The sequence below is a fragment of the Falco peregrinus genome, chromosome 21 (genome assembly GCF_023634155.1).
Source record: "Falco peregrinus isolate bFalPer1 chromosome 21, bFalPer1.pri, whole genome shotgun sequence".
In the NCBI taxonomy this organism is placed as follows: Eukaryota; Metazoa; Chordata; class Aves; order Falconiformes; family Falconidae; genus Falco; species Falco peregrinus.
The window spans coordinates 707,311-777,997 of record NC_073742.1 but is presented as its reverse complement, the minus strand read 5'-3'; the positions used below and the strand labels follow the sequence as shown (position 1 = coordinate 777,997).

The 70,687-nt window shown below is 48.9% G+C and overlaps 6 pseudogenes; all 6 read right to left on the bottom strand.

Moving 5' to 3' along the window:
• Nucleotides 1–14,051: 14,051 nt before the first annotated feature.
• On the bottom strand, nucleotides 14,052–15,092 carry LOC129782980 (NADH-ubiquinone oxidoreductase chain 2-like; annotated as a pseudogene).
• Nucleotides 15,093–21,862: 6,770 nt separating this feature from the next.
• Nucleotides 21,863–25,918, bottom strand: LOC129782979 (NADH-ubiquinone oxidoreductase chain 2-like; annotated as a pseudogene).
• A 546-nt stretch (nucleotides 25,919–26,464) lies between these two features.
• Nucleotides 26,465–27,505, bottom strand: LOC129782978 (NADH-ubiquinone oxidoreductase chain 2-like; annotated as a pseudogene).
• A 6,877-nt stretch (nucleotides 27,506–34,382) lies between these two features.
• On the bottom strand, nucleotides 34,383–35,320 carry LOC129782977 (NADH-ubiquinone oxidoreductase chain 2-like; annotated as a pseudogene).
• A 3,557-nt stretch (nucleotides 35,321–38,877) lies between these two features.
• On the bottom strand, nucleotides 38,878–39,918 carry LOC129782997 (NADH-ubiquinone oxidoreductase chain 2-like; annotated as a pseudogene).
• A 13,216-nt stretch (nucleotides 39,919–53,134) lies between these two features.
• LOC129782976 (NADH-ubiquinone oxidoreductase chain 2-like) lies at nucleotides 53,135–54,175 on the bottom strand (annotated as a pseudogene).
• Between the last annotated feature and the right edge of the window lie 16,512 nt (nucleotides 54,176–70,687).

Sequence of the window (70,687 nt, the reverse complement as noted above, 5' to 3'; positions counted from 1 at the left end):
TGTGTCCTGGAGGAATTTTTTTTTTTTTTTTTTTTCCACACGTTGCTCTGTGCGAATGACATTTTAGCAGCCAGTTGTGGGTGGTGGAAATGTGCTTGGTGAGCTTCTCCCTGTAGAGGAATGAAGGCGGTGGGTTGATTAGCATTGATAACACGCAGCTGTGGCCTTGCCTCAGAGGCAGTGGGTTGATTGACATGGACGACGTGCAGGTGTAGCTGGTTCCCGCTAAGGGGTTAAATAGCCCTGTGGCTTGTGGGAGAGGGTGTCAGCTGGAGGAGGAGCAGTGTGGTCTGGCCTCTGGAGGAAGGTGCTACAGCACCGGCAGTAGAATATGGCCAACGCTAAAGCCTTGTTGCGGTCTGCTAGTTTGATAGCACTGCAACGTGTCCCCAGCCAAGAGTTTGGGGTAGAAAGGAACGATTATCCTCTGCTCTAAATGTGATACTGTTTGGGGAAGAAACACGCCTCGCTCTGACAAGGGAACAATGGGCTCTGTAGATGCCACGGTATTTACTTGGACAGGCTCTCGTGTGGCACAGGTCTACTCTCGCTGAACTCCAGGGGGAAGAGGCAATTTCCCCTGGCTCAACCCTACCCCACTGAGCCCTTCCCAGAGGCGGCTTTACTTCTTCAACAGCCTCTGAGCAGTGATAATCAAGGTGCCTTGCTTCCAGGTCTTTGCCTAGCAGACGGCGTCACCACAGTCCTTGCCTCGAAGTGAACAGGATGGAGGATCTGTACAAGGTGTCTGTGCGCATTCCCCCGGACAACGAGAAGAGCAACCCGATCAGAATTGAAGGAGACCCACAGGGGGTCCCACAGGCCAAGAAAGAGCTGCTGGAACTCGCTTCCCGTAGGGTGAGTGGGTAGGACGTGATGTTTGGGAGACTGCAGGGTTTGGGCTCTCGTGTTCCCTTGTAACCTTCTGGTGCGAGTGTGTGCCCCTTGCCCACGGAGCACTTGGATCTCATGACAAGTGCAAGTTCCTCTTCACAAATGTCTTCCCCTGTTCCCTCGGGTAGCCCTTCTCTGTCAACGCAGAGTGAATTTGGTCTGGAGAAAAGAGGGACAGTGCTGGCAAGTAAACCGTCGGGCAGCAAACCGCTAAGTCAAAGTAGATGGCTCTCCGGCTGAACACTCAGTGTGCCCTCTGTTCCCGTCAGGAAAATCAACACGCTGCGGACCTAATCGTTGAGCAGAAATTCCACCGGACCATCACTGGGCAGAAGGCTGAGCGGGTCTGGGAAATCCGGGAGCAATTCCCAGAGGTAAGGCTTGGTAGGAGAGGAGGAATCCAGAGGGGTTATTTCCTACATGGGTAGTAGGCCTGTCGTCACAGAAGTCGTAACTTTAGTGGCTCTGTAGCGCAAGTGTCTGAGAAGATAGTTCTTTTAGCCAGAGGCCGCTAACACGGTTCCCCTTTTCTGAATGGGAAAAGGGCATGTGTAGGGTCCCCACAACCTTTGCATGTGTCTGACACAAGGGTTCTTGCTTTTGCTTGAGCTAACTATAAATGACCGCTCCTGCAGGTTATCATCAACTTCCCAGACCCTGCACACAAGAGTGACATCGTCCAACTCCGAGGTCCCAAAAACGAGGGGGAGAAGTGCACCGAGTACATGCCAAAGACGGTGGCAGACCTGGTAAGGAGGTCTTCTGCCTGCACTTCCCTCCTACGTGCCTGGATAACCCTGGGGCAAAGCAGAGCTCTACTGGCTTGGGTAGAGCTAAAACACCTCAAGAGGAGGGAGCTGTCGACGCTGTTTTGGCTGAATGGAGGCAGGGGGTAGTACCTGTTATGGGAAGGCTATAGGGGAACGTCCTTGCCTTTGTTTAGTCTTACAAGTCCCTCGTATAGAGAACTTCCTTGGGTCTAAGCCTCTTTTCAAAAGCTCGTTTATCCGAGTTCCTGAAGTCGGGCCTCCCTTGCCACGACAGTGTAATCTTCAGTTCTCCCTTCCTTTCTCCCTTAGGTTGAAAACAGCTTTTCTATTTCTGTCCCCATCTGCAAACAGTTCCACAAGAACATCGTAGGGAAAGGAGGTGCCAACATCAAGAAGGTGAGATATTGCTCCTAACTCAAGTGCTCGTGATGATCACTGCCTGCAGCAAAATCCCACTGGATGCTCTCTCCTGCCCATTGGTGATGTCCAATATAGCCTGCGAGGGTTTTTCTTCTGACATGGGACACTTCTGAGATGATTTTTTTTTTTTTTCCCTTTGTGGCAGATCCGTAAAGAAAGCAACACCAAAATTGATCTCCCAGCAAAGAACAGCAACTCGGCGACAATTGTTATCACAGGCAAGAGGGCAAACTGTGAGGCTGCTCGCCACAGGATAACATCACTTTGGAAGGACCTGCAGAAGATGTGCATGTGGCTCAGGAACCGATTGAAGCCATGCTCAAGGAACTGGTGAGCTGGAGTTACTAGTTCCAGTAAGAAACTGGGGGAAGAAGGGGCAACAGAGCAGAGGTGATGAGGTGTTTGTCACATCCATAGGATGTCTTGGCATGCTTAATCGAACTTGCAGGAGACAAATTGTGTGGCCAGGTGGATGACGCCCCTTGGTTATGAACCTCATCCACAGCATCCTTGAAAAGTCAGCATTAATTTTTTTGGTGCGGAGAAGGAAGGATTCTCTTGGTTATAGCTGGAGAGGCATAGAAGTCAGTCTTTTCAATGTTTCATGAGCACAATGCTCTCTTCTCAAAGCAGAGGAATGCTTGTGCTCTGCTGAAGAGCAGAAGTGCTTGTAGCTGACCGCTGGTGAGTCAGTGCCAATACTGGCAGTAGGCAGTTACTTAGGGCACGAGACAGAAGCGGTGGCCTGTCCTACCTGGCCCTATATATTATAATATAAAATAATGTACATACATACATAGATAGATAGATATAAAAAATATAATTCTTTTTAGATCCACGGGACGGATTACGCAATAACCAAGGCTGACCACCAATTCCACCGACACCTCATTGGCAAGAAAGCAGCTAAACGGTAAGTGGAGTGCCTTTCTAGTCCTTCCCATGCTCACACTCTTCGTGTTTAGTAGATGGTATCAGGGGCTCTGTAGCTCACCCAGTGTGCTGTCTCCATCACATTTCCTCTGCTTTTCTGGAGTGGTGGTGGTACAAGGAGAGAAATGGGCCGTCAGGCCTTGCGATGGCTTTAACGGGTGAAAGTACCTTGGGAGCCTGAACAGTAGTGGAATTACTTTGATGTGTCCTGGAGGAATTTTTTTTTTTTTTTTTTTCCACACGTTGCTCTGTGCGAATGACATTTTAGCAGCCAGTTGTGGGTGGTGGAAATGTGCTTGGTGAGCTTCTCCCTGTAGAGGAATGAAGGCGGTGGGTTGATTAGCATTGATAACACGCAGCTGTGGCCTTGCCTCAGAGGCAGTGGGTTGATTGACATGGACGATGTGCAGGTGTAGCTGGTTCCCGCTAAGGGGTTAAATAGCCCTGTGGCTTGTGGGAGAGGGTGTCAGCTGGAGGAGGAGCAGTGTGGTCTGGCCTCTGGAGGAAGGTGCTACAGCACCGGCAGTAGAATATGGCCAACGCTAAAGCCTTGTTGCGGTCTGCTAGTTTGATAGCACTGCAACGTGTCCCCAGCCAAGAGTTTGGGGTAGAAAGGAACGATTATCCTCTGCTCTAAATGTGATACTGTTTGGGGAAGAAACACGCCTCGCTCTGACAAGGGAACAATGGGCTCCGTAGATGCCACGGTATTTACTTGGACAGGCTCTCGTGTGGCACAGGTCTACTCTCGCTGAACTCCAGGGGGAAGAGGCAATTTCCCCTGGCTCAACCCTACCCCACTGAGCCCTTCCCAGAGGCGGCTTTACTTCTTCAACAGCCTCTGAGCAGTGATAATCAAGGTGCCTTGCTTCCAGGTCTTTGCCTAGCAGACGGCGTCACCACAGTCCTTGCCTCGAAGTGAACAGGATGGAGGATCTGTACAAGGTGTCTGTGCGCATTCCCCCGGACAACGAGAAGAGCAACCCGATCAGAATTGAAGGAGACCCACAGGGGGTCCCACAGGCCAAGAAAGAGCTGCTGGAACTCGCTTCCCGTAGGGTGAGTGGGTAGGACGTGATGTTTGGGAGACTGCAGGGTTTGGGCTCTCGTGTTCCCTTGTAACCTTCTGGTGCGAGTGTGTGCCCCTTGCCCACGGAGCACTTGGATCTCATGACAAGTGCAAGTTCCTCTTCACAAATGTCTTCCCCTGTTCCCTCGGGTAGCCCTTCTCTGTCAACGCAGAGTGAATTTGGTCTGGAGAAAAGAGGGACAGTGCTGGCAAGTAAACCGTCGGGCAGCAAACCGCTAAGTCAAAGTAGATGGCTCTCCGGCTGAACACTCAGTGTGCCCTCTGTTCCCGTCAGGAAAATCAACACGCTGCGGACCTAATCGTTGAGCAGAAATTCCACCGGACCATCACTGGGCAGAAGGCTGAGCGGGTCTGGGAAATCCGGGAGCAATTCCCAGAGGTAAGGCTTGGTAGGAGAGGAGGAATCCAGAGGGGTTATTTCCTACATGGGTAGTAGGCCTGTCGTCACAGAAGTCGTAACTTTAGTGGCTCTGTAGCGCAAGTGTCTGAGAAGATAGTTCTTTTAGCCAGAGGCCGCTAACACGGTTCCCCTTTTCTGAATGGGAAAAGGGCATGTGTAGGGTCCCCACAACCTTTGCATGTGTCTGACACAAGGGTTCTTGCTTTTGCTTGAGCTAACTATAAATGACCGCTCCTGCAGGTTATCATCAACTTCCCAGACCCTGCACACAAGAGTGACATCGTCCAACTCCGAGGTCCCAAAAACGAGGGGGAGAAGTGCACCGAGTACATGCCAAAGACGGTGGCAGACCTGGTAAGGAGGTCTTCTGCCTGCACTTCCCTCCTACGTGCCTGGATAACCCTGGGGCAAAGCAGAGCTCTACTGGCTTGGGTAGAGCTAAAACACCTCAAGAGGAGGGAGCTGTCGACGCTCTTTTGGCTGAATGGAGGCAGGGGGTAGTACCTGTTATGGGAAGGCTATAGGGGAACGTCCTTGCCTTTGTTTAGTCTTACAAGTCCCTCGTATAGAGAACTTCCTTGGGTCTAAGCCTCTTTTCAAAAGCTCGTTTATCCGAGTTCCTGAAGTCGGGCCTCCCTTGCCACGACAGTGTAATCTTCAGTTCTCCCTTCCTTTCTCCCTTAGGTTGAAAACAGCTTTTCTATTTCTGTCCCCATCTGCAAACAGTTCCACAAGAACATCGTAGGGAAAGGAGGTGCCAACATCAAGAAGGTGAGATATTGCTCCTAACTCAAGTGCTCGTGATGATCACTGCCTGCAGCAAAATCCCACTGGATGCTCTCTCCTGCCCATTGGTGATGTCCAATATAGCCTGCGAGGGTTTTTCTTCTGACATGGGACACTTCTGAGATGATTTTTTTTTTTTTTCCCTTTGTGGCAGATCCGTAAAGAAAGCAACACCAAAATTGATCTCCCAGCAAAGAACAGCAACTCGGCGACAATTGTTATCACAGGCAAGAGGGCAAACTGTGAGGCTGCTCGCCACAGGATAACATCACTTTGGAAGGACCTGCAGAAGATGTGCATGTGGCTCAGGAACCGATTGAAGCCATGCTCAAGGAACTGGTGAGCTGGAGTTACTAGTTCCAGTAAGAAACTGGGGGAAGAAGGGGCAACAGAGCAGAGGTGATGAGGTGTTTGTCACATCCATAGGATGTCTTGGCATGCTTAATCGAACTTGCAGGAGACAAATTGTGTGGCCAGGTGGATGACACCCCTTGGTTATGAACCTCATCCATAGCATCCTTGAAAAGTCAGCATTAATTTTTTTGGTGCGGAGAAGGAAGGATTCTCTTGGTTATAGCCGGAGAGGCATAGAAGTCAGTCTTTTCAATGTTTCATGAGCACAATGCTCTCTTCTCAAAGCAGAGGAATGCTTGTGCTCTGCTGAAGAGCAGAAGTGCTTGTAGCTGACCGCTGGTGAGTCAGTGCCAATACTGGCAGTAGGCAGTTACTTAGGGCACGAGACAGAAGCGGTGGCCTGTCCTACCTGGCCCTATATATTCTAATATAAAATAATGTACATACATACATAGATAGATAGATATAAAAAATATAATTCTTTTTAGATCCACGGGACGGATTACGCAATAACCAAGGCTGACCACCAATTCCACCGACACCTCATTGGCAAGAAAGCAGCTAAACGGTAAGTGGAGTGCCTTTCTAGTCCTTCCCATGCTCACACTCTTCGTGTTTAGGAGATGGTATCAGGGGCTCTGTAGCTCACCCAGTGTGCTGTCTCCATCACATTTCCTCTGCTTTTCTGGAGTGGTGGTGGTACAAGGAGAGAAATGGGCCGTCAGGCCTTGCGATGGCTTTAACGGGTGAAAGTACCTTGGGAGCCTGAACAGTAGTGGAATTACTTTGATGTGTCCTGGAGGAATTTTTTTTTTTTTTTTTTTCTCCAGACGTTGCTCTGTGCGAATGACATTTTAGCAGCCAGTTGTGGGTGGTGGAAATGTGCTTGGTGAGCTTCTCCCTGTAGAGGAATGAAGGCGGTGGGTTGATTAGCATTGATAACATGCAGCTGTGGCCTTGCCTCAGAGGAAGTGGGTTGATTGACATGGACGACGTGCAGGTGTAGCTGGTTCCCGCTAAGGGGTTAAATAGCCCTGTGGCTTGTGGGAGAGGGTGTCAGCTGGAGGAGGAGCAGTGTGGTCTGGCCTCTGGAGGAAGGTGCTACAGCACCGGCAGTAGAATATGGCCAACGCTAAAGCCTTGTTGCGGTCTGCTAGTTTGATAGCACTGCAACGTGTCCCCAGCCAAGAGTTTGGGGTAGAAAGGAACGATTATCCTCTGCTCTAAATGTGATACTGTTTGGGGAAGAAACACGCCTCGCTCTGACAAGGGAACAATGGGCTCTGTAGATGCCACGGTATTTACTTGGACAGGCTCTCGTGTGGCACAGGTCTGCTCTCGCTGAACTCCAGGGGGAAGAGGCAATTTCCCCTGGCTCAACCCTACCCCACTGAGCCCTTCCCAGAGGCGGCTTTACTTCTTCAACAGCCTCTGAGCAGTGATAATCAAGGTGCCTTGCTTCCAGGTCTTTGCCTAGCAGACGGCGTCACCACAGTCCTTGCCTCGAAGTGAACAGGATGAAGGATCTGTACAAGGTGTCTGTGCGCAGTCCCCCGGACAACGAGAAGAGCAACCCGATCAGAATTGAAGGAGACCCACAGGGGGTCCCACAGGCCAAGAAAGAGCTGCTGGAACTCGCTTCCCGTAGGGTGAGTGGGTAGGACGTGATGTTTGGGAGACTGCAGGGTTTGGGCTCTCGTGTTCCCTTGTAACCTTCTGGTGCGAGTGTGTGCCCCTTGCCCACGGAGCACTTGGATCTCAGGACAAGTGCAAGTTCCTCTTCACAAATGTCTTCCCCTCTTCCCTCGGGTAGCCCTTCTCTGTCAACGCAGAGTGAATTTGGTCTGGAGAAAAGAGGGACAGTGCTGGCAAGTAAACCGTCGGGCAGCAAACCGCTAAGTCAAAGTAGATGGCTCTCCGGCTGAACACTCAGTGTGCCCTCTGTTCCCGTCAGGAAAATCAACACGCTGCGGACCTAATCGTTGAGCAGAAATTCCACCGGACCATCACTGGGCAGAAGGCTGAGCGGGTCTGGGAAATCCGGGAGCAATTCCCAGAGGTAAGGCTTTGTAGGAGAGGAGGAATCCAGAGGGGTTCTTTCCTACATGGGTAGTAGGCCTGTCGTCACAGAAGTCGTAACTTTAGTGGCTCTGTAGCGCAAGTGTCTGAGAAGATAGTTCTTTTAGCCAGAGGCCGCTAACACGGTTCCCCTGTTCTGAATGGGAAAAGGGCATGTGTAGGGTCCCCACAACCTTTGCATGTGTCTGACACAAGGGTTCTTGCTTTTGCTTGAGCTAACTATAAATGACCGCTCCTGCAGGTTATCATCAACTTCCCAGACCCTGCACACAAGAGTGACATCGTCCAACTCCGAGGTCCCAAAAACGAGGGGGAGAAGTGCACCGAGTACATGCAAAAGACGGTGGCAGACCTGGTAAGGAGGTCTTCTGCCTGCACTTCCCTCCTACGTGCCTGGATAACCCTGGGGCAAAGCAGAGCTCTACTGGCTTGGGTAGAGCTAAAACACCTCAAGAGGAGGGAGCTGTCGACGCTCTTTTGGCTGAATGGAGGCAGGGGGTAGTACCTGTTATGGGAAGGCTATAGGGGAACGTCCTTGCCTTTGTTTAGTCTTACAAGTCCCTCGTATAGAGAACTTCCTTGGGTCTAAGCCTCTTTTCAAAAGCTCGTTTATCAGAGTTCCTGAAGTCGGGCCTCCCTTGCCACGACAGTGTAATCTTCAGTTCTCCCTTCCTTTCTCCCTTAGGTTGAAAACAGCTTTTCTATTTCTGTCCCCATCTGCAAACAGTTCCACAAGAACATCGTAGGGAAAGGAGGTGCCAACATCAAGAAGGTGAGATATTGCTCCTAACTCAAGTGCTCGTGATGATCACTGCCTGCAGCAAAATCCCACTGGATGCTCTCTCCTGCCCATTGGTGGTGTCCAATATAGCCTGCGAGGGTTTTTCTTCTGACATGGGACGCTTCTGAGATGATTTTTTTTTTTTTTTCCCTTTGTGGCAGATCCGTAAAGAAAGCAACACCAAAATTGATCTCCCAGCAAAGAACAGCAACTCGGAGACAATTGTTATCACAGGCAAGAGGGCAAACTGTGAGGCTGCTCGCCACAGGATAACATCACTTTGGAAGGACCTACAGAAGATGTGCATGTGGCTCAGGAACCGATTGAAGCCATGCTCAAGGAACTGGTGAGCTGGAGTTACTAGTTCCAGTAAGAAACTGGGGGAAGAAGGGGCAACAGAGCAGAGGTGATGAGGTGTTTGTCACATCCATCGGATGTCTTGGCATGCTTAATCGAACTTGCAGGAGACAAATTGTGTGGCCAGGTGGATGACGCCCCTTGGTTATGAACCTCATCCATAGCATCCTTGAAAAGTCAGCATTAATTTTTTTGGTGCGGAGAAGGAAGGATTCTCTTGGTTATAGCTGGAGAGGCATAGAAGTCAGTCTTTTCAATGTTTCATGAGCACAATGCTCTCTTCTCAAAGCAGAGGAATGCTTGTGCTCTGCTGAAGAGCAGAAGTGCTTGTAGCTGACCGCTGGTGAGTCAGTGCCAATACTGGCAGTAGGCAGTTACTTAGGGCACGAGACAGAAGCGGTGGCCTGTCCTACCTGGCCCTATATATTCTAATATAAAATAATGTACATACATACATATATAGATAGATATAAAAAATATAATTCTTTTTAGATCCACGGGACGGATTACGCAATAATCAAGGCTGACCACCAATTCCACCGACACCTCATTGGCAAGAAAGCAGCTAAACGGTAAGTGGAGTGCCTTTCTAGTCCTTCCCATGCTCACACTCTTCGTGTTTAGGAGATGGTATCAGGGGCTCTGTAGCTCACCCAGTGTGCTGTCTCCATCACATTTCCTCTGCTTTTCTGGAGTGGTGGTGGTACAAGGAGAGAAATGGGCCGTGAGGCCTTGCGATGGCTTTAACGGGTGAAAGTACCTTGGGAGCCTGAACAGTAGTGGAATTACTTTGATGTGTCCTGGAGGAATTTTTTTTTTTTTTTTTCTCCAGACGTTGCTCTGTGCGAATGACATTTTAGCAGCCAGTTGTGGGTGGTGGAAATGTGCTTGGTGAGCTTCTCCCTGTAGAGGAATGAAGGCGGTGGGTTGATTAGCATTGATAACATGCAGCTGTGGCCTTGCCTCAGAGGCAGTGGGTTGATTGACATGGACGACGTGCAGGTGTAGCTGGTTCCCGCTAAGGGGTTAAATAGCCCTGTGGCTTGTGGGAGAGGGTGTCAGCTGGAGGAGGAGCAGTGTGGTCTGGCCTCTGGAGGAAGGTGCTACAGCACCGGCAGTAGAATATGGCCGACGCTAAAGCCTTGTTGCGGTCTGCTAGTTTGATAGCACTGCAACGTGTCCCCAGCCAAGAGTTTGGGGTAGAAAGGAACGATTATCCTCTGCTCTAAATGTGATACTGTTTGGGGAAGAAACACGCCTCGCTCTGACAAGGGAACAATGGGCTCTGTAGATGCCACGGTATTTACTTGGACAGGCTCTCGTGTGGCACAGGTCTGCTCTCGCTGAACTCCAGGGGGAAGAGGCAATTTCCCCTGGCTCAACCCTACCCCACTGAGCCCTTCCCAGAGGCGGCTTTACTTCTTCAACAGCCTCTGAGCAGTGATAATCAAGGTGCCTTGCTTCCAGGTCTTTGCCTAGCAGACGGCGTCACCACAGTCCTTGCCTCGAAGTGAACAGGATGAAGGATCTGTACAAGGTGTCTGTGCGCATTCCCCCGGACAACGAGAAGAGCAACCCGATCAGAATTGAAGGAGACCCACAGGGGGTCCCACAGGCCAAGAAAGAGCTGCTGGAACTCGCTTCCCGTAGGGTGAGTGGGTAGGACGTGATGTTTGGGAGACTGCAGGGTTTGGGCTCTCGTGTTCCCTTGTAACCTTCTGGTGCGAGTGTGTGCCCCTTGCCCACGGAGCACTTGGATCTCATGACAAGTGCAAGTTCCTCTTCACAAATGTCTTCCCCTGTTCCCTCGGGTAGCCCTTCTCTGTCAACGCAGAGTGAATTTGGTCTGGAGAAAAGAGGGACAGTGCTGGCAAGTAAACCGTCGGGCAGCAAACCGCTAAGTCAAAGTAGATGGCTCTCCGGCTGAACACTCAGTGTGCCCTCTGTTCCCGTCAGGAAAATGAACACGCTGCGGACCTAATCGTTGAGCAGAAATTCCACCGGACCATCACTGGGCAGAAGGCTGAGCGGGTCTGGGAAATCCGGGAGCAATTCCCAGAGGTAAGGCTTGGTAGGAGAGGAGGAATCCAGAGGGGTTATTTCCTACATGGGTAGTAGGCCTGTCGTCACAGAAGTCGTAACTTTAGTGGCTCTGTAGCGCAAGTGCCTGAGAAGATAGTTCTTTTAGCCAGAGGCCGCTAACACGGTTCCCCTTTTCTGAATGGGAAAAGGGCATGTGTAGGATCCCCCCAACCTTTGCATGTGTCTGACACAAGGGTTCTTGCTTTTGCTTGAGCTAACTATAAATGACCGCTCCTGCAGGTTATCATCAACTTCCCAGACCCTGCACACAAGAGTGACATCGTCCAGCTCCGAGGTCCCAAAAACGAGGTGGAGAAGTGCACCGAGTACATGCAAAAGACGGTGGCAGACCTGGTAAGGAGGTCTTCTGCCTGCACTTCCCTCCTACGTGCCTGGATAACCCTGAGGCAAAGCAGAGCTCTACTGGCTTGGGTAGAGCTAAAACACCTCAAGAGGAGGGAGCTGTCGACGCTGTTTTGGCTGAATGGAGGCAGGGGGTAGTACCTGTTATGGGAAGGCTATAGGGGAACGTCCTTGCCTTTGTTTAGTCTTACAAGTCCCTCGTATAGAGAACTTCCTTGGGTCTAAGCCTCTTTTCAAAAGCTCGTTTATCAGAGTTCCTGAAGTCGGGCCTCCCTTGCCACGACAGTGTAATCTTCAGTTCTCCCTTCCTTTCTCCCTTAGGTTGAAAACAGCTTTTCTATTTCTGTCCCCATCTGCAAACAGTTCCACAAGAACATCGTAGGGAAAGGAGGTGCCAACATCAAGAAGGTGAGATATTGCTCCTAACTCAAGTGCTCGTGATGATCACTGCCTGCAGCAAAATCCCACTGGATGCTCTCTCCTGCCCATTGGTGGTGTCCAATATAGCCTGCGAGGGTTTTTCTTCTGACATGGGACGCTTCTGAGATGATTTTTTTTTTTTTTTTTTCCCTTTGTGGCAGATCCGTAAAGAAAGCAACACCAAAATTGATCTCCCAGCAAAGAACAGCAACTCGGCGACAATTGTTATCACAGGCAAGAGGGCAAACTGTGAGGCTGCTCGCCACAGGATAACATCACTTTGGAAGGACCTACAGAAGACGTGCATGTGGCTCAGGAACCGATTGAAGCCATGCTCAAGGAACTGGTGAGCTGGAGTTACTAGTTCCAGTAAGAAACTGGGGGAAGAAGGGGCAACAGAGCAGAGGTGATGAGGTGTTTGTCACATCCATAGGATGTCTTGGCATGCTTAATCGAACTTGCAGGAGACAAATTGTGTGGCCAGGTGGATGACACCCCTTGGTTATGAACCTCATCCATAGCATCCTTGAAAAGTCAGCATTAATTTTTTTTGGTGCGGAGAAGGAAGGATTCTCTTGGTTATAGCTGGAGAGGCATAGAAGTCAGTCTTTTCAGTGTTTCATGAGCACAATGCTCTCTTCTCAAAGCAGAGGAATGCTTGTGCTCTGCTTAAGAGCAGAAGTGCTTGTAGCTGACCGCTGGTGAGTCAGTGCCAATACTGGCAGTAGGCAGTTACTTAGGGCACGAGACAGAAGCGGTGGCCTGTCCTACCTGGCCCTATATAATATATATATGTATGTATGTGCGTACAATATTATATATATATAAAATTCTTTTTAGATCCACGGGACGGATTACGCAGTAATCAAGGCTGACCACCAATTCCACCGACACCTCATTGGCAAGTGTGAAGAGGAAGATGAAGCCCAAGGCTCACAGTATCGGTGGATCTCATTTGATGGTGCCTCCGTGTGGCGTGGCTAGTCAGCTGAATACCTGAATGCCGGATGGGATGGCGATGATTATAGTGGCGGAGATGAAGTATGCTCGGCTGTCTACGTCTATTCCGACAGTGAATATGTGGTGGGCTCATACGACAAAGCCCAGGAATCCAATCGATAGTATAGCTCAGACTATTCCTATGTAGCCGAATGGTTCTTTTTTGCCTGCGTAATACGTTACAACATGTGAGATGATTCCAAAGCCGGGAAGGATTAAGATGTAAACTTCCTGGTGGCCAAAGAATCAGAACAGGTGCTGGTAGAGAATGGGGTCTCCCCCTCCAGCGGGGTCAAAGAATGTAGTGTTTAGGTTTCGGTCGGTCAGTAGTATGGTGATGCCGGCGGCCAGGACTGGAAGTGAGGGCAATAGGAGTACGGATCATATGAATAGGGGAGTTGGATATTGCGATAAGGCAGGGGGGGTTATGTTAATGGCTGTTGTGTTAAAGTTGATGGCCCCTAAGATGGAAGACACACCTGCGAGGTGTAGGGAGAAGATGGCTAGGTCTACTGAGGCGCCAGCATGGGCTAGGTTGCCTGCTAGGGGCGGGTATATGGTTCATCCTGTTCCGACTCCAGCTTCTACTGTGGAGGACGCTAGGAGCAGTAGGAAGGACGGAGGAAGTAGTTCAGAAACTGATGTTGTTTATGCGGGGGAATGCTATGTCTGGGGCTCCAATTATAAGGGGGACTAGTCAGTTTCCAAACCCTTCGATTATAATGGCTATAACTGTGAAGAAGATTCTTACGAAGGCATGGGCGGTGATGATGACATTGTAGATTTGGTCGTCTCCTAGGAGAGTTCCTGGTTGGCCAAGTTCTGCTCGAATAAGGAGGCTGAGGGCGGTACTCGGCTATGCCTGCCCATGCTCCGAAGAGTAGCTATAGGGTGCCGATGTCATTGTGGTTTGTTGAAAATAGTCATCGGTTGATGAAGGTCACGGATCAGATGGCTGAGTGTTTAGGCGTTAGGCTGTAGTCCTTTTTACAGAGGTTGAATTCCCCTTCTTATCGACTCTGTGGTGAAGTTCATGTTGAGTTGCAAACTCATTGATGTACGCTGAGAGTGTGCCGGAGTCTGGTAGACAGAAGCTCGTTGGTTTGAGCGTCTAGCTGTTAATTAGAAGTTTATGGGATCGAGGCCCGTCTGTCTAGGCTTATCGTGGAGGCCCTAGCTGCATTAGAGTATCTGCGTTGCATTTAGATGGTGCAGGTTTAGTGTCCTGCGGGCCTTAGTGGTGTGGGCAGAAACTAAGAGGATTTAACTCTTAGTTAAGGCTTTGAAGGCCTTCGGTTTGGTAGGCAGGGGATCCTAAGTTTCTTAGGTAACGGTCAGGATTGCGGGAGAAGGGGGGAGAAGGAGGACTGACAGAGAAATTAAGGTAGCAATTGGTGTGCCTGTGGATTTGTTATTGTATCATTGTTTTATGAAGCTTGTAGTGTTTGGTGGGAGTGTGATTGTGGAGCAATATGCAAGGCGTAGGTAGAAAAATAAACCTAGTAGGGAGAGTATTGAAATAATTATGGCTGCGGTTGATATCTCTTGCTTAGTTAGTTCCTGGATAATGAGTCATTTTGGTAAAAAGCCAGTGAGTGGGGGCAGGCCGGCTAGGGATAGTAGTGCTAGCGTCAAGGATGCGTTTAGTGATGGTATTTTTGTTCAGGAGGTTATTATTGTGGATAGTTTTGAGGAGTTGGTTGTGTTGAGGGCTAAGAAAATGGAGGCGGTTCTTAAGGAGTATGGGTAGAAGGTTATTAATGTTAGCTTGGGGTTGTATATGAGGATGATGGTTATTCAGCCTAGGTGGGCGATCGATGAGAAAGCTAGGACTTTTCGGATTTGTGTTTGGTTGAGTCCTGTTCGCCCTCCGATGGCTGCGGATGCAATGGCCACGGTTGTCAGTAGGAGTGGGTTCAGTGAGGGGGCAGTTAAGAAAAGAAGAGTGAGTGGGGGGACTTTTATTCATGTAGAGACGAGTAGGGCAGTGGTTATAGGTGAGCCTCGTATGACCTCTGGACATCAGAAGTGAAAGGGTACTAGGCCTAGTTTTATTGCGACTGCTGTAGTTAGTAGTAGGGAGGCTGTTGGGTGGCTTAGTCGCGGAATGTCTCATTGTCCGGTGAACTGTGCGTTGATTGTGCTTGAGAAGAGGATTAATGCGGAGGCGGTTGCTTGGACGAGAAAGTATTTGATCGCAGCTTCCATAGCTCGAGGGTGGTGTGATTTTGAAAGGAAGGGGATAATGGCAAGGGTGTTGATTTCTAGGCCAGGCCAGGCTAGCAGTCAGTGGTTGCTTGAAATTGTGATGGTTGTTCCTAGTAGAAGGCTTAAGGAGAACGTTAGTTTTGTGACGGGGCTCATTTAGTAGAGGAAGAGGTTAAACCATCATTTTCGGGGTATGGGCCCGATAGCTTTTGTTTAGCTGACCCTACTGGGAAGTAATATAAGGGGAGTATGGAGCGCTTTGATCTCTTCTGTGCAGGTTCAATTCCTGTCTTCCTAAGGTTTTCAACGGAGACAATGGGATTCGGACATAGAGACGGTCTCCGGTTCACCTCAAACAGGAGAACTGAATGCAGTTGTTCGTGTTTTCCGAGAATGGAATGTACCGCTCCACCTTGTTACTGATTCTGCTTATGTTGCAGGTATTGTTCCACGAGCTGAAGCTTCTGTGCTGCGGAGTGTTTCGCATTCACAACCCTTTACCCTGTTACAGGAACTTATTTTCCTTTTGGACTCTCGATCTGCGCCTTATTTTGTTATGCATATTAGGTCTCATACCTCGCTACCTGGTTTTCTTGCAGAAGGCATTCAACGAGCTGACCTATTGCCGTGACCAGTTCAAGTACTGCCAGACCGTATTGCACAAGCTAAGCGAAGTCACTCTTTTTTTCCATCGAAACGCTGGAGCTCTTAAGCGACAGTTTGGCCTTGCTGCTCAACAAGCATCAAGTATTATTGCTGTCTGTCCCGATTGTCAAAAACATTCTTTCCCATCAGTTGCTGCAGGAGTTAACCCTAGAGGATTACAAAGCCTACCGTTAGGGCAAACAGATGTCACGCATGATTCTGAATTTGGTAGCCTTAAATATATCCACTCTTCCATTGATACATTTTCAGGTGCCTTGGTTGCCTCGTGTCACACAGGAGAAAAGGCACGAGCTGTTCGTAGACATTTAATGCGTGCTTTTGCTGCTTTAGGTATCCCCTTAAGCTGGACCGTTATCGGTCTTTATCTTTACGTTTCAACAACTGTAAAAACCTCTTTTGCCCTATGGGGTAGAACTCATATTACCGGCATTGCTCATTCCCCCACCGGTCGATCTCTCATTGAAGGGTCTCATCGGTCTCTGAAACGTTTATGACAACAACAAAAAGGGGGAATGGGCATGGCTATTCCCGAGGAACGGTTACAGAAAGCGTTGTATGTTTTTAATTTTTTGAATTGTTCTTGAATAGATAACGGCCCACCGATAGGTCGACGTTTCACTGCAGCTACCTCCGTCGAGGCACGGGTTAAAGGCCCGGTATCGGTCCGAGATGCAGAAACAGGTAAAATTATGGGACCATAACCTCTTGTTACACGGGGAAAAGGTTATGCTTGTGTCTCTACAGAAAAAGGACCTAGATGGATCCCAGCGAAGAATGTCAGACCTTTCCGTGAACCTTTACCGCAGGCAGCTGATACCGACACCGACGCTACAGAATGAAATAAAAACTGTGTGAGGATTACTGTTTTGCATTAATGTTAGCTACCCAAAATCAGGACATAGGATATAGATTTCGCTTTTTACAGCGCCTAGAACGAGCACTATCACCCTGGATCAAGCCACTGAACAGAAGTAATACTCTCGGACCAAGCGGGGGAACGGGACGACTCATTGTCCATGGAACGATGATTCCATTGACACTGATAAGGGGAAGGGAGGATTCATAATGAGAGAACAACTAGGTATTATGAAGGAGAACAGGAGCTGGGGGAAGAAGGGGCAACAGAGCAGAGGTGATGAGGTGTTTGTCACATCCATAGGATGTCTTGGCATGCTTAATCGAACTTGCAGGAGACAAATTGTGTGGCCAGGTGGATGACACCCCTTGGTTATGAAACTCATCCATAGCATCCTTGAAAAGTCAGCATTAATTTCTTTGGTGCGGGGAAGGAAGGATACTCTTGGTTATAGCTGGAGAGGCATAGAAGTAAGTCTTTTCAATGTTTCATGAGCACAGTGCTCTCTTCTCAAAGCAGAGGAATGCTTGTGCTCTGCTTAAGAGCAGCATTGCTTGTAGCTGACCGCTGGTGAGTCAGTGCCAATACTGGCAGTAGGCAGTTACTTAGGGCACGAGACAGAAGCGGTGGCCTGTCCTACCTGGCCCTATATATTCTAATATAAAATAATGTACATACATACATATATAGATAGATATAAAAAATATAATTCTTTTTAGATCCACGGGACGGATTACGCAATAATCAAGGCTGACCACCAATTCCACCGACACCTCATTGGCAAGAAAGCAGCTAAACGGTAAGTGGAGTGCCTTTCTAGTCCTTCCCATGCTCACACTCTTCGTGTTTAGGAGATGGTATCAGGGGCTCTGTAGCTCACCCAGTGTGCTGTCTCCATCACATTTCCTCTGCTTTTCTGGAGTGGTGGTGGTACAAGGAGAGAAATGGGCCGTGAGGCCTTGCGATGGCTTTAACGGGTGAAAGTACCTTGGGAGCCTGAACAGTAGTGGAATTACTTTGATGTGTCCTGGAGGAATTTTTTTTTTTTTTTTTTTCCACACGTTGCTCTGTGCGAATGACATTTTAGCAGCCAGTTGTGGGTGGTGGAAATGTGCTTGGTGAGCTTCTCCCTGTAGAGGAATGAAGGCGGTGGGTTGATTAGCATTGATAACACGCAGCTGTGGCCTTGCCTCAGAGGCAGTGCGTTGATTGACATGGACGATGTGCAGGTGTAGCTGGTTCCCGCTAAGGGGTTAAATAGCCCTGTGGCTTGTGGGAGAGGGTGTCAGCTGGAGGAGGAGCAGTGTGGTCTGGCCTCTGGAGGAAGGTGCTACAGCACCGGCAGTAGAATATGGCCAACGCTAAAGCCTTGTTGCGGTCTGCTAGTTTGATAGCACTGCAACGTGTCCCCAGCCAAGAGTTTGGGGTAGAAAGGAACGATTATCCTCTGCTCTAAATGTGATACTGTTTGGGGGAGAAACACGCCTCGCTCTGACAAGGGAACAATGGGCTCTGTAGATGCCACGGTATTTACTTGGACAGGCTCTCGTGTGGCACAGGTCTGCTCTCGCTGAACTCCAGGGGGAAGAGGCAATTTCCCCTGGCTCAACCCTACCCCACTGAGCCCTTCCCAGAGGCGGCTTTACTTCTTCAACAGCCTCTGAGCAGTGATAATCAAGGTGCCTTGCTTCCAGGTCTTTGCCTAGCAGACGGCGTCACCACAGTCCTTGCCTCGAAGTGAACAGGATGAAGGATCTGTACAAGGTGTCTGTGCGCACTCCCCCGGACAACGAGAAGAGCAACCCGATCAGAATTGAAGGAGACCCACAGGGGGTCCCACAGGCCAAGAAAGAGCTGCTGGAACTCGCTTCCCGTATGGTGAGTGGGTAGGACGTGATGTTTGGGAGACTGCAGGGTTTGGGCTCTCGTGTTCCCTTGTAACCTTCTGGTGCGAGTGTGTGCCCCTTGCCCACGGAGCACTTGGATCTCAGGACAAGTGCAAGTTCCTCTTCACAAATGTCTTCCCCTCTTCCCTGGGGTAGCCCTTCTCTGTCAACGCAGAGTGAATTTGGTCTGGAGAAAAGAGGGACAGTGCTGGCAAGTAAACCGTCGGGCAGCAAACCGCTAAGTCAAAGTAGATGGCTCTCCGGCTGAACACTCAGTGTGCCCTCTGTTCCCGTCAGGAAAATCAACACGCTGCGGACCTAATCGTTGAGCAGAAATTCCACCGGACCATCACTGGGCAGAAGGCTGAGCGGGTCTGGGAAATCCGGGAGCAATTCCCAGAGGTAGGGCTTTGTAGGAGAGGAGGAATCCAGAGGGGTTATTTCCTACATGGGTAGTAGGCCTGTCGTCACAGAAGTCGTAACTTTAGTGGCTCTGTAGCGCAAGTGTCTGAGAAGATAGTTCTTTTAGCCAGAGGCCGCTAACACGGTTCCCCTTTTCTGAATGGGAAAAGGGCATGTGTAGGGTCCCCCCAACCTTTGCATGTGTCTGACACAAGGGTTCTTGCTTTTGCTTGAGCTAACTATAAATGACCGCTCCTGCAGGTTATCATCAACTTCCCAGACCCTGCACACAAGAGTGACATCGTCCAACTCCGAGGTCCCAAAAACGAGGGGGAGAAGTGCACCGAGTACATGCAAAAGAGGGTGGCAGACCTGGTAAGGAGGTCTTCTGCCTGCACTTCCCTCCTACGTGCCTGGATAACCCTGGGGCAAAGCAGAGCTCTACTGGCTTGGGTAGAGCTAAAACACCTCAAGAGGAGGGAGCTGTCGACGCTCTTTTGGCTGAATGGAGGCAGGGGGTAGTACCTGTTATGGGAAGGCTATAGGGGAACGTCCTTGCCTTTGTTTAGTCTTACAAGTCCCTCGTATAGAGAACTTCCTTGGGTCTAAGCCTCTTTTCAAAAGCTCGTTTATCCGAGTTCCTGAAGTCGGGCCTCCCTTGCCACGACAGTGTAATCTTCAGTTCTCCCTTCCTTTCTCCCTTAGGTTGAAAACAGCTTTTCTATTTCTGTCCCCATCTGCAAACAGTTCCACAAGAACATCGTAGGGAAAGGAGGTGCCAACATCAAGAAGGTGAGATATTGCTCCTAACTCAAGTGCTCGTGATGATCACTGCCTGCAGCAAAATCCCACTGGATGCTCTCTCCTGCCCATTGGTGGTGTCCAATATAGCCTGCGAGGGTTTTTCTTCTGACATGGGACGCTTCTGAGATGATTTTTTTTTTTTTTTCCTTTGTGGCAGATCCGTAAAGAAAGCAACACCAAAATTGATCTCCCAGCAAAGAACAGCAACTCGGAGACAATTGTTATCACAGGCAAGAGGGCAAACTGTGAGGCTGCTCGCCACAGGATAACATCACTTTGGAAGGACCTACAGAAGATGTGCATGTGGCTCAGGAACCGATTGAAGCCATGCTCAAGGAACTGGTGAGCTGGAGTTACTAGTTCCAGTAAGAAACTGGGGGAAGAAGGGGCAACAGAGCAGAGGTGATGAGGTGTTTGTCACATCCATAGGATGTCTTGGCATGCTTAATCGAACTTGCAGGAGACAAATTGTGTGGCCAGGTGGATGACACCCCTTGGTTATGAACCTCATCCATAGCATCCTTGAAAAGTCAGCATTAATTTTTTTGGTGCGGAGAAGGAAGGATTCTCTTGGTTATAGCTGGAGAGGCATAGAAGTCAGTCTTTTCAATGTTTCATGAGCACAATGCTCTCTTCTCAAAGCAGAGGAATGCTTGTGCTCTGCTTAAGAGCAGAAGTGCTTGTAGCTGACCGCTGGTGAGTCAGTGCCAATACTGGCAGTAGGCAGTTACTTAGGGCACGAGACAGAAGCGGTGGCCTGTCCTACCTGGCCCTATATAATATATATATGTATGTATGTGCGTACAATATTATATATATATAAAATTCTTTTTAGATCCACGGGATGGATTACGCAGTAATCAAGGCTGACCACCAATTCCACCGACACCTCATTGGCAAGTGTGAAGAGGAAGATGAAGCCCAAGGCTCACAGTATCGGTGGATCTCATTTGATGGTGCCTCCGTGTGGTGTGGCTAGTCAGCTGAATACCTGAATGCCGGATGGGATGGCGATGATTATAGTGGCGGAGATGAAGTATGCTCGGCTGTCTACGTCTATTCCTACAGTGAATATGTGGTGGGCTCATATGACAAAGCCCAGGAATCCAATCGATAGTATAGCTCAGACTATTCCTATGTAGCCGAATGGTTCTTTTTTGCCTGCGTAATACGTTACAACATGTGAGATGATTCCAAAGCCGGGAAGGATTAAGATGTAAACTTCCTGGTGGCCAAAGAATCAGAACAGGTGCTGGTAGAGAATGGGGTTTCCCCCTCCAGCGGGGTCAAAGAAAAGTGTTTAGGTTTCGGTCGGTCAGTAGTATGGTGATGCCGGCGGCCAGGACTGGAAGTGAGGGCAATAGGAGTACGGATCATACGAATAGGGGAGTTGGATATTGCGATAAGGCAGGGGGGGTTATGTTAATGGCTGTTGTGTTAAAGTTGATGGCCCCTAAGATGGAAGACACACCTGCGAGGTGTAGGGAGAAGATGGCTAGGTCTACTGAGGCGCCAGCATGGGCTAGGTTGCCTGCTAGGGGCGGGTATATGGTTCATCCTGTTCCGACTCCAGCTTCTACTGTGGAGGACGCTAGGAGCAGTAGGAAGGACGGAGGAAGTAGTTCAGAAACTGATGTTGTTTATGCGGGGGAATGCTATGTCTGGGGCTCCAATTATAAGGGGGACTAGTCAGTTTCCAAACCCTTCGATTATAATGGCTATAACTGTGAAGAAGATTCTTACGAAGGCATGGGCGGTGATGATGACATTGTAGATTTGGTCGTCTCCTAGGAGAGTTCCTGGTTCAAGTTCTGCTCGAATAAGGAGGCTGAGGGCGGTACTCGGCTATGCCTGCCCATGCTCCGAAGAGTAGCTATAGGGTGCCGATGTCATTGTGGTTTGTTGAAAATAGTCATCGGTTGATGAAGGTCACGGGTCAGATGGCTGAGTGTTTAGGCGTTAGGCTGTAGTCCTTTTTACAGAGGTTGAATTCCTCTTCTTATCGACTCTGTGGTGAAGTTCATGTTGAGTTGCAAACTCATTGATGTACGCTGAGAGTGTGCCGGAGTCTGGTAGACAGAAGCTTGTTGGTTTGAGCGTCTAGCTGTTAATTAGAAGTTTATGGGATCGAGGCCCGTCTGTCTAGGCTTATCGTGGAGGCCCTAGCTGCATTAGAGTATCTGAGTTGCATTTAGATGGTGCAGGTTTAGTGTCCTGCGGGCCTTAGTGGTGTGGGCAGAAACTAAGAGGATTTAACTCTTAGTTAAGGCTTTGAAGGCCTTCGGTTTGGTAGGCAGGGGATCCTAAGTTTCTTAGGTAACGGTCAGGATTGCGGGAGAAGGGGGGAGAAGGAGGACTGACAGAGAAATTAAGGTAGCAATTGGTGTGCCTGTGGATTTGTTATTGTATCATTGTTTTATGAAGCTTGTAGTGTTTGGTGGGAGTGTGATTGTGGAGCAATATGCAAGGCGTAGGTAGAAAAATAAACCTAGTAGGGAGAGTATTGAAATAATTATGGCTGCGGTTGATATCTCTTGCTTAGTTAGTTCCTGGATAATGAGTCATTTTGGTAAAAAGCCAGTGAGTGGGGGCAGGCCGGCTAGGGATAGTAGTGCTAGCGTCAAGGATGCGTTTAGTGATGGTATTTTTGTTCAGGAGGTTATTATTGTGGATAGTTTTGAGGAGTTGGTTGTGTTGAGGGCTAAGAAAATGGAGGGCGGGTTCTTAAGGAGTATGGGTAGAAGGTTATTAATGTTAGCTTGGGGTTGTATATGAGGATGATGGTTATTCAGCCTAGGTGGGCGATCGATGAGAAAGCTAGGACTTTTCGGATTTGTGTTTGGTTGAGTCCTGTTGGCCCTCCGATGGCTGCGGATGCAATGGCCACGGTTGTCAGTAGGAGTGGGTTCAGTGAGGGGGCAGTTAAGAAAAGAAGAGTGAGTGGGGGGAGTTTTATTCATGTAGAGACGAGTAGGGCAGTGGTTATAGGTGAGCCTCGTATGACCTCTGGACATCAGAAGTGAAAGGGTACTAGGCCTAGTTTTATTGCGACTGCTGTAGTTAGTAGTAGGGAGGCTGTTGGGTGGCTTAGTCGCGGAATGTCTCATTGTCCGGTGAACTGTGCGTTGATTGTGCTTGAGAAGAGGATTAATGCGGAGGCGGTTGCTTGGACGAGAAAGTATTTGATCGCAGCTTCCATAGCTCGAGGGTGGTGTGATTTTGAAAGGAAGGGGATAATGGCAAGGGTGTTGATTTCTAGGCCAGGCCAGGCTAGCAGTCAGTGGTTGCTTGAAATTGTGATGGTTGTTCCTAGTAGAAGGCTTAAGGAGAACGTTAGTTTTGTGACGGGGGCTCATTTAGTAGAGGAAGAGGTTAAACCATCATTTTCGGGGTATGGGCCCGATAGCTTTTGTTTAGCTGACCCTACTGGGAAGTAATATAAGGGGAGTATGGAGCGCTTTGATCTCTTCTGTGCAGGTTCAATTCCTGTCTTCCTAAGGTTTTCAACGGAGACAATGGGATTCGGACATAGAGACGGTCTCCGGTTCACCTCAAACAGGAGAACTGAATGCAGTTGTTCGTGTTTTCCGAGAATGGAATGTACCGCTCCACCTTGTTACTGATTCTGCTTATGTTGCAGGTATTGTTCCACGAGCTGAAGCTTCTGTGCTGCGGAGTGTTTCGCATTCACAACCCTTTACCCTGTTACAGGAACTTATTTTCCTTTTGGACTCTCGATCTGCGCCTTATTTTGTTATGCATATTAGGTCTCATACCTCGCTACCTGGTTTTCCTGCAGAAGGCAATCGACGAGCTGACCTATTGCCGTGACCAGTTCAAGTACTGCCAGACCGTATTGCACAAGCTAAGCGAAGTCACTCTTTTTTTCCATCGAAACGCTGGAGCTCTTAAGCGACAGTTTGGCCTTGCTGCTCAACAAGCATCAAGTATTATTGCTGTCTGTCCCGATTGTCAAAAACATTCTTTCCCATCAGTTGCTGCAGGAGTTAACCCTAGAGGATTACAAAGCCTACCGTTAGGGCAAACAGATGTCACGCATGATTCTGAATTTGGTAGCCTTAAATATATCCACTCTTCCATTGATACATTTTCAGGTGCCTTGGTTGCCTCGTGTCACACAGGAGAAAAGGCACGAGCTGTTCGTAGACATTTAATGCGTGCTTTTGCTGCTTTAGGTATCCCCTTAAGCTGGACCGTTATCGGTCTTTATCTTTACGTTTCAACAACTGTAAAAACCTCTTTTGCCCTATGGGGTAGAACTCATATTACCGGCATTGCTCATTCCCCCACCGGTCGATCTCTCATTGAAGGGTCTCATCGGTCTCTGAAACGTTTATGACAACAACAAAAAGGGGGAATGGGCATGGCTATTCCCGAGGAACGGTTACAGAAAGCGTTGTATGTTTTTAATTTTTTGAATTGTTCTTGAATAGATAACGGCCCACCGATAGGTCGACGTTTCACTGCAGCTACCTCCGTCGAGGCACGGGGTTAAAGGCCCGGTATCGGTCCGAGATGCAGAAACAGGTAAAATTATGGGACCATATCCTCTTGTTACACGGGGAAAAGGTTATGCTTGTGTCTCTACAGAAAAAGGACCTAGATGGATCCCAGCGAAGAATGTAAGACCTTTCCGTGAACCTTTACCGCAGGCAGCTGATAACGACACCGACGCTACAGAATGAAATAAAAACTGTGTGAGGATGACTGTTTTGCATTAATGTTAGCTACCCAAAATCAGGACATAGGATATAGATTTCGCTTTTTACAGCGCCTAGAACGAGCACTATCACCCTGGATCAAGCCACTGAACAGAGGTAATACTCTCGGACCAAGCGGGGGAACGGGACGACTCATTGTCCATGGAACGATGATTCCATTGACACTGATAAGGGGAAGGGAGGATTCATAATGAGAGAACAACTAGGTATTATGAAGGAGAACAGGAGCTGGGGGAAGAAGGGGCAACAGAGCAGAGGTGATGAGGTGTTTGTCACATCCATAGGATGTCTTGGCATGCTTAATCGAACTTGCAGGAGACAAATTGTGTGGCCAGGTGGATGACACCCCTTGGTTATGAACCTCATCCATAGCATCCTTGAAAAGTCAGCATTAATTTTTTTGGTGCGGAGAAGGAAGGATTCTCTTGGTTATAGCTGGAGAGGCATAGAAGTCAGTCTTTTCAATGTTTCATGAGCACAATGCTCTCTTCTCAAAGCAGAGGAATGCTTGTGCTCTGCTTAAGAGCAGAAGTGCTTGTAGCTGACCGCTGGTGAGTCAGTGCCAATACTGGCAGTAGGCAGTTACTTAGGGCACGAGACAGAAGCGGTGGCCTGTCCTACCTGGCCCTATATAATATATATATGTATGTATGTGCGTACAATATTATATATATATAAAATTCTTTTTAGATCCACGGGATGGATTACGCAGTAATCAAGGCTGACCACCAATTCCACCGACACCTCATTGGCAAGTGTGAAGAGGAAGATGAAGCCCAAGGCTCACAGTATCGGTGGATCTCATTTGATGGTGCCTCCGTGTGGTGTGGCTAGTCAGCTGAATACCTGAATGCCGGATGGGATGGCGATGATTATAGTGGCGGAGATGAAGTATGCTCGGCTGTCTACGTCTATTCCTACAGTGAATATGTGGTGGGCTCATATGACAAAGCCCAGGAATCCAATCGATAGTATAGCTCAGACTATTCCTATGTAGCCGAATGGTTCTTTTTTGCCTGCGTAATACGTTACAACATGTGAGATGATTCCAAAGCCGGGAAGGATTAAGATGTAAACTTCCTGGTGGCCAAAGAATCAGAACAGGTGCTGGTAGAGAATGGGGTCTCCCCCTCCAGCGGGGTCAAAGAATGTAGTGTTTAGGTTTCGGTCGGTCAGTAGTATGGTGATGCCGGCGGCCAGGACTGGAAGTGAGGGCAATAGGAGTACGGATCATACGAATAGGGGAGTTGGATATTGCGATAAGGCAGGGGGGGTTATGTTAATGGCTGTTGTGTTAAAGTTGATGGCCCCTAAGATGGAAGACACACCTGCGAGGTGTAGGGAGAAGATGGCTAGGTCTACTGAGGCGCCAGCATGGGCTAGGTTGCCTGCTAGGGGCGGGTATATGGTTCATCCTGTTCCGACTCCAGCTTCTACTGTGGAGGACGCTAGGAGCAGTAGGAAGGACGGAGGAAGTAGTTCAGAAACTGATGTTGTTTATGCGGGGGAATGCTATGTCTGGGGCTCCAATTATAAGGGGGACTAGTCAGTTTCCAAACCCTTCGATTATAATGGCTATAACTGTGAAGAAGATTCTTACGAAGGCATGGGCGGTGATGATGACATTGTAGATTTGGTCGTCTCCTAGGAGAGTTCCTGGTTGGCCAAGTTCTGCTCGAATAAGGAGGCTGAGGGCGGTACTCGGCTATGCCTGCCCATGCTCCGAAGAGTAGCTATAGGGTGCCGATGTCATTGTGGTTTGTTGAAAATAGTCATCGGTTGATGAAGGTCACGGGTCAGATGGCTGAGTGTTTAGGCGTTAGGCTGTAGTCCTTTTTACAGAGGTTGAATTCCTCTTCTTATCGACTCTGTGGTGAAGTTCATGTTGAGTTGCAAACTCATTGATGTACGCTGAGAGTGTGCCGGAGTCTGGTAGACAGAAGCTTGTTGGTTTGAGCATCTAGCTGTTAATTAGAAGTTTATGGGATCGAGGCCCGTCTGTCTAGGCTTATCGTGGAGGCCCTAGCTGCATTAGAGTATCTGAGTTGCATTTAGATGGTGCAGGTTTAGTGTCCTGCGGGCCTTAGTGGTGTGGGCAGAAACTAAGAGGATTTAACTCTTAGTTAAGGCTTTGAAGGCCTTCGGTTTGGTAGGCAGGGGATCCTAAGTTTCTTAGGTAACGGTCAGGATTGCGGGAGAAGGGGGGAGAAGGAGGACTGACAGAGAAATTAAGGTAGCAATTGGTGTGCCTGTGGATTTGTTATTGTATCATTGTTTTATGAAGCTTGTAGTGTTTGGTGGGAGTGTGATTGTGGAGCAATATGCAAGGCGTAGGTAGAAAAATAAACCTAGTAGGGAGAGTATTGAAATAATTATGGCTGCGGTTGATATCTCTTGCTTAGTTAGTTCCTGGATAATGAGTCATTTTGGTAAAAAGCCAGTGAGTGGGGGCAGGCCGGCTAGGGATAGTAGTGCTAGCGTCAAGGATGCGTTTAGTGATGGTATTTTTGTTCAGGAGGTTATTATTGTGGATAGTTTTGAGGAGTTGGTTGTGTTGAGGGCTAAGAAAATGGAGGCGGTTCTTAAGGAGTATGGGTAGAAGGTTATTAATGTTAGCTTGGGGTTGTATATGAGGATGATGGTTATTCAGCCTAGGTGGGCGATCGATGAGAAAGCTAGGACTTTTCGGATTTGTGTTTGGTTGAGTCCTGTTGGCCCTCCGATGGCTGCGGATGCAATGGCCACGGTTGTCAGTAGGAGTGGGTTCAGTGAGGGGGCAGTTAAGAAAAGAAGAGTGAGTGGGGGGACTTTTATTCATGTAGAGACGAGTAGGGCAGTGGTTATAGGTGAGCCTTGTATGACCTCTGGACATCAGAAGTGAAAGGGTACTAGGCCTAGTTTTATTGCGACTGCTGTAGTTAGTAGTAGGGAGGCTGTTGGGTGGCTTAGTCGCGGAATGTCTCATTGTCCGGTGAACTGTGCGTTGATTGTGCTTGAGAAGAGGATTAATGCGGAGGCGGTTGCTTGGACGAGAAAGTATTTGATCGCAGCTTCCATAGCTCGAGGGTGGTGTGATTTTGAAAGGAAGGGGATAATGGCAAGGGTGTTGATTTCTAGGCCAGGCCAGGCTAGCAGTCAGTGGTTGCTTGAAATTGTGATGGTTTTTCCTAGTAGAAGGCTTAAGGAGAACGTTAGTTTTGTGACGGGGCTCATTTAGTAGAGGAAGAGGTTAAACCATCATTTTCGGGGTATGGGCCCGATAGCTTTTGTTTAGCTGACCCTACTGGGAAGTAATATAAGGGGAGTATGGAGCGCTTTGATCTCTTCTGTGCAGGTTCAATTCCTGTCTTCCTAAGGTTTTCAACGGAGACAATGGGATTCGGACATAGAGACGGTCTCCGGTTCACCTCAAACAGGAGAACTGAATGCAGTTGTTCGTGTTTTCCGAGAATGGAATGTACCGCTCCACCTTGTTACTGATTCTGCTTATGTTGCAGGTATTGTTCCACGAGCTGAAGCTTCTGTGCTGCGGAGTGTTTCGCATTCACAACCCTTTACCCTGTTACAGGAACTTATTTTCCTTTTGGACTCTCGATCTGCGCCTTATTTTGTTATGCATATTAGGTCTCATACCTCGCTACCTGGTTTTCTTGCAGAAGGCAATCGACGAGCTGACCTATTGCCGTGACCAGTTCAAGTACTGCCAGACCGTATTGCACAAGCTAAGCGAAGTCACTCTTTTTTTCCATCGAAACGCTGGAGCTCTTAAGCGACAGTTTGGCCTTGCTGCTCAACAAGCATCAAGTATTATTGCTGTCTGTCCCGATTGTCAAAAACATTCTTTCCCATCAGTTGCTGCAGGAGTTAATCCTAGAGGATTACAAAGCCTACCGTTAGGGCAAACAGATGTCACGCATGATTCTGAATTTGGTAGCCTTAAATATATCCACTCTTCCATTGATACATTTTCAGGTGCCTTGGTTGCCTCGTGTCACACAGGAGAAAAGGCACGAGCTGTTCGTAGACATTTAATGCGTGCTTTTGCTGCTTTAGGTATCCCCTTAAGCTGGACCGTTATCGGTCTTTATCTTTACGTTTCAACAACTGTAAAAACCTCTTTTGCCCTATGGGGTAGAACTCATATTACCGGCATTGCTCATTCCCCCACCGGTCGATCTCTCATTGAAGGGTCTCGTCGGTCTCTGAAACGTTTATGACAACAACAAAAAGGGGGAATGGGCATGGCTATTCCCGAGGAACGGTTACAGAAAGCGTTGTATGTTTTTAATTTTTTGAATTGTTCTTGAATAGATAACGACCCACCGATAGGTCGACGTTTCACTGCAGCTACCTCCGTCGAGGCACGGGTTAAAGGCCCGGTATCGGTCCGAGATGCAGAAACAGGTAAAATTATGGGACCATATCCTCTTGTTACACGGGGAAAAGGTTATGCTTGTGTCTCTACAGAAAAAGGACCTAGATGGATCCCAGCGAAGAATGTAAGACCTTTCCGTGAACCTTTACTGCAGGCAGCTGATACCGACACCGACGCTACAGAATGAAATAAAAACTGTGTGAGGATTACTGTTTTGCATTAATGTTAGCTACCCAAAATCAGGACATAGGATATAGATTTCGCTTTTTACAGCGCCTAGAACGAGCACTATCACCCTGGATCAAGCCACTGAACAGAGGTAATACTCTCGGACCAAGCGGGGGAACGGGACGACTCATTGTCCATGGAACGATGATTCCATTGACACTGATAAGGGGAAGGGAGGATTCATAATGAGAGAACAACTAGGTATTATGAAGGAGAACAAGAGCTGGGGGAAGAAGGGGCAACAGAGCAGAGGTGATGAGGTGTTTGTCACATCCATAGGATGTCTTGGCATGCTTAATCGAACTTGCAGGAGACAAATTGTGTGGCCAGGTGGATGACACCCCTTGGTTATGAACCTCATCCATAGCATCCTTGAAAAGTCAGCATTAATTTTTTTGGTGCGGAGAAGGAAGGATTCTCTTGGTTATAGCTGGAGAGGCATAGAAGTAAGTCTTTTCAGTGTTTCATGAGCACAATGCTCTCTTCTCAAAGCAGAGGAATGCTTGTGCTCTGCTTAAGAGCAGAAGTGCTTGTAGCTGACTGCTGGTGAGTCAGTGCCAATACTGGCAGTAGGCAGTTACTTAGGGCACGAGACAGAAGCAGTGGCCTGTCCTACCTGGCCCTATATATTATAATATAAAATAATGTACATACATACATATATAGATAGATATAAAAAATATAATTCTTTTTAGATCCACGGGACGGATTACGCAATAATCAAGGCTGACCACCAATTCCACCGACACCTCATTGGCAAGAAAGCAGCTAAACGGTAAGTGGAGTGCCTTTCTAGTCCTTCCCATGCTCACACTCTTCGTGTTTAGTAGATGGTATCAGGGGCTCTGTAGCTCACCCAGTGTGCTGTCTCCATCACATTTCCTCTGCTTTTCTGGAGTGGTGGTGGTACAAGGAGAGAAATGGGCCGTCAGGCCTTGCGATGGCTTTAACGGGTGAAAGTACCTTGGGAGCCTGAACAGTAGTGGAATTACTTTGATGTGTCCTGGAGGAATTTTTTTTTTTTTTTTTTTTCCACACGTTGCTCTGTGCGAATGACATTTTAGCAGCCAGTTGTGGGTGGTGGAAATGTGCTTGGTGAGCTTCTCCCTGTAGAGGAATGAAGGCGGTGGGTTGATTAGCATTGATAACACGCAGCTGTGGCCTTGCCTCAGAGGCAGTGGGTTGATTGACATGGACGATGTGCAGGTGTAGCTGGTTCCCGCTAAGGGGTTAAATAGCCCTGTGGCTTGTGGGAGAGGGTGTCAGCTGGAGGAGGAGCAGTGTGGTCTGGCCTCTGGAGGAAGGTGCTACAGCACCGGCAGTAGAATATGGCCAACGCTAAAGCCTTGTTGCGGTCTGCTAGTTTGATAGCACTGCAACGTGTCCCCAGCCAAGAGTTTGGGGTAGAAAGGAACGATTATCCTCTGCTCTAAATGTGATACTGTTTGGGGAAGAAACACGCCTCGCTCTGACAAGGGAACAATGGGCTCTGTAGATGCCACGGTATTTACTTGGACAGGCTCTCGTGTGGCACAGGTCTGCTCTCGCTGAACTCCAGGGGGAAGAGGCAATTTCCCCTGGCTCAACCCTACCCCACTGAGCCCTTCCCAGAGGCGGCTTTACTTCTTCAACAGCCTCTGAGCAGTGATAATCAAGGTGCCTTGCTTCCAGGTCTTTGCCTAGCAGACGGCGTCACCACAGTCCTTGCCTCGAAGTGAACAGGATGGAGGATCTGTACAAGGTGTCTGTGCGCATTCCCCCGGACAACGAGAAGAGCAACCCGATCAGAATTGAAGGAGACCCACAGGGGGTCCCACAGGCCAAGAAAGAGCTGCTGGAACTCGCTTCCCGTATGGTGAGTGGGTAGGACGTGATGTTTGGGAGACTGCAGGGTTTGGGCTCTCGTGTTCCCTTGTAACCTTCTGGTGCGAGTGTGTGCCCCTTGCCCACGGAGCACTTGGATCTCAGGACAAGTGCAAGTTCCTCTTCACAAATGTCTTCCCCTCTTCCCTCGGGTAGCCCTTCTCTGTCAACGCAGAGTGAATTTGGTCTGGAGAAAAGAGGGACAGTGCTGGCAAGTAAACCGTCGGGCAGCAAACTGCTAAGTCAAAGTAGATGGCTCTCCGGCTGAACACTCAGTGTGCCCTCTGTTCCCGTCAGGAAAATGAACATGCTGCGGACCTAATCGTTGAGCAGAAATTCCACTGGACCATCATTGGGCAGAAGGCTGAGCGGGTCTGGGAAATCCGGGAGCAATTCCCAGAGGTAAGGCTTGGTAGGAGAGGAGGAATCCAGAGGGGTTATTTCCTACATGGGTAGTAGGCCTGTCGTCACAGAAGTCGTAACTTTAGTGGCTCTGTAGCGCAAGTGTCTGAGAAGATAGTTCTTTTAGCCAGAGGCCGCTAACACGGTTCCCCTGTTCTGAATGGGGAAAGGGCATGTGTAGGGTCCCCCCAACCTTTGCATGTGTCTGACACAAGGGTTCTTGCTTTTGCTTGAGCTAACTATAAATGACCGCTCCTGCAGGTTATCATCAACTTCCCAGACCCTGCACACAAGAGTGACATCGTCCAACTCCGAGGTCCCAAAAACGAGGTGGAGAAGTGCACCGAGTACATGCAAAAGACGGTGGCAGACCTGGTAAGGAGGTCTTCTGCCTGCACTTCCCTCCTACGTGCCTGGATAACCCTGGGGCAAAGCAGAGCTCTACTGGCTTGGGTAGAGCTAAAACACCTCAAGAGGAGGGAGCTGTCGACGCTGTTTTGGCTGAATGGAGGCAGGGGGTAGTACCTGTTATGGGAAGGCTATAGGGGAACGTCCTTGCCTTTGTTTAGTCTTACAAGTCCCTCGTATAGAGAACTTCCTTGGGTCTAAGCCTCTTTTCAAAAGCTCGTTTATCAGAGTTCCTGAAGTCGGGCCTCCCTTGCCACGACAGCGTAATCTTCAGTTCTCCCTTCCTTTCTCCCTTAGGTTGAAAACAGCTTTTCTATTTCTGTCCCCATCTGCAAACAGTTCCACAAGAACATCGTAGGGAAAGGAGGTGCCAACATCAAGAAGGTGAGATATTGCTCCTAACTCAAGTGCTCGTGATGATCACTGCCTGCAGCAAAATCCCACTGGATGCTCTCTCCTGCCCATTGGTGGTGTCCAATATAGCCTGCGAGGGTTTTTCTTCTGACATGGGACGCTTCTGAGATGATTTTTTTTTTTTTCCTTTGTGGCAGATCCGTAAAGAAAGCAACACCAAAATTGATCTCCCAGCAAAGAACAGCAACTCGGAGACAATTGTTATCACAGGCAAGAGGGCAAACTGTGAGGCTGCTCGCCACAGGATAACATCACTTTGGAAGGACCTACAGAAGATGTGCATGTGGCTCAGGAACCGATTGAAGCCATGCTCAAGGAACTGGTGAGCTGGAGTTACTAGTTCCAGTAAGAAACTGGGGGAAGAAGGGGCAACAGAGCAGAGGTGATGAGGTGTTTGTCACATCCATAGGATGTCTTGGCATGCTTAATCGAACTTGCAGGAGACAAATTGTGTGGCCAGGTGGATGACACCCCTTGGTTATGAACCTCATCCATAGCATCCTTGAAAAGTCAGCATTAATTTTTTTGGTGCGGAGAAGGAAGGATTCTCTTGGTTATAGCTGGAGAGGCATAGAAGTCAGTCTTTTCAATGTTTCGTGAGCACAATGCTCTCTTCTCAAAGCAGAGGAATGCTTGTGCTCTGCTGAAGAGCAGAAGTGCTTGTAGCTGACCGCTGGTGAGTCAGTGCCAATACTGGCAGTAGGCAGTTACTTAGGGCACGAGACAGAAGCGGTGGCCTGTCCTACCTGGCCCTATATAATATATATATGTATGTATGTGCGTACAATATTATATATATATAAAATTCTTTTTAGATCCACGGGATGGATTACGCAGTAATCAAGGCTGACCACCAATTCCACCGACACCTCATTGGCAAGTGTGAAGAGGAAGATGAAGCCCAAGGCTCACAGTATCGGTGGATCTCATTTGATGGTGCCTCCGTGTGGTGTGGCTAGTCAGCTGAATACCTGAATGCCGGATGGGATGGCGATGATTATAGTGGCGGAGATGAAGTATGCTCGGCTGTCTACGTCTATTCCTACAGTGAATATGTGGTGGGCTCATATGACAAAGCCCAGGAATCCAATCGATAGTATAGCTCAGACTATTCCTATGTAGCCGAATGGTTCTTTTTTGCCTGCGTAATACGTTACAACATGTGAGATGATTCCAAAGCCGGGAAGGATTAAGATGTAAACTTCCTGGTGGCCAAAGAATCAGAACAGGTGCTGGTAGAGAATGGGGTCTCCCCCTCCAGCGGGGTCAAAGAATGTAGTGTTTAGGTTTCGGTCGGTCAGTAGTATGGTGATGCCGGCGGCCAGGACTGGAAGTGAGGGCAATAGGAGTACGGATCATACGAATAGGGGAGTTGGATATTGCGATAAGGCAGGGGGGGTTATGTTAATGGCTGTTGTGTTAAAGTTGATGGCCCCTAAGATGGAAGACACACCTGCGAGGTGTAGGGAGAAGATGGCTAGGTCTACTGAGGCGCCAGCATGGGCTAGGTTGCCTGCTAGGGGCGGGTATATGGTTCATCCTGTTCCGACTCCAGCTTCTACTGTGGAGGACGCTAGGAGCAGTAGGAAGGACGGAGGAAGTAGTTCAGAAACTGATGTTGTTTATGCGGGGGAATGCTATGTCTGGGGCTCCAATTATAAGGGGGACTAGTCAGTTTCCAAACCCTTCGATTATAATGGCTATAACTGTGAAGAAGATTCTTACGAAGGCATGGGCGGTGATGATGACATTGTAGATTTGGTCGTCTCCTAGGAGAGTTCCTGGTTGGCCAAGTTCTGCTCGAATAAGGAGGCTGAGGGCGGTACTCGGCTATGCCTGCCCATGCTCCGAAGAGTAGCTATAGGGTGCCAATGTCATTGTGGTTTGTTGAAACTAGTCATCGGTTGATGAAGGTCACGGGTCAGATGGCTGAGTGTTTAGGCGTTAGGCTGTAGTCCTTTTTACAGAGGTTGAATTCCTCTTCTTATCGACTCTGTGGTGAAGTTCATGTTGAGTTGCAAACTCATTGATGTACGCTGAGAGTGTGCCGGAGTCTGGTAGACAGAAGCTCGTTGGTTTGAGCGTCTAGCTGTTAATTAGAAGTTTATGGGATCGAGGCCCGTCTGTCTAGGCTTATCGTGGAGGCCCTAGCTGCATTAGAGTATCTGAGTTGCATTTAGATGGTGCAGGTTTAGTGTCCTGCGGGCCTTAGTGGTGTGGGCAGAAACTAAGAGGATTTAACTCTTAGTTAAGGCTTTGAAGGCCTTCGGTTTGGTAGGCAGGGGATCCTAAGTTTCTTAGGTAACGGTCAGGATTGCGGGAGAAGGGGGGAGAAGGAGGACTGACAGAGAAATTAAGGTAGCAATTGGTGTGCCTGTGGATTTGTTATGGTATCATTGTTTTATGAAGCTTGTAGTGTTTGGTGGGAGTGTGATTGTGGAGCAATATGCAAGGGGTAGGTAGAAAAATAAACCTAGTAGGGAGAGTATTGAAATAATTATGGCTGCGGTTGATATCTCTTGCTTAGTTAGTTCCTGGATAATGAGTCATTTTGGTAAAAAGCCAGTGAGTGGGGGCAGGCCGGCTAGGGATAGTAGTGCTAGCATCAAGGATGCGTTTAGTGATGGTATTTTTGTTCAGGAGGTTATTATTGTGGATAGTTTTGAGGAGTTGGTTGTGTTGAGGGCTAAGAAAATGGAGGCGGTTCTTAAGGAGTATAGGTAGAAGGTTATTAATGTTAGCTTGGGGTTGTATATGAGGATGATGGTTATTCAGCCTAGGTGGGCGATCGATGAGAAAGCTAGGACTTTTCGGATTTGTGTTTGGTTGAGTCCTGTTGGCCCTCCGATGGCTGCGGATGCAATGGCCACGGTTGTCAGTAGGAGTGGGTTCAGTGAGGGGGCAGTTAAGAAAAGAAGAGTGAGTGGGGGGAGTTTTATTCATGTAGAGACGAGTAGGGCAGTGGTTATAGGTGAGCCTCGTATGACCTCTGGACATCAGAAGTGAAAGGGTACTAGGCCTAGTTTTATTGCGACTGCTGTAGTTAGTAGTAGGGAGGCTGTTGGGTGGCTTAGTCGCGGAATGTCTCATTGTCCGGTGAACTGTGCGTTGATTGTGCTTGAGAAGAGGATTAATGCGGAGGCGGTTGCTTGGACGAGAAAGTATTTGATCGCAGCTTCCATAGCTCGAGGGTGGTGTGATTTTGAAAGGAAGGGGATAATGGCAAGGGTGTTGATTTCTAGGCCAGGCCAGGCTAGCAGTCAGTGGTTGCTTGAAATTGTGATGGTTGTTCCTAGTAGAAGGCTTAAGGAGAACGTTAGTTTTGTGACGGGGCTCATTTAGTAGAGGAAGAGGTTAAACCATCATTTTCGGGGTATGGGCCCGATAGGTTTTGTTTAGCTGACCCTACTGGGAAGTAATATAAGGGGAGTATGGAGCGCTTTGATCTCTTCTGTGCAGGTTCAATTCCTGTCTTCCTAAGGTTTTCAACGGAGACAATGGGATTCGGACATAGAGACGGTCTCCGGTTCACCTCAAACAGGAGAACTGAATGCAGTTGTTCGTGTTTTCCGAGAATGGAATGTACCGCTCCACCTTGTTACTGATTCTGCTTATGTTGCAGGTATTGTTCCACGAGCTGAAGCTTCTGTGCTGCGGAGTGTTTCGCATTCACAACCCTTTACCCTGTTACAGGAACTTATTTTCCTTTTGGACTCTCGATCTGCGCCTTATTTTGTTATGCATATTAGGTCTCATACCTCGCTACCTGGTTTTCCTGCAGAAGGCAATCGACGAGCTGACCTATTGCCGTGACCAGTTCAAGTACTGCCAGACCGTATTGCACAAGCTAAGCGAAGTCACTCTTTTTTTCCATCGAAACGCTGGAGCTCTTAAGCGACAGTTTGGCCTTGCTGCTCAACAAGCATCAAGTATTATTGCTGTCTGTCCCGATTGTCAAAAACATTCTTTCCCATCAGTTGCTGCAGGAGTTAACCCTAGAGGATTACAAAGCCTACCGTTAGGGCAAACAGATGTCACGCATGATTCTGAATTTGGTAGCCTTAAATATATCCACTCTTCCATTGATACATTTTCAGGTGCCTTGGTTGCCTCGTGTCACACAGGAGAAAAGGCACGAGCTGTTCGTAGACATTTAATGCGTGCTTTTGCTGCTTTAGGTATCCCCTTAAGCTGGACCGTTATCGGTCTTTATCTTTACGTTTCAACAACTGTAAAAACCTCTTTTGCCCTATGGGGTAGAACTCATATTACCGGCATTGCTCATTCCCCCACCGGTCGATCTCTCATTGAAGGGTCTCATCGGTCTCTGAAACGTTTATGACAACAACAAAAAGGGGGAATGGGCATGGCTATTCCCGAGGAACGGTTACAGAAAGCGTTGTATGTTTTTAATTTTTTGAATTGTTCTTGAATAGATAACGGCCCACCGATAGGTCGACGTTTCACTGCAGCTACCTCCGTCGAGGCACGGGTTAAAGGCCCGGTATCGGTCCGAGATGCAGAAACAGGTAAAATTATGGGACCATAACCTCTTGTTACACGGGGAAAAGGTTATGCTTGTGTCTCTACAGAAAAAGGACCTAGATGGATCCCAGCGAAGAATGTCAGACCTTTCCGTGAACCTTTACCGCAGGCAGCTGATACCGACACCGACGCTACAGAATGAAATAAAAACTGTGTGAGGATTACTGTTTTGCATTAATGTTAGCTACCCAAAATCAGGACATAGGATATAGATTTCGCTTTTTACAGCGCCTAGAACGAGCACTATCACCCTGGATCAAGCCACTGAACAGAGGTAATACTCTCGGACCAAGCGGGGGAACGGGACGACTCATTGTCCATGGAACGATGATTCCATTGAAACTGATAAGGGGAAGGGAGGATTCATAATGAGAGAACAACTAGGTATTATGAAGGAGAACAGGAGCTGGGGGAAGAAGGGGCAACAGAGCAGAGGTGATGAGGTGTTTGTCACATCCATAGGATGTCTTGGCATGCTTAATCGAACTTGCAGGAGACAAATTGTGTGGCCAGGTGGATGACACCCCTTGGTTATGAAACTCATCCATAGCATCCTTGAAAAGTCAGCATTAATTTTTTTGGTGCGGAGAAGGAAGGATTCTCTTGGTTATAGCTGGAGAGGCATAGAAGTCAGTCTTTTCAGTGTTTCATGAGCACAATGCTCTCTTCTCAAAGCAGAGGAATGCTTGTGCTCTGCTGAAGAGCAGAAGTGCTTGTAGCTGACCGCTGGTGAGTCAGTGCCAATACTGGCAGTAGGCAGTTACTTAGGGCACGAGACAGAAGCGGTGGCCTGTCCTACCTGGCCCTATATAATATATATATGTATGTATGTGCGTACAATATTATATATATATAAAATTCTTTTTAGATCCACGGGATGGATTACGCAGTAATCAAGGCTGACCACCAATTCCACCGACACCTCATTGGCAAGTGTGAAGAGGAAGATGAAGCCCAAGGCTCACAGTATCGGTGGATCTCATTTGATGGTGCCTCCGTGTGGTGTGGCTAGTCAGCTGAATACCTGAATGCCGGATGGGATGGCGATGATTATAGTGGCGGAGATGAAGTATGCTCGGCTGTCTACGTCTATTCCTACAGTGAATATGTGGTGGGCTCATATGACAAAGCCCAGGAATCCAATCGATAGTATAGCTCAGACTATTCCTATGTAGCCGAATGGTTCTTTTTTGCCTGCGTAATACGTTACAACATGTGAGATGATTCCAAAGCCGGGAAGGATTAAGATGTAAACTTCCTGGTGGCCAAAGAATCAGAACAGGTGCTGGTAGAGAATGGGGTCTCCCCCTCCAGCGGGGTCAAAGAATGTAGTGTTTAGGTTTCGGTCGGTCAGTAGTATGGTGATGCCGGCGGCCAGGACTGGAAGTGAGGGCAATAGGAGTACGGATCATACGAATAGGGGAGTTGGATATTGCGATAAGGCAGGGGGGGTTATGTTAATGGCTGTTGTGTTAAAGTTGATGGCCCCTAAGATGGAAGACACACCTGCGAGGTGTAGGGAGAAGATGGCTAGGTCTACTGAGGCGCCAGCATGGGCTAGGTTGCCTGCTAGGGGCGGGTATATGGTTCATCCTGTTCCGACTCCAGCTTCTACTGTGGAGGACGCTAGGAGCAGTAGGAAGGACGGAGGAAGTAGTTCAGAAACTGATGTTGTTTATGCGGGGGAATGCTATGTCTGGGGCTCCAATTATAAGGGGGACTAGTCAGTTTCCAAACCCTTCGATTATAATGGCTATAACTGTGAAGAAGATTCTTACGAAGGCATGGGCGGTGATGATGACATTGTAGATTTGGTCGTCTCCTAGGAGAGTTCCTGGTTGGCCAAGTTCTGCTCGAATAAGGAGGCTGAGGGCGGTACTCGGCTATGCCTGCCCATGCTCCGAAGAGTAGCTATAGGGTGCCGATGTCATTGTGGTTTGTTGAAAATAGTCATCGGTTGATGAAGGTCACGGGTCAGATGGCTGAGTGTTTAGGCGTTAGGCTGTAGTCCTTTTTACAGAGGTTGAATTCCTCTTCTTATCGACTCTGTGGTGAAGTTCATGTTGAGTTGCAAACTCATTGATGTACGCTGAGAGTGTGCCGGAGTCTGGTAGACAGAAGCTCGTTGGTTTGAGCGTCTAGCTGTTAATTAGAAGTTTATGGGATCGAGGCCCGTCTGTCTAGGCTTATCGTGGAGGCCCTAGCTGCATTAGAGTATCTGAGTTGCATTTAGATGGTGCAGGTTTAGTGTCCTGCGGGCCTTAGTGGTGTGGGCAGAAACTAAGAGGATTTAACTCTTAGTTAAGGCTTTGAAGGCCTTCGGTTTGGTAGGCAGGGGATCCTAAGTTTCTTAGGTAACGGTCAGGATTGCGGGAGAAGGGGGGAGAAGGAGGACTGACAGAGAAATTAAGGTAGCAATTGGTGTGCCTGTGGATTTGTTATTGTATCATTGTTTTATGAAGCTTGTAGTGTTTGGTGGGAGTGTGATTGTGGAGCAATATGCAAGGCGTAGGTAGAAAAATAAACCTAGTAGGGAGAGTATTGAAATAATTATGGCTGCGGTTGATATCTCTTGCTTAGTTAGTTCCTGGATAATGAGTCATTTTGGTAAAAAGCCAGTGAGTGGGGGCAGGCCGGCTAGGGATAGTAGTGCTAGCGTCAAGGATGCGTTTAGTGATGGTATTTTTGTTCAGGAGGTTATTATTGTGGATAGTTTTGAGGAGTTGGTTGTGTTGAGGGCTAAGAAAATGGAGGCGGTTCTTAAGGAGTATAGGTAGAAGGTTATTAATGTTAGCTTGGGGTTGTATATGAGGATGATGGTTATTCAGCCTAGGTGGGCGATCGATGAGAAAGCTAGGACTTTTCGGATTTGTGTTTGGTTGAGTCCTGTTGGCCCTCCGATGGCTGCGGATGCAATGGCCACGGTTGTCAGTAGGAGTGGGTTCAGTGAGGGGGCAGTTAAGAAAAGAAGAGTGAGTGGGGGGACTTTTATTCATGTAGAGACGAGTAGGGCAGTGGTTATAGGTGAGCCTCGTATGACCTCTGGACATCAGAAGTGAAAGGGTACTAGGCCTAGTTTTATTGCGACTGCTGTAGTTAGTAGTAGGGAGGCTGTTGGGTGGCTTAGTCGCGGAATGTCTCATTGTCCGGTGAACTGTGCGTTGATTGTGCTTGAGAAGAGGATTAATGCGGAGGCGGTTGCTTGGACGAGAAAGTATTTGATCGCAGCTTCCATAGCTCGAGGGTGGTGTGATTTTGAAAGGAAGGGGATAATGGCAAGGGTGTTGATTTCTAGGCCAGGCCAGGCTAGCAGTCAGTGGTTGCTTGAAATTGTGATGGTTGTTCCTAGTAGAAGGCTTAAGGAGAACGTTAGTTTTGTGACGGGGCTCATTTAGTAGAGGAAGAGGTTAAACCATCATTTTCGGGGTATGGGCCCGATAGCTTTTGTTTAGCTGACCCTACTGGGAAGTAATATAAGGGGAGTATGGAGCGCTTTGATCTCTTCTGTGCAGGTTCAATTCCTGTCTTCCTAAGGTTTTCAACGGAGACAATGGGATTCGGACATAGAGACGGTCTCCGGTTCACCTCAAACAGGAGAACTGAATGCAGTTGTTCGTGTTTTCCGAGAATGGAATGTACCGCTCCACCTTGTTACTGATTCTGCTTATGTTGCAGGTATTGTTCCACGAGCTGAAGCTTCTGTGCTGCGGAGTGTTTCGCATTCACAACCCTTTGCCCTGTTACAGGAACTTATTTTCCTTTTGGACTCTCGATCTGCGCCTTATTTTGTTATGCATATTAGGTCTCATACCTCGCTACCTGGTTTTCTTGCAGAAGGCAATCGACGAGCTGACCTATTGCCGTGACCAGTTCAAGTACTGCCAGACCGTATTGCACAAGCTAAGCGAAGTCACTCTTTTTTTCCATCGAAACGCTGGAGCTCTTAAGCGACAGTTTGGCCTTGCTGCTCAACAAGCATCAAGTATTATTGCTGTCTGTCCCGATTGTCAAAAACATTCTTTCCCATCAGTTGCTGCAGGAGTTAATCCTAGAGGATTACAAAGCCTACCGTTATGGCAAACAGATGTCACGCATGATTCTGAATTTGGTAGCCTTAAATATATCCACTCTTCCATTGATACATTTTCAGGTGCCTTGGTTGCCTCGTGTCACACAGGAGAAAAGGCACGAGCTGTTCGTAGACATTTAATGCGTGCTTTTGCTGCTTTAGGTATCCCCTTAAGCTGGACCATTATCTGTCGTTATCTTTACGTTTCAACAACTGTAAAAACCTCTTTTGCCCTATGGGGTAGAACTCATATTACCGGCATTGCTCATTCCCCCACCGGTCGATCTCTCATTGAAGGGTCTCATCGGTCTCTGAAACGTTTATGACAACAACAAAAAGGGGGAATGGGCATGGCTATTCCCGAGGAACGGTTACAGAAAGCGTTGTATGTTTTTAATTTTTTGAATTGTTCTTGAATAGATAACGGCCCACCGATAGGTCGACGTTTCACTGCAGCTACCTCCGTCGAGGCACGGGTTAAAGGCCCGGTATCGGTCCGAGATGCAGAAACAGGTAAAATTATGGGACCATATCCTCTTGTTACACGGGGAAAAGGTTATGCTTGTGTCTCTACAGAAAAAGGACCTAGATGGATCCCAGCGAAGAATGTCAGACCTTTCCGTGAACCTTTACCGCAGGCAGCTGATACCGACACCGACGCTACAGAATGAAATAAAAACTGTGTGAGGATGACTGTTTTGCATTAATGTTAGCTACCCAAAAACAGGACATAGGATATAGATTTCGCTTTTTACAGCGCCTAGAACGAGCACTATCACCCTGGATCAAGCCACTGAACAGAGGTAATACTCTCGGACCAAGCGGGGGAACGGGACGACTCATTGTCCATGGAACGATGATTCCATTGAAACTGATAAGGGGAAGGGAGGATTCATAATGAGAGAACAACTAGGTATTATGAAGGAGAACAGGAGCTGGGGGAAGAAGGGGCAACAGAGCAGAGGTGATGAGGTGTTTGTCACATCCATAGGATGTCTTGGCATGCTTAATCGAACTTGCAGGAGACAAATTGTGTGGCCAGGTGGATGACACCCCTTGGTTATGAAACTCATCCATAGCATCCTTGAAAAGTCAGCATTAATTTCTTTGGTGCGGGGAAGGAAGGATACTCTTGGTTATAGCTGGAGAGGCATAGAAGTAAGTCTTTTCAATGTTTCATGAGCACAGTGCTCTCTTCTCAAAGCAGAGGAATGCTTGTGCTCTGCTGAAGAGCAGAAGTGCTTGTAGCTGACCGCTGGTGAGTCAGTGCCAATACTGGCAGTAGGCAGTTACTTAGGGCACGAGACAGAAGCGGTGGCCTGTCCTACCTGGCCCTATATATTCTAATATAAAATAATGTACATACATACATATATAGATAGATATAAAAAATATAATTCTTTTTAGATCCACGGGACGGATTACGCAATAATCAAGGCTGACCACCAATTCCACCGACACCTCATTGGCAAGAAAGCAGCTAAACGGTAAGTGGAGTGCCTTTCTAGTCCTTCCCATGCTCACACTCTTCGTGTTTAGGAGATGGTATCAGGGGCTCTGTAGCTCACCCAGTGTGCTGTCTCCATCACATTTCCTCTGCTTTTCTGGAGTGGTGGTGGTACAAGGAGAGAAATGGGCCGTCAGGCCTTGCGATGGCTTTAACGGGTGAAAGTACCTTGGGAGCCTGAACAGTAGTGGAATTACTTTGATGTGTCCTGGAGGAATTTTTTTTTTTTTTTTTTTTTCCACACGTTGCTCTGTGCGAATGACATTTTAGCAGCCAGTTGTGGGTGGTGGAAATGTGCTTGGTGAGCTTCTCCCTGTAGAGGAATGAAGGCGGTGGGTTGATTAGCATTGATAACACGCAGCTGTGGCCTTGCCTCAGAGGCAGTGGGTTGATTGACATGGACGATGTGCAGGTGTAGCTGGTTCCCGCTAAGGGGTTAAATAGCCCTGTGGCTTGTGGGAGAGGGTGTCAGCTGGAGGAGGAGCAGTGTGGTCTGGCCTCTGGAGGAAGGTGCTACAGCACCGGCAGTAGAATATGGCCAACGCTAAAGCCTTGTTGCGGTCTGCTAGTTTGATAGCACTGCAACGTGTCCCCAGCCAAGAGTTTGGGGTAGAAAGGAACGATTATCCTCTGCTCTAAATGTGATACTGTTTGGGGAAGAAACACGCCTCGCTCTGACAAGGGAACAATGGGCTCTGTAGATGCCACGGTATTTACTTGGACAGGCTCTCGTGTGGCACAGGTCTGCTCTCGCTGAACTCCAGGGGGAAGAGGCAATTTCCCCTGGCTCAACCCTACCCCACTGAGCCCTTCCCAGAGGCGGCTTTACTTCTTCAACAGCCTCTGAGCAGCGATAATCAAGGTGCCTTGCTTCCAGGTCTTTGCCTAGCAGACGGCGTCACCACAGTCCTTGCCTCGAAGTGAACAGGATGAAGGATCTGTACAAGGTGTCTGTGCGCATTCCCCCGGACAACGAGAAGAGCAACCCGATCAGAATTGAAGGAGACCCACAGGGGGTCCCACAGGCCAAGAAAGAGCTGCTGGAATTCGCTTCCCGTATGGTGAGTGGGTAGGATGTGATGTTTGGGAGACTGCAGAGTTTGGGCTCTCGTGTTCCCTTGTAACCTTCTGGTGCGAGTGTGTGCCCCTTGCCCACGGAGCACTTGGATCTCAGGACAAGTGCAAGTTCCTCTTCACAAATGTCTTCCCCTGTTCCCTCGGGTAGCCCTTCTCTGTCAACGCAGAGTGAATTTGGTCTGGAGAAAAGAGGGACAGTGCTGGCAAGTAAACCGTCGGGCAGCAAACCGCTAAGTCAAAGTAGATGGCTCTCCGGCTGAACACTCAGTGTGCCCTCTCTTCCCGTCAGGAAAATCAACACGCTGCGGACCTAATCGTTGAGCAGAAATTCCACCGGACCATCACTGGGCAGAAGGCTGAGCGGGTCTGGGAAATCCGGGAGCAATTCCCAGAGGTAAGGCTTGGTAGGAGAGGAGGAATCCAGAGGGGTTATTTCCTACATGGGTAGTAGGCCTGTCGTCACAGAAGTCGTAACTTTAGTGGCTCTGTAGCGCAAGTGTCTGAGAAGATAGTTCTTTTAGCCAGAGGCCGCTAACACGGTTCCCCTTTTCTGAATGGGAAAAGGGCATGTGTAGGGTCCCCCCAACCTTTGCATGTGTCTGACACAAGGGTTCTTGCTTTTGCTTGAGCTAACTATAAATGACCGCTCCTGCAGGTTATCATCAACTTCCCAGACCCTGCACACAAGAGTGACATCGTCCAACTCCGAGGTCCCAAAAACGAGGTGGAGAAGTGCACCGAGTACATGCCAAAGACGGTGGCAGACCTGGTAAGGAGGTCTTCTGCCTGCACTTCCCTCCTACGTGCCTGGATAACCCTGGGGCAAAGCAGAGCTCTACTGGCTTGGGTAGAGCTAAAACACCTCAAGAGGAGGGAGCTGTCGACGCTCTTTTGGCTGAATGGAGGCAGGGGGTAGTACCTGTTATGGGAAGGCTATAGGGGAACGTCCTTGCCTTTGTTTAGTCTTACAAGTCCCTCGTATAGAGAACTTCCTTGGGTCTAAGCCTCTTTTCAAAAGCTCGTTTATCAGAGTTCCTGAAGTCGGGCCTCCCTTGCCACGACAGTGTAATCTTCAGTTCTCCCTTCCTGCCTCCCTTAGGTTGAAAACAGCTTTTCTATTTCTGTCCCCATCTGCAAACAGTTCCACAAGAACATCGTAGGGAAAGGAGGTGCCAACATCAAGAAGGTGAGATATTGCTCCTAACTCAAGTGCTCGTGATGATCACTGCCTGCAGCAAAATCCCACTGGATGCTCTCTCCTGCCCATTGGTGATGTCCAATATAGCCTGCGAGGGTTTTTCTTCTGACATGGGACACTTCTGAGATGATTTTTTTTTTTTTTTTCCTTTGTGGCAGATCCGTAAAGAAAGCAACACCAAAATTGATCTCCCAGCAAAGAACAGCAACTCGGCGACAATTGTTATCACAGGCAAGAGGGCAAACTGTGAGGCTGCTCGCCACAGGATAACATCACTTTGGAAGGACCTACAGAAGATGTGCATGTGGCTCAGGAACCGATTGAAGCCATGCTCAAGGAACTGGTGAGCTGGAGTTACTAGTTCCAGTAAGAAACTGGGGGAAGAAGGGGCAACAGAGCAGAGGTGATGAGGTGTTTGTCACATCCATAGGATGTCTTGGCATGCTTAATCGAACTTGCAGGAGACAAATTGTGTGGCCAGGTGGATGACACCCCTTGGTTATGAACCTCATCCATAGCATCCTTGAAAAGTCAGCATTAATTTTTTTGGTGCGGAGAAGGAAGGATTCTCTTGGTTATAGCTGGAGAGGCATAGAAGTCAGTCTTTTCAATGTTTCATGAGCACAATGCTCTCTTCTCAAAGCAGAGGAATGCTTGTGCTCTGCTGAAGAGCAGAAGTGCTTGTAGCTGACCGCTGGTGAGTCAGTGCCAATACTGGCAGTAGGCAGTTACTTAGGGCACGAGACAGAAGCGGTGGCCTGTCCTACCTGGCCCTATATATTATAATATAAAATAATGTACATACATACATATATAGATAGATATAAAAAATATAATTCTTTTTAGATCCACGGGACGGATTACGCAATAACCAAGGCTGACCACCAATTCCACCGACACCTCATTGGCAAGAAAGCAGCTAAACGGTAAGTGGAGTGCCTTTCTAGTCCTTCCCATGCTCACACTCTTCGTGTTTAGTAGATGGTATCAGGGGCTCTGTAGCTCACCCCGTGTGCTGTCTCCATCACATTTCCTCTGCTTTTCTGGAGTGGTGGTGGTACAAGGAGAGAAATGGGCCGTCAGGCCTTGCGATGGCTTTAACGGGTGAAAGTACCTTGGGAGCCTGAGCAGTAGTGGAATTACTTTGATGTGTCTTGGAGGAATTTATTTTTTTTTTTTTTTTCCACACGTTGCTCTGTGCGAATGACATTTTAGCAGCCAGTTGTGGGTGGTGGAAATGTGCTTGGTGAGCTTCTCCCTGTAGAGGAATGAAGGCGGTGGGTTGATTAGCATTGATAACACGCAGCTGTGGCCTTGCCTCAGAGGCAGTGGGTTGATTGACATGGACGATGTGCAGGTGTAGCTGGTTCCCGCTAAGGGGTTAAATAGCCCTGTGGCTTGTGGGAGAGGGTGTCAGCTGGAGGAGGAGCAGTGTGGTCTGGCCTCTGGAGGAAGGTGCTACAGCACCGGCAGTAGAATATGGCCAACGCTAAAGCCTTGTTGCGGTCTGCTAGTTTGATAGCACTGCAACGTGTCCCCAGCCAAGAGTTTGGGGTAGAAAGGAACGATTATCCTCTGCTCTAAATGTGATACTGTTTGGGGAAGAAACACGCCTCGCTCTGACAAGGGAACAATGGGCTCTGTAGATGCCACGGTATTTACTTGGACAGGCTCTCGTGTGGCACAGGTCTGCTCTCGCTGAACTCCAGGGGGAAGAGGCAATTTCCCCTGGCTCAACCCTACCCCACTGAGCCCTTCCCAGAGGCGGCTTTACTTCTTCAACAGCCTCTGAGCAGCGATAATCAAGGTGCCTTGCTTCCAGGTCTTTGCCTAGCAGACGGCGTCACCACAGTCCTTGCCTCAAAGTGAACAGGATGAAGGATCTGTACAAGGTGTCTGTGCGCATTCCCCCGGACAACGAGAAGAGCAACCCGATCAGAATTGAAGGAGACCCACAGGGGGTCCCACAGGCCAAGAAAGAGCTGCTGGAACTCGCTTCCCGTATGGTGAGTGGGTAGGACGTGATGTTTGGGAGACTGCAGGGTTTGGGCTCTCGTGTTCCCTTGTAACCTTCTGGTGCGAGTGTGTGCCCCTTGCCCACGGAGCACTTGGATCTCATGACAAGTGCAAGTTCCTCTTCACAAATGTCTTCCCCTGTTCCCTCGGGTAGCCCTTCTCTGTCAACGCAGAGTGAATTTGGTCTGGAGAAAAGAGGGACAGTGCTGGCAAGTAAACCGTCGGGCAGCAAACCGCTAAGTCAAAGTAGATGGCTCTCCGGCTGAACACTCAGTGTGCCCTCTGTTCCCGTCAGGAAAATGAACACGCTGCGGACCTAATCGTTGAGCAGAAATTCCACCGGACCATCACTGGGCAGAAGGCTGAGCGGGTCTGGGAAATCCGGGAGCAATTCCCAGAGGTCGGGCTTTGTAGGAGAGGAGGAATCCAGAGGGGTTCTTTCCTACATGGGTAGTAGGCCTGTCGTCACAGAAGTCGTAACTTTAGTGGCTCTGTAGCGCAAGTGTCTGAGAAGATAGTTCTTTTAGCCAGAGGCCGCTAACACGGTTCCCCTTTTCTGAATGGGAAAAGGGCATGTGTAGGATCCCCCCAACCTTTGCATGTGTCTGACACAAGGGTTCTTGCTTTTGCTTGAGCTAACTATAAATGACCGCTCCTGCAGGTTATCATCAACTTCCCAGACCCTGCACACAAGAGTGACATCGTCCAACTCCGAGGTCCCAAAAACGAGGTGGAGAAGTGCACCGAGTACATGCCAAAGACGGTGGCAGACCTGGTAAGGAGGTCTTCTGCCTGCACTTCCCTCCTACGTGCCTGGATAACCCTGGGGCAAAGCAGAGCTCTACTGGCTTGGGTAGAGCTAAAACACCTCAAGAGGAGGGAGCTGTCGACGCTCTTTTGGCTGAATGGAGGCAGGGGGTAGTACCTGTTATGGGAAGGCTATAGGGGAACGTCCTTGCCTTTGTTTAGTCTTACAAGTCCCTCGTATAGAGAACTTCCTTGGGTCTAAGCCTCTTTTCAAAAGCTCGTTTATCCGAGTTCCTGAAGTCGGGCCTCCCTTGCCACGACAGTGTAATCTTCAGTTCTCCCTTCCTTTCTCCCTTAGGTTGAAAACAGCTTTTCTATTTCTGTCCCCATCTGCAAACAGTTCCACAAGAACATCGTAGGGAAAGGAGGTGCCAACATCAAGAAGGTGAGATATTGCTCCTAACTCAAGTGCTCGTGATGATCACTGCCTGCAGCAAAATCCCACTGGATGCTCTCTCCTGCCCATTGGTGGTGTCCAATATAGCCTGCGAGGGTTTTTCTTCTGACATGGGACACTTCTGAGATGATTTTTTTTTTTTTTTCCCTTTGTGGCAGATCCGTAAAGAAAGCAACACCAAAATTGATCTCCCAGCAAAGAACAGCAACTCGGCGACAATTGTTATCACAGGCAAGAGGGCAAACTGTGAGGCTGCTCGCCACAGGATAACATCACTTTGGAAGGACCTACAGAAGATGTGCGTGTGGCTCAGGAACCGATTGAAGCCATGCTCAAGGAACTGGTGAGCTGGAGTTACTAGTTCCAGTAAGAAACTGGGGGAAGAAGGGGCAACAGAGCAGAGGTGATGAGGTGTTTGTCACATCCATAGGATGTCTTGGCATGCTTAATCGAACTTGCAGGAGACAAATTGTGTGGCCAGGTGGATGACGCCCCTTGGTTATGAAACTCATCCATAGCATCCTTGAAAAGTCAGCATTAATTTTTTTGGTGCGGAGAAGGAAGGATTCTCTTGGTTATAGCTGGAGAGGCATAGAAGTCAGTCTTTTCAATGTTTCATGAGCACAATGCTCTCTTCTCAAAGCAGAGGAATGCTTGTGCTCTGCTGAAGAGCAGAAGTGCTTGTAGCTGACCGCTGGTGAGTCAGTGCCAATACTGGCAGTAGGCAGTTACTTAGGGCACGAGACAGAAGCGGTGGCCTGTCCTACCTGGCCCTATATATTCTAATATAAAATAATGTACATACATACATAGATAGATAGATATAAAAAATATAATTCTTTTTAGATCCACGGGACGGATTACGCAATAACCAAGGCTGACCACCAATTCCACCGACACCTCATTGGCAAGAAAGCAGCTAAACGGTAAGTGGAGTGCCTTTCTAGTCCTTCCCATGCTCACACTCTTCGTGTTTAGGAGATGGTATCAGGGGCTCTGTAGCTCACCCCGTGTGCTGTCTCCATCACATTTCCTCTGCTTTTCTGGAGTGGTGGTGGTACAAGGAGAGAAATGGGCCGTCAGGCCTTGCGATGGCTTTAACGGGTGAAAGTACCTTGGGAGCCTGAACAGTAGTGGAATTACTTTGATGTGTCCTGGAGGAATTTATTTATTTATTTTTTTTCCACACATTGCTCTGTGCGAATGACATTTTAGCAGCCAGTTGTGGGTGGTGGAAATGTGCTTGGTGAGCTTCTCCCTGTAGAGGAATGAAGGCGGTGGGTTGATTAGCATTGATAACACGCAGCTGTGGCCTTGCCTCAGAGGCAGTGGGTTGATTGACATGGACGACGTGCAGGTGTAGCTGGTTCCCGCTAAGGGGTTAAATAGCCCTGTGGCTTGTGGGAGAGGGTGTCAGCTGGAGGAGGAGCAGTGTGGTCTGGCCTCTGGAGGAAGGTGCTACAGCACCGGCAGTAGAATATGGCCAACGCTAAAGCCTTGTTGCGGTCTGCTAGTTTGATAGCACTGCAACGTGTCCCCAGCCAAGAGTTTGGGGTAGAAAGGAACGATTATCCTCTGCTCTAAATGTGATACTGTTTGGGGAAGAAACACGCCTCGCTCTGACAAGGGAACAATGGGCTCTGTAGATGCCACGGTATTTACTTGGACAGGCTCTCGTGTGGCACAGGCCTGCTCTCGCTGAACTCCAGGGGGAAGAGGCAATTTCCCCTGGCTCAACCCTACCCCACTGAGCCCTTCCCAGAGGCGGCTTTACTTCTTCAACAGCCTCTGAGCAGCGATAATCAAGGTGCCTTGCTTCCAGGTCTTTGCCTAGCAGACGGCGTCACCACAGTCCTTGCCTCGAAGTTAACAGGATGAAGGATCTGTACAAGGTGTCTGTGCGCATTCCCCCGGACAACGAGAAGAGCAACCCGATCAGAATTGAAGGAGACCCACAGGGGGTCCCACAGGCCAAGAAAGAGCTGCTGGAACTCGCTTCCCGTATGGTGAGTGGGTAGGACGTGATGTTTGGGAGACTGCAGGGTTTGGGCTCTCGTGTTCCCTTGTAACCTTCTGGTGCGAGTGTGTGCCCCTTGCCCACGGAGCACTTGGATCTCATGACAAGTGCAAGTTCCTCTTCACAAATGTCTTCCCCTGTTCCCTCGGGTAGCCCTTCTCTGTCAACGCAGAGTGAATTTGGTCTGGAGAAAAGAGGGACAGTGCTGGCAAGTAAACCGTCGGGCAGCAAACCGCTAAGTCAAAGTAGATGGCTCTCCGGCTGAACACTCAATGTGCCCTCTGTTCCCGTCAGGAAAATCAACACGCTGCAGACCTAATCGTTGAGCAGAAATTCCACCGGACCATCATTGGGCAGAAGGCTGAGCGGGTCTGGGAAATCCGGGAGCAATTCCCAGAGGTAAGGCTTGGTAGGAGAGGAGGAATCCAGAGGGGTTATTTCCTACATGGGTAGTAGGCCTGTCGTCACAGAAGTCGTAACTTTAGTGGCTCTGTAGCGCAAGTGTCTGAGAAGATAGTTCTTTTAGCCAGAGGCCGCTAACACGGTTCCCCTTTTCTGAATGGGAAAAGGGCATGTGTAGGATCCCCCCAACCTTTGCATGTGTCTGACACAAGGGTTCTTGCTTTTGCTTGAGCTAACTATAAATGACCGCTCCTGCAGGTTATCATCAACTTCCCAGACCCTGCACACAAGAGTGACATCGTCCAACTCCGAGGTCCCAAAAACGAGGGGGAGAAGTGCACCGAGTACATGCAAAAGACGGTGGCAGACCTGGTAAGGAGGTCTTCTGCCTGCACTTCCCTCCTACGTGCCTGGATAACCCTGGGGCAAAGCAGAGCTCTACTGGCTTGGGTAGAGCTAAAACACCTCAAGAGGAGGGAGCTGTCGACGCTCTTTTGGCTGAATGGAGGCAGGGGGTAGTACCTGTTATGGGAAGGTTATAGGGGAACGTCCTTGCCTTTGTTTAGTCTTACAAGTCCCTCGTATAGAGAACTTCCTTGGGTCTAAGCCTCTTTTCAAAAGCTCGTTTATCAGAGTTCCTGAAGTCAGGCCTCCCTTGCCACGACAGTGTAATCTTCAGTTCTCCCTTCCTTTCTCCCTTAGGTTGAAAACAGCTTTTCTATTTCTGTCCCCATCTGCAAACAGTTCCACAAGAACATCGTAGGGAAAGGAGGTGCCAACATCAAGAAGGTGAGATATTGCTCCTAACTCAAGTGCTCGTGATGATCACTGCCTGCAGCAAAATCCCACTGGATGCTCTCTCCTGCCCATTGGTGGTGTCCAATATAGCCTGCGAGGGTTTTTCTTCTGACATGGGACGCTTCTGAGATGATTTTTTTTTTTTCCCTTTGTGGCAGATCCGTAAAGAAAGCAACACCAAAATTGATCTCCCAGCAAAGAACAGCAACTCGGAGACAATTGTTATCACAGGCAAGAGGGCAAACTGTGAGGCTGCTCGCCACAGGATAACATCACTTTGGAAGGACCTACAGAAGACGTGCATGTGGCTCAGGAACCGATTGAAGCCATGCTCAAGGAACTGGTGAGCTGGAGTTACTAGTTCCAGTAAGAAACTGGGGTAAGAAGGGGCAACAGAGCAGAGGTGATGAGGTGTTTGTCACATCCATAGGATGTCTTGGCATGCTTAATCGAACTTGCAGGAGACAAATTGTGTGGCCAGGTGGATGACACCCCTTGGTTATGAAACTCATCCATAGCATCCTTGAAAAGTCAGCATTAATTTTTTTTGGTGCGGAGAAGGAAGGATTCTCTTGGTTATAGCTGGAGAGGCATAGAAGTCAGTCTTTTCAGTGTTTCATGAGCACAATGCTCTCTTCTCAAAGCAGAGGAATGCTTGTGCTCTGCTGAAGAGCAGAAGTGCTTGTAGCTGACCGCTGGTGAGTCAGTGCCAATACTGGCAGTAGGCAGTTACTTAGGGCACGAGACAGAAGCGGTGGCCTGTCCTACCTGGCCCTATATAATATATATATGTATGTATGTGCGTACAATATTATATATATATAAAATTCTTTTTAGATCCACGGGACGGATTACGCAGTAATCAAGGCTGACCACCAATTCCACCGACACCTCATTGGCAAGTGTGAAGAGGAAGATGAAGCCCAAGGCTCACAGTATCGGTGGATCTCATTTGATGGTGCCTCCGTGTGGCGTGGCTAGTCAGCTGAATACCTGAATGCCGGATGGGATGGCGATGATTATAGTGGCGGAGATGAAGTATGCTCGGCTGTCTACGTCTATTCCGACAGTGAATATGTGGTGGGCTCATACGACAAAGCCCAGGAATCCAATCGATAGTATAGCTCAGACTATTCCTATGTAGCCGAATGGTTCTTTTTTGCCTGCGTAATACGTTACAACATGTGAGATGATTCCAAAGCCGGGAAGGATTAAGATGTAAACTTCCTGGTGGCCAAAGAATCAGAACAGGTGCTGGTAGAGAATGGGGTCTCCCCCTCCAGCGGGGTCAAAGAATGTAGTGTTTAGGTTTCGGTCGGTCAGTAGTATGGTGATGCCGGCGGCCAGGACTGGAAGTGAGGGCAATAGGAGTACGGATCATACGAATAGGGGAGTTGGATATTGCGATAAGGCAGGGGGGGTTATGTTAATGGCTGTTGTGTTAAAGTTGATGGCCCCTAAGATGGAAGACACACCTGCGAGGTGTAGGGAGAAGATGGCTAGGTCTACTGAGGCGCCAGCATGGGCTAGGTTGCCTGCTAGGGGCGGGTATATGGTTCATCCTGTTCCGACTCCAGCTTCTACTGTGGAGGACGCTAGGAGCAGTAGGAAGGACGGAGGAAGTAGTTCAGAAACTGATGTTGTTTATGCGGGGGAATGCTATGTCTGGGGCTCCAATTATAAGGGGGACTAGTCAGTTTCCAAACCCTTCGATTATAATGGCTATAACTGTGAAGAAGATTCTTACGAAGGCATGGGCGGTGATGATGACATTGTAGATTTGGTCGTCTCCTAGGAGAGTTCCTGGTTGGCCAAGTTCTGCTCGAATAAGGAGGCTGAGGGCGGTACTCGGCTATGCCTGCCCATGCTCCGAAGAGTAGCTATAGGGTGCCGATGTCATTGTGGTTTGTTGAAACTAGTCATCGGTTGATGAAGGTCACGGGTCAGATGGCTGAGTGTTTAGGCGTTAGGCTGTAGTCCTTTTTACAGAGGTTGAATTCCCCTTCTTATCGACTCTGTGGTGAAGTTCATGTTGAGTTGCAAACTCATTGATATACGCTGAGAGTGTGCCGGAGTCTGGTAGACAGAAGCTCGTTGGTTTGAGCGTCTAGCTGTTAATTAGAAGTTTATGGGATCGAGGCCCGTCTGTCTAGGCTTATCGTGGAGGCCCTAGCTGAATTAGAGTATCTGAGTTGCATTTAGATGGTGCAGGTTTAGTGTCCTGCGGGCCTTAGTGGTGTGGGCAGAAACTAAGAGGATTTAACTCTTAGTTAAGGCTTTGAAGGCCTTCGGTTTGGTAGGCAGGGGATCCTAAGTTTCTTAGGTAACGGTCAGGATTGCGGGAGAAGGGGGGAGAAGGAGGACTGACAGAGAAATTAAGGTAGCAATTGGTGTGCCTGTGGATTTGTTATTGTATCATTGTTTTATGAAGCTTGTAGTGTTTGGTGGGAGTGTGATTGTGGAGCAATATGCAAGGCGTAGGTAGAAAAATAAACCTAGTAGGGAGAGTATTGAAATAATTATGGCTGCGGTTGATATCTCTTGCTTAGTTAGTTCCTGGATAATGAGTCATTTTGGTAAAAAGCCAGTGAGTGGGGGCAGGCCGGCTAGGGATAGTAGTGCTAGCGTCAAGGATGCGTTTAGTGATGGTATTTTTGTTCAGGAGGTTATTATTGTGGATAGTTTTGAGGAGTTGGTTGTGTTGAGGGCTAAGAAAATGGAGGCGGTTCTTAAGGAGTATGGGTAGAAGGTTATTAATGTTAGCTTGGGGTTGTATATGAGGATGATGGTTATTCAGCCTAGGTGGGCGATCGATGAGAAAGCTAGGACTTTTCGGATTTGTGTTTGGTTGAGTCCTGTTGGCCCTCCGATGGCTGCGGATGCAATGGCCACGGTTGTCAGTAGGAGTGGGTTCAGTGAGGGGGCAGTTAAGAAAAGAAGAGTGAGTGGGGGGAGTTTTATTCATGTAGAGACGAGTAGGGCAGTGGTTATAGGTGAGCCTCGTATGACCTCTGGACATCAGAAGTGAAAGGGTACTAGGCCTAGTTTTATTGCGACTGCTGTAGTTAGTAGTAGGGAGGCTGTTGGGTGGCTTAGTCGCGGAATGTCTCATTGTCCGGTGAACTGTGCGTTGATTGTGCTTGAGAAGAGGATTAATGCGGAGGCGGTTGCTTGGACGAGAAAGTATTTGATCGCAGCTTCCATAGCTCGAGGGTGGTGTGATTTTGAAAGGAAGGGGATAATGGCAAGGGTGTTGATTTCTAGGCCAGGCCAGGCTAGCAGTCAGTGGTTGCTTGAAATTGTGATGGTTGTTCCTAGTAGAAGGCTTAAGGAGAACGTTAGTTTTGTGACGGGGCTCATTTAGTAGAGGAAGAGGTTAAACCATCATTTTCGGGGTATGGGCCCGATAGCTTTTGTTTAGCTGACCCTACTGGGAAGTAATATAAGGGGAGTATGGAGCGCTTTGATCTCTTCTGTGCAGGTTCAATTCCTGTCTTCCTAAGGTTTTCAACGGAGACAATGGGATTCGGACATAGAGACGGTCTCCGGTTCACCTCAAACAGGAGAACTGAATGCAGTTGTTCGTGTTTTCCGAGAATGGAATGTACCACTCCACCTTGTTACTGATTCTGCTTATGTTGCAGGTATTGTTCCACGAGCTGAAGCTTCTGTGCTGCGGAGTGTTTCGCATTCACAACCCTTTGCCCTGTTACAGGAACTTATTTTCCTTTTGGACTCTCGATCTGCGCCTTATTTTGTTATGCATATTAGGTCTCATACCTCGCTACCTGGTTTTCTTGCAGAAGGCATTCAACGAGCTGACCTATTGCCGTGACCAGTTCAAGTACTGCCAGACCGTATTGCACAAGCTAAGCGAAGTCACTCTTTTTTTCCATCGAAACGCTGGAGCTCTTAAGCGACAGTTTGGCCTTGCTGCTCAACAAGCATCAAGTATTATTGCTGTCTGTCCCGATTGTCAAAAACATTCTTTCCCATCAGTTGCTGCAGGAGTTAATCCTAGAGGATTACAAAGCCTACCGTTATGGCAAACAGATGTCACGCATGATTCTGAATTTGGTAGCCTTAAATATATCCACTCTTCCATTGATACATTTTCAGGTGCCTTGGTTGCCTCGTGTCACACAGGAGAAAAGGCACGAGCTGTTCGTAGACATTTAATGCGTGCTTTTGCTGCTTTAGGTATCCCCTTAAGCTGGACCGTTATCTGTCGTTATCTTTACGTTTCAACAACTGTAAAAACCTCTTTTGCCCTATGGGGTAGAACTCATATTACCGGCATTGCTCATTCCGCCACCGGTCGATCTCTCATTGAAGGGTCTCATCGGTCTCTGAAACGTTTATGACAACAACAAAAAGGGGGAATGGGCATGGCTATTCCCGAGGAACGGTTACAGAAAGCGTTGTATGTTTTTAATTTTTTGAATTGTTCTTGAATAGATAACGGCCCACCGATAGGTCGACGTTTCACTGCAGCTACCTTCGTCGAGGCACGGGTTAAAGGCCCGGTATCGGTCCGAGATGCAGAAACAGGTAAAATTATGGGACCATATCCTCTTGTTACACGGGGAAAAGGTTATGCTTGTGTCTCTACAGAAAAAGGACCTAGATGGATCCCAGCGAAGAATGTCAGACCTTTCCGTGAACCTTTACCGCAGGCAGCTGATACCGACACCGACGCTACAGAATGAAATAAAAACTGTGTGAGGATGACTGTTTTGCCTTAATGTTAGCTACCCAAAATCAGGACATAGGATATAGATTTCGCTCTTTACAGCGCCTAGAACGAGCACTATCACCCTGGATCAAGCCACTGAACAGAGGTAATACTCTCGGACCAAGCGGGGGAACGGGACGACTCATTGTCCATGGAACGATGATTCCATTGACACTGATAAGGGGAAGGGAGGATTCATAATGAGAGAACAACTAGGTATTATGAAGGAGAACAGGAACTGGGGGAAGAAGGGGCAACAGAGCAGAGGTGATGAGGTGTTTGTCACATCCATAGGATGTCTTGGCATGCTTAATCGAACTTGCAGGAGACAAATTGTGTGGCCAGGTGGATGACACCCCTTGGTTATGAACCTCATCCATAGCATCCTTGAAAAGTCAGCATTAATTTTTTTGGTGCGGAGAAGGAAGGATTCTCTTGGTTATAGCTGGAGAGGCATAGAAGTCAGTCTTTTCAATGTTTCATGAGCACAATGCTCTCTTCTCAAAGCAGAGGAATGCTTGTGCTCTGCTGAAGAGCAGAAGTGCTTGTAGCTGACCGCTGGTGAGTCAGTGCCAATACTGGCAGTAGGCAGTTACTTAGGGCACGAGACAGAAGCGGTGGCCTGTCCTACCTGGCCCTATATATTCTAATATAAAATAATGTACATACATACATAGATAGATAGATATAAAAGATATAATTCTTTTTAGATCCACGGGACGGATTACGCAATAACCAAGGCTGACCACCAATTCCACCGACACCTCATTGGCAAGAAAGCAGCTAAACGGTAAGTGGAGTGCCTTTCTAGTCCTTCCCATGCTCACACTCTTCGTGTTTAGGAGATGGTATCAGGGGCTCTGTAGCTCACCCAGTGTGCTGTCTCCATCACATTTCCTCTGCTTTTCTGGAGTGGTGGTGGTACAAGGAGAGAAATGGGCCGTGAGGCCTTGCGATGGCTTTAACGGGTGAAAGTACCTTGGGAGCCTGAACAGTAGTGGAATTACTTTGATGTGTCCTGGAGGAATTTATTTATTTATTTTTTTTCCACACGTTGCTCTGTGCGAATGACATTTTAGCAGCCAGTTGTGGGTGGTGGAAATGTGCTTGGTGAGCTTCTCCCTGTAGAGGAATGAAGGCGGTGGGTTGATTAGCATTGATAACACGCAGCTGTGGCCTTGCCTCAGAGGCAGTGGGTTGATTGACATGGACGATGTGCAGGTGTAGCTGGTTCCCGCTAAGGGGTTAAATAGCCCTGTGGCTTGTGGGAGAGGGTGTCAGCTGGAGGAGGAGCAGTGTGGTCTGGCCTCTGGAGGAAGGTGCTACAGCACCGGCAGTAGAATATGGCCAACGCTAAAGCCTTGTTGCGGTCTGCTAGTTTGATAGCACTGCAACGTGTCCCCAGCCAAGAGTTTGGGGTAGAAAGGAACGATTATCCTCTGCTCTAAATGTGATACTGTTTGGGGAAGAAACACGCCTCGCTCTGACAAGGGAACAATGGGCTCTGTAGATGCCACGGTATTTACTTGGACAGGCTCTCGTGTGGCACAGGTCTGCTCTCGCTGAACTCCAGGGGGAAGAGGCAATTTCCCCTGGCTCAACCCTACCCCACTGAGCCCTTCCCAGAGGCGGCTTTACTTCTTCAACAGCCTCTGAGCAGTGATAATCAAGGTGCCTTGCTTCCAGGTCTTTGCCTAGCAGACGGCGTCACCACAGTCCTTGCCTCAAAGTGAACAGGATGAAGGATCTGTACAAGGTGTCTGTGCGCATTCCCCCGGACAACGAGAAGAGCAACCCGATCAGAATTGAAGGAGACCCACAGGGGGTCCCACAGGCCAAGAAAGAGCTGCTGGAACTCGCTTCCCGTATGGTGAGTGGGTAGGACGTGATGTTTGGGAGACTGCAGGGTTTGGGCTCTCGTGTTCCCTTGTAACCTTCTGGTGCGAGTGTGTGCCCCTTGCCCACGGAGCACTTGGATCTCAGGACAAGTGCAAGTTCCTCTTCACAAATGTCTTCCCCTCTTCCCTCGGGTAGCCCTTCTCTGTCAACGCAGAGTGAATTTGGTCTGGAGAAAAGAGGGACAGTGCTGGCAAGTAAACCGTCGGGCAGCAAACCGCTAAGTCAAAGTAGATGGCTCTCCGGCTGAACACTCAGTGTGCCCTCTGTTCCCGTCAGGAAAATGAACACGCTGCGGACCTAATCGTTGAGCAGAAATTCCACCGGACCGTCATTGGGCAGAAGGCTGAGCGGATCTGGGAAATCCGGGAGCAATTCCCAGAGGTAAGGCTTGGTAGGAGAGGAGGAATCCAGAGGGGTTATTTCCTACATGGGTAGTAGGCCTGTCGTCACAGAAGTCGTAACTTTAGTGGCTCTGTAGCGCAAGTGTCTGAGAAGATAGTTCTTTTAGCCAGAGGCCGCTAACACGGTTCCCCTTTTCTGAATGGGAAAAGGGCATGTGTAGGGTCCCCACAACCTTTGCATGTGTCTGACACAAGGGTTCTTGCTTTTGCTTGAGCTAACTATAAATGACCGCTCCTGCAGGTTATCATCAACTTCCCAGACCCTGCACACAAGAGTGACATCGTCCAACTCCGAGGTCCCAAAAACGAGGGGGAGAAGTGCACCGAGTACATGCAAAAGACGGTGGCAGACCTGGTAAGGAGGTCTTCTGCCTGCACTTCCCTCCTACGTGCCTGGATAACCCTGGGGCAAAGCAGAGCTCTACTGGCTTGGGTAGAGCTAAAACACCTCAAGAGGAGGGAGCTGTCGACGCTCTTTTGGCTGAATGGAGGCAGGGGGTAGTACCTGTTATGGGAAGGTTATAGGGGAACGTCCTTGCCTTTGTTTAGTCTTACAAGTCCCTCGTATAGAGAACTTCCTTGGGTCTAAGCCTCTTTTCAAAAGCTCGTTTATCCGAGTTCCTGAAGTCGGGCCTCCCTTGCCACGACAGTGTAATCTTCAGTTCTCCCTTCCTTTCTCCCTTAGGTTGAAAACAGCTTTTCTATTTCTGTCCCCATCTGCAAACAGTTCCACAAGAACATCGTAGGGAAAGGAGGTGCCAACATCAAGAAGGTGAGATATTGCTCCTAACTCAAGTGCTCGTGATGATCACTGCCTGCAGCAAAATCCCACTGGATGCTCTCTCCTGCCCATTGGTGGTGTCCAATATAGCCTGCGAGGGTTTTTCTTCTGACATGGGACGCTTCTGAGATGATTTTTTTTTTTTTTTCCTTTGTGGCAGATCCGTAAAGAAAGCAACACCAAAATTGATCTCCCAGCAAAGAACAGCAACTCTGAGACAATTGTTATCACAGGCAAGAGGGCAAACTGTGAGGCTGCTCGCCACAGGATAACATCACTTTGGAAGGACCTACAGAAGATGTGCATGTGGCTCAGGAACCGATTGAAGCCATGCTCAAGGAACTGGTGAGCTGGAGTTACTAGTTCCAGTAAGAAACTGGGGGAAGAAGGGGCAACAGAGCAGAGGTGATGAGGTGTTTGTCACATCCATAGGATGTCTTGGCATGCTTAATCGAACTTGCAGGAGACAAATTGTGTGGCCAGGTGGATGACACCCCTTGGTTATGAACCTCATCCATAGCATCCTTGAAAAGTCAGCATTAATTTTTTTGGTGCGGAGAAGGAAGGATTCTCTTGGTTATAGCTGGAGAGGCATAGAAGTCAGTCTTTTCAATGTTTCATGAGCACAATGCTCTCTTCTCAAAGCAGAGGAATGCTTGTGCTCTGCTGAAGAGCAGAAGTGCTTGTAGCTGACCGCTGGTGAGTCAGTGCCAATACTGGCAGTAGGCAGTTACTTAGGGCACGAGACAGAAGCGGTGGCCTGTCCTACCTGGCCCTATATATTCTAATATAAAATAATGTACATACATACATAGATAGATAGATATAAAAGATATAATTCTTTTTAGATCCACGGGACGGATTACGCAATAACCAAGGCTGACCACCAATTCCACCGACACCTCATTGGCAAGAAAGCAGCTAAACGGTAAGTGGAGTGCCTTTCTAGTCCTTCCCATGCTCACACTCTTCGTGTTTAGGAGATGGTATCAGGGGCTCTGTAGCTCACCCAGTGTGCTGTCTCCATCACATTTCCTCTGCTTTTCTGGAGTGGTGGTGGTACAAGGAGAGAAATGGGCCGTGAGGCCTTGCGATGGCTTTAACGGGTGAAAGTACCTTGGGAGCCTGAACAGTAGTGGAATTACTTTGATGTGTCCTGGAGGAATTTTTTTTTTTTTTTTTTTTTTCCACACGTTGCTCTGTGCGAATGACATTTTAGCAGCCAGTTGTGGGTGGTGGAAATGTGCTTGGTGAGCTTCTCCCTGTAGAGGAATGAAGGCGGTGGGTTGATTAGCATTGATAACACGCAGCTGTGGCCTTGCCTCAGAGGCAGTGGGTTGATTGACATGGACGATGTGCAGGTGTAGCTGGTTCCCGCTAAGGGGTTAAATAGCCCTGTGGCTTGTGGGAGAGGGTGTCAGCTGGAGGAGGAGCAGTGTGGTCTGGCCTCTGGAGGAAGGTGCTACAGCACCGGCAGTAGAATATGGCCAACGCTAAAGCCTTGTTGCGGTCTGCTAGTTTGATAGCACTGCAACGTGTCCCCAGCCAAGAGTTTGGGGTAGAAAGGAACGATTATCCTCTGCTCTAAATGTGATACTGTTTGGGGAAGAAACACGCCTCGCTCTGACAAGGGAACAATGGGCTCTGTAGATGCCACGGTATTTACTTGGACAGGCTCTCGTGTGGCACAGGTCTGCTCTCGCTGAACTCCAGGGTGAAGAGGCAATTTCCCCTGGCTCAACCCTACCCCACCGAGCTCTTCCCAGAGGCGGCTTTACTTCTTCAACAGCCTCTGAGCAGCGATAATCAAGGTGCCTTGCTTCCAGGTCTTTGCCTAGCAGACGGCGTCACCACAGTCCTTGCCTCGAAGTGAACAGGATGGAGGATCTGTACAAGGTGTCTGTGCGCATTCCCCCGGACAACGAGAAGAGCAACCCGATCAGAATTGAAGGAGACCCACAGGGGGTCCCACAGGCCAAGAAAGAGCTGCTGGAACTCGCTTCCCGTAGGGTGAGTGGGTAGGACGTGATGTTTGGGAGACTGCAGGGTTTGGGCTCTCGTGTTCCCTTGTAACCTTCTGGTGCGAGTGTGTGCCCCTTGCCCACGGAGCACTTGGATCTCAGGACAAGTGCAAGTTCCTCTTCACAAATGTCTTCCCCTCTTCCCTCGGGTAGCCCTTCTCTGTCAACGCAGAGTGAATTTGGTCTGGAGAAAAGAGGGACAGTGCTGGCAAGTAAACCGTCGGGCAGCAAACCGCTAAGTCAAAGTAGATGGCTCTCCGGCTGAACACTCAGTGTGCCCTCTGTTCCCGTCAGGAAAATCAACACGCTGCGGACCTAATCGTTGAGCAGAAATTCCACCGGACCATCACTGGGCAGAAGGCTGAGCGGGTCTGGGAAATCCGGGAGCAATTCCCAGAGGTAAGGCTTGGTAGGAGAGGAGGAATCCAGAGGGGTTATTTCCTACATGGGTAGTAGGCCTGTCGTCACAGAAGTCGTAACTTTAGTGGCTCTGTAGCGCAAGTGTCTGAGAAGATAGTTCTTTTAGCCAGAGGCCGCTAACACGGTTCCCCTTTTCTGAATGGGAAAAGGGCATGTGTAGGGTCCCCCCAACCTTTGCATGTGTCTGACACAAGGGTTCTTGCTTTTGCTTGAGCTAACTATAAATGACCGCTCCTGCAGGTTATCATCAACTTCCCAGACCCTGCACACAAGAGTGACATCGTCCAACTCCGAGGTCCCAAAAACGAGGGGGAGAAGTGCACCGAGTACATGCCAAAGACGGTGGCAGACCTGGTAAGGAGGTCTTCTGCCTGCACTTCCCTCCTACGTGCCTGGATAACCCTGGGGCAAAGCAGAGCTCTACTGGCTTGGGTAGAGCTAAAACACCTCAAGAGGAGGGAGCTGTCGACGCTCTTTTGGCTGAATGGAGGCAGGGGGTAGTACCTGTTATGGGAAGGCTATAGGGGAACGTCCTTGCCTTTGTTTAGTCTTACAAGTCCCTCGTATAGAGAACTTCCTTGGGTCTAAGCCTCTTTTCAAAAGCTCGTTTATCCGAGTTCCTGAAGTCGGGCCTCCCTTGCCACGACAGTGTAATCTTCAGTTCTCCCTTCCTTTCTCCCTTAGGTTGAAAACAGCTTTTCTATTTCTGTCCCCATCTGCAAACAGTTCCACAAGAACATCGTAGGGAAAGGAGGTGCCAACATCAAGAAGGTGAGATATTGCTCCTAACTCAAGTGCTCGTGATGATCACTGCCTGCAGCAAAATCCCACTGGATGCTCTCTCCTGCCCATTGGTGGTGTCCAATATAGCCTGCGAGGGTTTTTCTTCTGACATGGGACGCTTCTGAGATGATTTTTTTTTTTTTTCCCTTTGTGGCAGATCCGTAAAGAAAGCAACACCAAAATTGATCTCCCAGCAAAGAACAGCAACTCGGCGACAATTGTTATCACAGGCAAGAGGGCAAACTGTGAGGCTGCTCGCCACAGGATAACATCACTTTGGAAGGACCTGCAGAAGATGTGCATGTGGCTCAGGAACCGATTGAAGCCATGCTCAAGGAACTGGTGAGCTGGAGTTACTAGTTCCAGTAAGAAACTGGGGGAAGAAGGGGCAACAGAGCAGAGGTGATGAGGTGTTTGTCACATCCATAGGATGTCTTGGCATGCTTAATCGAACTTGCAGGAGACAAATTGTGTGGCCAGGTGGATGACACCCCTTGGTTATGAACCTCATCCATAGCATCCTTGAAAAGTCAGCATTAATTTTTTTGGTGCGGAGAAGGAAGGATTCTCTTGGTTATAGCCGGAGAGGCATAGAAGTCAGTCTTTTCAATGTTTCATGAGCACAATGCTCTCTTCTCAAAGCAGAGGAATGCTTGTGCTCTGCTGAAGAGCAGAAGTGCTTGTAGCTGACCGCTGGTGAGTCAGTGCCAATACTGGCAGTAGGCAGTTACTTAGGGCACGAGACAGAAGCGGTGGCCTGTCCTACCTGGCCCTATATATTCTAATATAAAATAATGTACATACATACATATATAGATAGATATAAAAAATATAATTCTTTTTAGATCCACGGGACGGATTACGCAATAACCAAGGCTGACCACCAATTCCACCGACACCTCATTGGCAAGAAAGCAGCTAAACGGTAAGTGGAGTGCCTTTCTAGTCCTTCCCATGCTCACACTCTTCGTGTTTAGTAGATGGTATCAGGGGCTCTGTAGCTCACCCAGTGTGCTGTCTCCATCACATTTCCTCTGCTTTTCTGGAGTGGTGGTGGTACAAGGAGAGAAATGGGCCGTCAGGCCTTGCGATGGCTTTAACGGGTGAAAGTACCTTGGGAGCCTGAACAGTAGTGGAATTACTTTGATGTGTCCTGGAGGAATTTTTTTTTTTTTTTTTTTTCCACACGTTGCTCTGTGCGAATGACATTTTAGCAGCCAGTTGTGGGTGGTGGAAATGTGCTTGGTGAGCTTCTCCCTGTAGAGGAATGAAGGCGGTGGGTTGATTAGCATTGATAACACGCAGCTGTGGCCTTGCCTCAGAGGCAGTGGGTTGATTGACATGGACGATGTGCAGGTGTAGCTGGTTCCCGCTAAGGGGTTAAATAGCCCTGTGGCTTGTGGGAGAGGGTGTCAGCTGGAGGAGGAGCAGTGTGGTCTGGCCTCTGGAGGAAGGTGCTACAGCACCGGCAGTAGAATATGGCCAACGCTAAAGCCTTGTTGCGGTCTGCTAGTTTGATAGCACTGCAACGTGTCCCCAGCCAAGAGTTTGGGGTAGAAAGGAACGATTATCCTCTGCTCTAAATGTGATACTGTTTGGGGAAGAAACACGCCTCGCTCTGACAAGGGAACAATGGGCTCTGTAGATGCCACGGTATTTACTTGGACAGGCTCTCGTGTGGCACAGGTCTGCTCTCGCTGAACTCCAGGGGGAAGAGGCAATTTCCCCTGGCTCAACCCTACCCCACTGAGCCCTTCCCAGAGGCGGCTTTACTTCTTCAACAGCCTCTGAGCAGTGATAATCAAGGTGCCTTGCTTCCAGGTCTTTGCCTAGCAGACGGCGTCACCACAGTCCTTGCCTCGAAGTGAACAGGATGGAGGATCTGTACAAGGTGTCTGTGCGCATTCCCCCGGACAACGAGAAGAGCAACCCGATCAGAATTGAAGGAGACCCACAGGGGGTCCCACAGGCCAAGAAAGAGCTGCTGGAACTCGCTTCCCGTAGGGTGAGTGGGTAGGACGTGATGTTTGGGAGACTGCAGGGTTTGGGCTCTCGTGTTCCCTTGTAACCTTCTGGTGCGAGTGTGTGCCCCTTGCCCACGGAGCACTTGGATCTCATGACAAGTGCAAGTTCCTCTTCACAAATGTCTTCCCCTGTTCCCTCGGGTAGCCCTTCTCTGTCAACGCAGAGTGAATTTGGTCTGGAGAAAAGAGGGACAGTGCTGGCAAGTAAACCGTCGGGCAGCAAACCGCTAAGTCAAAGTAGATGGCTCTCCGGCTGAACACTCAGTGTGCCCTCTGTTCCCGTCAGGAAAATCAACACGCTGCGGACCTAATCGTTGAGCAGAAATTCCACCGGACCATCACTGGGCAGAAGGCTGAGCGGGTCTGGGAAATCCGGGAGCAATTCCCAGAGGTAAGGCTTGGTAGGAGAGGAGGAATCCAGAGGGGTTCTTTCCTACATGGGTAGTAGGCCTGTCGTCACAGAAGTCGTAACTTTAGTGGCTCTGTAGCGCAAGTGTCTGAGAAGATAGTTCTTTTAGCCAGAGGCCGCTAACACGGTTCCCCTGTTCTGAATGGGAAAAGGGCATGTGTAGGGTCCCCACAACCTTTGCATGTGTCTGACACAAGGGTTCTTGCTTTTGCTTTAGCTAACTATAAATGACCGCTCCTGCAGGTTATCATCAACTTCCCAGACCCTGCACACAAGAGTGACATCGTCCAACTCCGAGGTCCCAAAAACGAGGGGGAGAAGTGCACCGAGTACATGCCAAAGACGGTGGCAGACCTGGTAAGGAGGTCTTCTGCCTGCACTTCCCTCCTACGTGCCTGGATAACCCTGGGGCAAAGCAGAGCTCTACTGGCTTGGGTAGAGCTAAAACACCTCAAGAGGAGGGAGCTGTCGACGCTCTTTTGGCTGAATGGAGGCAGGGGGTAGTACCTGTTATGGGAAGGCTATAGGGGAACGTCCTTGCCTTTGTTTAGTCTTACAAGTCCCTCGTATAGAGAACTTCCTTGGGTCTAAGCCTCTTTTCAAAAGCTCGTTTATCCGAGTTCCTGAAGTCGGGCCTCCCTTGCCACGACAGTGTAATCTTCAGTTCTCCCTTCCTTTCTCCCTTAGGTTGAAAACAGCTTTTCTATTTCTGTCCCCATCTGCAAACAGTTCCACAAGAACATCGTAGGGAAAGGAGGTGCCAACATCAAGAAGGTGAGATATTGCTCCTAACTCAAGTGCTCGTGATGATCACTGCCTGCAGCAAAATCCCACTGGATGCTCTCTCCTGCCCATTGGTGATGTCCAATATAGCCTGCGAGGGTTTTTCTTCTGACATGGGACGCTTCTGAGATGATTTTTTTTTTTTTTCCCTTTGTGGCAGATCCGTAAAGAAAGCAACACCAAAATTGATCTCCCAGCAAAGAACAGCAACTCGGCGACAATTGTTATCACAGGCAAGAGGGCAAACTGTGAGGCTGCTCGCCACAGGATAACATCACTTTGGAAGGACCTGCAGAAGATGTGCATGTGGCTCAGGAACCGATTGAAGCCATGCTCAAGGAACTGGTGAGCTGGAGTTACTAGTTCCAGTAAGAAACTGGGGGAAGAAGGGGCAACAGAGCAGAGGTGATGAGGTGTTTGTCACATCCATAGGATGTCTTGGCATGCTTAATCGAACTTGCAGGAGACAAATTGTGTGGCAGGTGGATGACACCCCTTGGTTATGAACCTCATCCATAGCATCCTTGAAAAGTCAGCATTAATTTTTTTGGTGCGGAGAAGGAAGGATTCTCTTGGTTATAGCCGGAGAGGCATAGAAGTCAGTCTTTTCAATGTTTCATGAGCACAATGCTCTCTTCTCAAAGCAGAGGAATGCTTGTGCTCTGCTGAAGAGCAGAAGTGCTTGTAGCTGACCGCTGGTGAGTCAGTGCCAATACTGGCAGTAGGCAGTTACTTAGGGCACGAGACAGAAGCGGTGGCCTGTCCTACCTGGCCCTATATATTATAATATAAAATAATGTACATACATACATAGATAGATAGATATAAAAAATATAATTCTTTTTAGATCCACGGGACGGATTACGCAATAACCAAGGCTGACCACCAATTCCACCGACACCTCATTGGCAAGAAAGCAGCTAAACGGTAAGTGGAGTGCCTTTCTAGTCCTTCCCATGCTCACACTCTTCGTGTTTAGTAGATGGTATCAGGGGCTCTGTAGCTCACCCCGTGTGCTGTCTCCATCACATTTCCTCTGCTTTTCTGGAGTGGTGGTGGTACAAGGAGAGAAATGGGCCGTGAGGCCTTGCGATGGCTTTAACGGGTGAAAGTACCTTGGGAGCCTGAACAGTAGTGGAATTACTTTGATGTGTCCTGGAGGAATTTATTTATTTATTTTTTTTCCACACGTTGCTCTGTGCGAATGACATTTTAGCAGCCAGTTGTGGGTGGTGGAAATGTGCTTGGTGAGCTTCTCCCTGTAGAGGAATGAAGGCGGTGGGTTGATTAGCATTGATAACACGCAGCTGTGGCCTTGCCTCAGAGGCAGTGGGTTGATTGACATGGACGATGTGCAGGTGTAGCTGGTTCCCGCTAAGGGGTTAAATAGCCCTGTGGCTTGTGGGAGAGGGTGTCAGCTGGAGGAGGAGCAGTGTGGTCTGGCCTCTGGAGGAAGGTGCTACAGCACCGGCAGTAGAATATGGCCAACGCTAAAGCCTTGTTGCGGTCTGCTAGTTTGATAGCACTGCAACGTGTCCCCAGCCAAGAGTTTGGGGTAGAAAGGAACGATTATCCTCTGCTCTAAATGTGATACTGTTTGGGGAAGAAACACGCCTCGCTCTGACAAGGGAACAATGGGCTCTGTAGATGCCACGGTATTTACTTGGACAGGCTCTCGTGTGGCACAGGTCTGCTCTCGCTGAACTCCAGGGGGAAGAGGCAATTTCCCCTGGCTCAACCCTACCCCACTGAGCCCTTCCCAGAGGCGGCTTTACTTCTTCAACAGCCTCTGAGCAGCGATAATCAAGGTGCCTTGCTTCCAGGTCTTTGCCTAGCAGACGGCGTCACCACAGTCCTTGCCTCAAAGTGAACAGGATGAAGGATCTGTACAAGGTGTCTGTGCGCATTCCCCCGGACAACGAGAAGAGCAACCCGATCAGAATTGAAGGAGACCCACAGGGGGTCCCACAGGCCAAGAAAGAGCTGCTGGAACTCGCTTCCCGTATGGTGAGTGGGTAGGACGTGATGTTTGGGAGACTGCAGAGTTTGGGCTCTCGTGTTCCCTTGTAACCTTCTGGTGCGAGTGTGTGCCCCTTGCCCACGGAGCACTTGGATCTCAGGACAAGTGCAAGTTCCTCTTCACAAATGTCTTCCCCTCTTCCCTCGGGTAGCCCTTCTCTGTCAACGCAGAGTGAATTTGGTCTGGAGAAAAGAGGGACAGTGCTGGCAAGTAAACCGTCGGGCAGCAAACCGCTAAGTCAAAGTAGATGGCTCTCCGGCTGAACACTCAGTGTGCCCTCTGTTCCCGTCAGGAAAATGAACACGCTGCGGACCTAATCGTTGAGCAGAAATTCCACCGGACCGTCATTGGGCAGAAGGCTGAGCGGATCTGGGAAATCCGGGAGCAATTCCCAGAGGTAAGGCTTGGTAGGAGAGGAGGAATCCAGAGGGGTTATTTCCTACATGGGTAGTAGGCCTGTCGTCACAGAAGTCGTAACTTTAGTGGCTCTGTAGCGCAAGTGTCTGAGAAGATAGTTCTTTTAGCCAGAGGCCGCTAACACGGTTCCCCTTTTCTGAATGGGAAAAGGGCATGTGTAGGGTCCCCACAACCTTTGCATGTGTCTGACACAAGGGTTCTTGCTTTTGCTTGAGCTAACTATAAATGACCGCTCCTGCAGGTTATCATCAACTTCCCAGACCCTGCACACAAGAGTGACATCGTCCAACTCCGAGGTCCCAAAAACGAGGGGGAGAAGTGCACCGAGTACATGCCAAAGACGGTGGCAGACCTGGTAAGGAGGTCTTCTGCCTGCACTTCCCTCCTACGTGCCTGGATAACCCTGGGGCAAAGCAGAGCTCTACTGGCTTGGGTAGAGCTAAAACACCTCAAGAGGAGGGAGCTGTCGACGCTGTTTTGGCTGAATGGAGGCAGGGGGTAGTACCTGTTATGGGAAGGCTATAGGGGAACGTCCTTGCCTTTGTTTAGTCTTACAAGTCCCTCGTATAGAGAACTTCCTTGGGTCTAAGCCTCTTTTCAAAAGCTCGTTTATCCGAGTTCCTGAAGTCGGGCCTCCCTTGCCACGACAGCGTAATCTTCAGTTCTCCCTTCCTTTCTCCCTTAGGTTGAAAACAGCTTTTCTATTTCTGTCCCCATCTGCAAACAGTTCCACAAGAACATCGTAGGGAAAGGAGGTGCCAACATCAAGAAGGTGAGATATTGCTCCTAACTCAAGTGCTCGTGATGATCACTGCCTGCAGCAAAATCCCACTGGATGCTCTCTCCTGCCCATTGGTGATGTCCAATATAGCCTGCGAGGGTTTTTCTTCTGACATGGGACGCTTCTGAGATGATTTTTTTTTTTTTTTCCCTTTGTGGCAGATCCGTAAAGAAAGCAACACCAAAATTGATCTCCCAGCAAAGAACAGCAACTCGGCGACAATTGTTATCACAGGCAAGAGGGCAAACTGTGAGGCTGCTCGCCACAGGATAACATCACTTTGGAAGGACCTACAGAAGATGTGCATGTGGCTCAGGAACCGATTGAAGCCATGCTCAAGGAACTGGTGAGCTGGAGTTACTAGTTCCAGTAAGAAACTGGGGGAAGAAGGGGCAACAGAGCAGAGGTGATGAGGTGTTTGTCACATCCATAGGATGTCTTGGCATGCTTAATCGAACTTGCAGGAGACAAATTGTGTGGCCAGGTGGATGACGCCCCTTGGTTATGAACCTCATCCATAGCATCCTTGAAAAGTCAGCATTAATTTTTTTGGTGCGGAGAAGGAAGGATTCTCTTGGTTATAGCTGGAGAGGCATAGAAGTCAGTCTTTTCAATGTTTCATGAGCACAATGCTCTCTTCTCAAAGCAGAGGAATGCTTGTGCTCTGCTGAAGAGCAGAAGTGCTTGTAGCTGACCGCTGGTGAGTCAGTGCCAATACTGGCAGTAGGCAGTTACTTAGGGCACGAGACAGAAGCGGTGGCCTGTCCTACCTGGCCCTATATATTCTAATATAAAATAATGTACATACATACATAGATAGATAGATATAAAAGATATAATTCTTTTTAGATCCACGGGACGGATTACGCAATAACCAAGGCTGACCACCAATTCCACCGACACCTCATTGGCAAGAAAGCAGCTAAACGGTAAGTGGAGTGCCTTTCTAGTCCTTCCCATGCTCACACTCTTCGTGTTTAGGAGATGGTATCAGGGGCTCTGTAGCTCACCCAGTGTGCTGTCTCCATCACATTTCCTCTGCTTTTCTGGAGTGGTGGTGGTACAAGGAGAGAAATGGGCCGTGAGGCCTTGCGATGGCTTTAACGGGTGAAAGTACCTTGGGAGCCTGAACAGTAGTGGAATTACTTTGATGTGTCCTGGAGGAATTTTTTTTTTTTTTTTTTTTTTTCCACACGTTGCTCTGTGCGAATGACATTTTAGCAGCCAGTTGTGGGTGGTGGAAATGTGCTTGGTGAGCTTCTCCCTGTAGAGGAATGAAGGCGGTGGGTTGATTAGCATTGATAACACGCAGCTGTGGCCTTGCCTCAGAGGCAGTGGGTTGATTGACATGGACGACGTGCAGGTGTAGCTGGTTCCCGCTAAGGGGTTAAATAGCCCTGTGGCTTGTGGGAGAGGGTGTCAGCTGGAGGAGGAGCAGTGTGGTCTGGCCTCTGGAGGAAGGTGCTACAGCACCGGCAGTAGAATATGGCCAACGCTAAAGCCTTGTTGCGGTCTGCTAGTTTGATAGCACTGCAACGTGTCCCCAGCCAAGAGTTTGGGGTAGAAAGGAACGATTATCCTCTGCTCTAAATGTGATACTGTTTGGGGAAGAAACACGCCTCGCTCTGACAAGGGAACAATGGGCTCTGTAGATGCCACGGTATTTACTTGGACAGGCTCTCGTGTGGCACAGGCCTGCTCTCGCTGAACTCCAGGGTGAAGAGGCAATTTCCCCTGGCTCAACCCTACCCCACCGAGCTCTTCCCAGAGGCGGCTTTACTTCTTCAACAGCCTCTGAGCAGCGATAATCAAGGTGCCTTGCTTCCAGGTCTTTGCCTAGCAGACGGCGTCACCACAGTCCTTGCCTCGAAGTGAACAGGATGAAGGATCTGTACAAGGTGTCTGTGCGCATTCCCCCGGACAACGAGAAGAGCAACCCGATCAGAATTGAAGGAGACCCACAGGGGGTCCCACAGGCCAAGAAAGAGCTGCTGGAACTCGCTTCCCGTATGGTGAGTGGGTAGGACGTGATGTTTGGGAGACTGCAGGGTTTGGGCTCTCGTGTTCCCTTGTAACCTTCTGGTGCGAGTGTGTGCCCCTTGCCCACGGAGCACTTGGATCTCAGGACAAGTGCAAGTTCCTCTTCACAAATGTCTTCCCCTGTTCCCTCGGGTAGCCCTTCTCTGTCAACGCAGAGTGAATTTGGTCTGGAGAAAAGAGGGACAGTGCTGGCAAGTAAACCGTCGGGCAGCAAACCGCTAAGTCAAAGTAGATGGCTCTCCGGCTGAACACTCAGTGTGCCCTCTGTTCCCGTCAGGAAAATGAACACGCTGCGGACCTAATCGTTGAGCAGAAATTCCACCGGACCATCACTGGACAGAAGGCTGAGCGGGTCTGG